The following is a 60,597-nucleotide window of genomic DNA, read 5'->3' on the forward strand; positions in this document are numbered from 1 at the left end:
ATTTTTCATAATTCTTTTCCTGTTCGCAAAATGTTGAAATCATTCAAAAATATAATTTATCCATCCCAAAGCATAGATTGCCCAAGCCACAGTTTTTTTGTTACTCTTTAATTGTTTTCAACAGCATAATTTATATTTAATTCCAACTTAGTTGTGTTTAGTGCTACTGCTGCGCCTTAGCTTTTCGACAAAACATGTTTCTGGCGAATTAAATTATATTTTGATGACTTTTCAGGTACAAAATTCCGTTACAATAGTTACAAAATAACTTACCATAATAACACGGCTTAAGGTTCTTACTGTTCTTGAAGTATCTGACAACTGTGTCATCCCAGCGGCAATCCGAAGGGTACTCGTTCTATAAACAAGAGAATGAAAATAAAAATCACAGCACTTATGAAGTAACTCAAAATCTTAAATCTAAATAACATACCACAATAATACAAAAATAATATGAAATCACGAGCTTTAATCCATAAAAACTTTGTTTCACGATTTATTAAATTGAATTTCTCTTGTAGCGATTTCTATTTAAGCAGTAAGTGCTGCCGAAGATATTAACATATTATTTGAAGATTCGTGTATGCATGATATCAATAATATGCAAGCATCGTTCATAGAAATGTAGAATCTGCTTTATATGCAGAAAACAAGCAACCAAAGAAATAACTAACATAAACCTCAGGTTAGTGTACTATCGCTACCAATAGAACATGCATACACAGCTTGTAAAACCACTAAACTCATCTGAGTCTAGACCAGAAAGGCATTAATTTCCAGAGACTATCAAATATATGTTAAGATTCCTTAACATGCTTAAAGCACATTAAAAAATACATATATAGATATCTACAGACTAGGAACAAATACATTAAAATGTAATCGGTATATACACTGGTTTGGTTTTGTTTGTATTTTTTGGAGTGGGATTTCAGGGAGGGAAGACCAGGAACATATCAACATGTCATTATCCAGATGGACAATTTATAACAACTCGGATCAATGACAAAATATATAATTGAAAGGGAAAGTCTGCAAAGTAGGCGGTTAAGCCAGCTATAAAACCAGGTTAACCCTCCCCCCCCCTTTTTTTCTTCCGAAAAATGCCTATACCAAGTCAGGATATGACAGTTGTTTTTCACTTGTTCCGTTGATTGATAGCGCTCATTTTTGTCAGTTTTTATGGACTTCCAACTTTTTTTAATTTGAATTGGAGTTCAGTATTTTTGTTATAACTGTTTTCTTTATTCTGCCTCTAATATTTAATTGTAATTTGGATTGAACTCGACAAATTCTAAATATTTGATCGTTTTACAGAACCTCTTTTAACCTTCCGTCTAAATCTCAAAATCGGTTACCACACAAACCGACCAATTGAAAGAAAACTTACGAACTTCCATCAACACAGTGAGCGGCTGTAACGACCCAGTTGTTGTTAATGATAGAACCTCCACAAATATGATACCAACTTCCACTACTTCTCAACTGTAAGGACACCTGCCAGGGGTATTCACTTATGGCGGCGTTACCCCCTCCGACGATTTTACTGGTAAGTCCATCAACATCTTTTACTTCACTCTAAAATGAAAATCTAAAACTATTAGAACAGCGACCCCTAGACACCTCGGAAAAATAAAATTTCTTTTTCTTGTAGTTGTCGTTTGGTTTCTGTTTTACTGACATGTACCTTATATCTTGATTTATTCATATAGGATATATAAACATCATTTAAATATCTGGAAACTTGTTCTCTATACATGTAGATAAAATCGCACTAACTAACATTACAACTTGAGCACGAACGAACTTTATTTAAATGGAATTAAACTGAAGTCTAATTCGAGGTAAAGGTCAAGCGCAAACGATCGTTTGCTCTTCAACTTCGTCATTCATTTATGCCTTCACTGATTTGATTGGAACACCACTTACGAGTAGTATGTAGAAGAAACGTGCTCAGGGTATCAAATTATTCTTTTTTAATGTTTTCAAATGACAGATTTAACATTAGAAGCAAATAGTTTTGAATTACAATAGTTTGTGCCTATACTAAAAACATTATTCCTCTGAATTTACAACATTATTATAGACAAACTATTGAATTAAAAACAAATATCGAATAAACTGATTTTACATTTTATACAGCTTACCGAATGCTGAAATATCTCTTTGATAAGTTCCTTTCCAGATTGTGTTATTTTCTGGGTGCAGACTGAAAAAAAAGCAATGTAGGAAAAATATAATCATGACGAACTCTTTTTTCTTATTCAAATCTTTCCTGTATCAAATAGTCATATTATTTATATATAATGATAGGTACAATGCATAATTTGTTACTACAGCTCAATGAAAATATTGAAGGTCAAGTTTATACTGAATTCGTAAAATGTGAATAAGATAAAAGTGAGGCGGAGGATACCAAAGGGATATGGATAACAAACTGACAAACTGACAAACTTACAAACTTACAAACTGACAAACTGACAAACTGACAACGCTTTGGCAAAAAATAAAATACGCCCAAAACGCTGATTTACAACTAAAGACTGAACAACAAATTAATTTCTTGCATTGTACCTTCTTATAAACTTTAATTGGTTTCGTGAAAAATGTAAAAAAAAACATTGCTTAATATATTTAACCCGAACCCTACAGGATGTTTAATACCGCAGAATACATTTTGTTTTTCATATATTTTCAAACTGAATTTTCCACGAAAAAAGTAAATTTCTTCTATATTTGTCAAACTCGTTTTAACATATGCTATGATGATGAAACGGAAAGGTGAAACATGTTTTATATACAATAACCTCAATCTAACTCGAACAGTCAGTACCATTAGCAAAGAATGTTGTGTTGAATAAACCGAAAAGAACATGTTATTTGAATAAGAATGTATTAATAAAAGTTTTTCAATAGAGTATATAAATAAATTATCACCAAAGGTATATTCGTGTTTCAATTTTCTATAAATCTTACTAAAAAAGATAGTTACCTGCAAAACCAAATGCAAGAAGTAGGATAAAAGTCTTCATCGTTTGCGTTTTAAGTGAGTGTCACAGGAATCCGACGTCTTCTGCTCCTTGTTGAATTGAGCCCTTTTTATACAAAAGTTAACTGCTGACCATGTGTGTTTTACCAGCTGTAAACGTGATAATCAAGAAATAAGATGTAACTGTAAATTTCTTGACAATGACAATAATAAATTGTAACTATTATCAATTGTCATAAATAATGAGTAAGAGTCTCATACATTTATTTTTATGAAATGACTGAATGGCAATGAGACCATATACACCTGGTTTTAATTGTTTAAACGATATTATTTATTCAAAATTGTACAGTCATAATCGGTAAATCTTTTCTTTTATAGAATGTTGACCTTATACGAGTTAAAACTGGCATAACAGTGTATATATTTTGCTTTTACAGATACCAGGCTAGGGTATGCACACATATTCTTCTTCCTACATTACGTTTTAGCAATATTGAAAAAAAAAGAATATCTTCATGTGAAAGTAATTTTGAGCACTATTCGCGTATTCTTTAAACATGTATATTTACATCAAATTCAATTCTGTATATTGTTATTTCGTATCATAACAAATGAATCATGCACATTTGGTGCACTGCAGGTATTCGAGGGTTTTACTAGCCAAGTAAACAGTCTTTTTGTACACGCAAAGCATTACTTTGACATATATACTGTAGAAATGTAAGTTAAATAAAATTTGTTAATATACAAAAAGAAGATGTGGTACAACTGCTGATGTAACCAGAGATCAATGCACGTGGATGCAAGCAACTATAACATGCATAATTCATCGTACGGCCTTCAGCAATGATTAAAACCCAGACCATATAGTAAGTTATAAAAGACATGACAAAATGTAGAACAAACCAAATGTCAGATTTATGTTAAAACAATACATAGAAAGCAAATATGACAGACCAATAAGGGCCTTGATTAACCTTATTTGTCCCCTAATTTGAATAGTTTATTTTTGATTGATAGTTAAGTCGATAGTTTAAGGTTGAATTTTGCTTTGTCTTTTGTATTATGCATCTTTGGCTTTGATCGTTCCTAATGAATGCAAATCCAGAAAAGTACTTCGGATCCTTCGGAATTGTAATTTTTAAATAAAGGATTATTTTCATTTTTAAGAAATACATGATTAGACAGTTTGTTTAAAATCCATCATTAAAAAAATATGCAGTTTTAAAAAATACCTTTTATACGTGTTGACGGAAAATCATAGGTTTTGCACAATTTTCACAGATCTGTAAGATAGAGCGATTGTGAATACTATGTGAATAATGCGCCATGATTTTTATCTTTATCAACCGCGCAACGCCATGATTTTTATCTTTATCAACTGCGCAACGGCAGGTCTTGTAAGGAAAGAACCAGAAAACAAAAGTAACTATTGATGGTTAAACAACGACTACCTGAATATCGAATCATTTATCTTGTGTTTTCAGCACAAGAGAGCACACGCTGAAATGTCTCGCCTTCTTTACTGACCATTGAATTTATGCTGATAGTCCTAAATATAAAGCTTTACTAAAAGTATCACATAAACTTAACATGATCCAGGAAAATGAGGTCAAGGTCAGATAACCCAAACCTGAAATACATGTACATCTTACAATCATTCAATACACCAAATATAGTTGACCTATTGCTTATAGTTTCTAAGAAACAGACTTAAACAGGAAAACTAAACATTGAAAAATGAACCATGAAAATAAGGTCAAGGTCAGATGAACCATGCAAGACATGTACACCTTACAATCAATCTATGCATTAAATATAGTTGACCTCTTGCTTATAGTATATAAGAAACAAACTTAACATTGACCAATGAACCAGGAAAATGAGGTCAAGGTCAGATGATACCTGCCAAACAGACATATACACCTTACAATCATTCCATACAACAAATATAGTTGACCTAATGGTTACAGTTTAAGAAAAACAGACCAAAACACAAAAACTGAACACTGAGCAATGAACCGTGAAAATGAGGTCAAGGTCAAATAAAACCTGACAGACTGACATGTACATTGTAAAATATTTTCATACACCAAATATAGTTGACCTATTGCATAAAGTATCAGAAAAAAAGACCACAACACAAAAACTTAACTTTAACCACTGAACTATGAAAATGAGGTCACGGTAAGATGACACCTGCCAGTTGGACATGTACACCTTACAAATATTCCATACACCAAATATAGAAGACCAATTGCTTATAGTATCTGATATATGGACTTGGCCACGAAAACTTAACCGTGTTCACTGATCCATGAAATGAGGTCGAGGTCAGATGAAAACTATCTGACGGGCATGAGGACCTTGCAAGGTACGCACATATTAAATATAGTTACCCTATTGCTCATAATAAGAGAGAATTAACATTACAAAAAATCTTAACTTTTTTTCAAGTAATCACTGAACCATGAAAATGAGGTCAAGGACAATGGACATATGACAGACGGAAACTTCATAACATAAGGCATAGATATACAAAGTATGAAGCATCAAGTTTTTCCACCTTGGAAAATATAAAGCTTTTAAGAAGTTAGCTAACGCCCCCACCGCCGCCGCCGCCGGATCACTATCCCTATGTCGAGCTTTCTGCGTCAAAAGTCGCAGGCTCGACAAAAACTGAAATAAGAACAAACAATGAGTCAAAAGTAACAAATAAACTATAATTAGCACATTATAATATGCAGATGTCCAGTTTAAATCAAAACTCTTTATATAAAAAGGGAAAATTGCCATGTTGGTACATATGTTTTGGTTACATTTAATTTGTTTCTATGATCTTTAACAGTTTAATACAGGTGCATAATTTAAGATGTCTTTTTTTATAAAAGAGTAACAAAACTTCCGAATTCAAAAGTAATTTCAAAAAGGGGAAGTCCATAAAAACTGACAAAATCGAATGTTAGACTTTATCATCCAACGGAACGAATGGAAAACAACTGTAGTTCTGACTTGGTATACACAAGCCTTGTCTTGTAAACGTGTATAAACATTAAATATAGTATAAAGCTACGAGATATATAAATCCACAGAAATACTTTTTTACTGGTGTGTTTGAGGAACAAAACAAAACATCGTTAAGCTTGTGTGTGTGTGTTATTTAGAGTGATAGTCTTCAACTTCGGAAAGTTCCTAATCTGCTCTTCCTTGAAATAGTTTTGAAGAATTATATTATAGTTTTAACTGAACTTTAGAAACTTTGCTTTGCCTATCACTAAGACAAAAATGTTTATTTGTTTTAATGCCTGAAAGGAATATTTTATTATGCTTATAAGTTAAAAGAAACATTTAATGATGCAATATAGACATTGAAGTCACCAAAATACTAAATGTGTTTTTGGAATATTTTGTTTCGTTTGTTGATTTGCTATTCTAGCTGACTTCGTGAGTTTCATGCTTAGTAGAATAGTTTTTAAACTATTGCCGAGTTTGATCACACATTTATCTGGTAAGGTGTTTGTACAATGTACGGAAACTTGTCATTGGTTGCCTTTTTAATTTAGTATCTTTCCCTTGGATGATTTGTGCGTTAAAAGCAGATCTTGGAGATATTTACAATTTTCTATATGTTCTAGACAGTATGATTTACTGTTCTTTTTAGCAGATTTATCGGTCAACTACTGTCGCCTTAATTTATATGGTTTATTTTTGATGGTCATATGGTTTTATTGTGTTGTATGGAATTTTTGTTTATTCCCGTACATCTAAATTTTTTGTGTATCAACATGAATACTTTTTTTCAAATTTCAGTGCATTCGTCCTCTCACTTGTCTCATAGGAAGTAAAATTAAGAATGGAAATGGGGAATGCGTCAAAGAGACAACAACCCGACCAAAGAGCATAAAACAGCCCAAGGCAACCAATGGGTCTTCAACACAGCGAGAAAATCTCGTATCCGGAGGCGGGCTTCAGCTGACCCCTAAACAAAATTGTGTACTAGTTCAGTGAAAATGGACGTCACACTAGACTCCGAAACATATAAATGAACTAAAATAAAAAAAAAATACAAGACTAACAAAGGCCAGAGGCTCCTGACTTGGGACAGGCGCAAGATATAGATAGAAAGCAAGCGCTTATGACTGTTTAACCGCTGTTTCATCAATTCCTATTATTATCTTTGGTAGCCTTAGTTTTGTGTACGCTGTTTGCTTTTGCCCTATTATGTATAAAGCAGCCGCTGTTTTGTGTCGTCTGTGTGAAAATATTGCTTTGGTACATTATGTTCCACACAGCTTTTGTTTAAACAATCAATAATAAGAAGGATACACAATGTGTTTGATATTTAGATCTAAAACAGACATACAGAGAACAAAAGTAATTATTGTACTATACTGGAGGATAAGCATTGATAAAACATGTTTTCCCAAGGTCAGTTTGTTTCATATTAATGAGTTGTAGTTGAAATTTCATGTCCTGATTTTCAGTGTGTTATTATTCTATTGTTCTTCATGTCTTGGGAACGAAACAAAAAATTAACGAAACTGAGAATGTTAAACCTAAAAAAGACATATAAAGAACAAGCCAAATTATGTAGGGTCAATATTCTCTATCTTCAGACTAGCATGCATTATAAATTATTCACCTTCATTTGTTCAACTTCAAATAAATACATTTGTTTGAACTAACAATATCAGCTGTTGGGGTTCTCAACAGAAATATACGATATAATAAATTAAGAAAACGAGAGTTTTATGTTACATCATAAACACTTTATTGTCATGTCATCGTGACATTTCGAGTTTGTTCCTTTGGTGGCAGGTTTATTTATCGAATAGCACAAATGGAATGTGAAAATCGTATGAACAAAATTGTTTAAATTTCAAAGCCAGCAGAGAAGTCAGATGCTGCTGACATCTGCTGAAGATAACAGTCAATCATTAACTAGTTTGATCTTTATTTTTACATTTGGCTGAGAAGTTATTCATATTTATGGAAAGAGGGGGATGTGATTAGAAATTATAGAACAGGTGAAAATATCTTAAATTTTTTGTTAAAGCACTGATGAAATTAAAACTCTCTCTTTAATCTTTTCATCCGTATATATTAAATGTGGTGTTTAATGCTTAACATTTATAAAAGAAATAGTGTAAATCTTATTTTACTCAAATAGACCCCCCCCCCCCCCCCCCCCAAACAACAAAAAAAGACATGCACACAAAGTGGTACCCATTGAAACAAAACATGAATAATTTTGAAATACTAAGGCTACCTAAGGTTTAACTAAGTTTGTGGCCTTGGTTTTTGAACGAAGTAAATTCTGTATCCGTCCAAAGTGTGAAAAATGATGAGTTTTTGACGATTTTTCAACGAAAAAAGTTCCATTACTCCGCAATGTCCTCACAAATTTTAGAAAAAAAACAAAAGGGAGCTTATTTAAATAGATATAAACAAATCATCAAAGTTCCATGAAAACTGCTAAAAAGTAAAATCACAAAAATACTGAACTCCGAGGAAAATTCAAAAAGGAAAGTCCCTAATCAAAAAAGCGTTTTGGAGTTATTGTCAGAAAACTGTAAAATCCTCCTTTTTTTATGAAGAAAGTCCCAATACTCAAAAACATAAAATTAGAAATTTTTAAAAATCGAAAGTGAACTTATGCCAATATATATAAAAAATTCACCAAAGTTTCATGAAAATTTCTCAAAACATTTTTGAGTTAAACATGTTATAGTCAGAAAACTGGAAAATACCCCGTTTTTTATGAATAAAATCCCCCAACTCAGGAACGTAAAATCTAAAATTTATAAAAATCGAAAGAGAGCTTACGTCAAGAGATATAAACCATTCACCAAAGTTTCATGAAAATTGGTGAAAGCGTTTTTGAGTTATTTTATGAAGTGTGTCAGGTAAACAGGCGTATAAAAAATACCTAAAAATATTCACAAACAGTTTGGTTCAAATTTTTTCAGATGTTTAAATGGAGAGGATTTCAAAAACTTTATGCCGATGACCGACCAGTACAGACAGAAAACAAATGCCAAGTAAGGCAGAACCTTTCCTGTTTCTCTAAAGATATTGATATTGCCAATTTGCCTATTCCGATGAAAATTGTGACATCAATGGTAGTGGCTGAAGAACTGGATCTCCAAATGACATTGATTTGCTGAAGGGTTTTTTTTTATTCTTTCTAACAATAAATTAGATTGCTGCTACTACTTCTCACAGTTTTACTGAAACATGATGATTCATGTGAGGATGATACGACTTGCTATTTTATAAATATATGTTATTGACGGGTGCAACCTGTGGAGAAAGATCTTGTTACCCTTCCAAAGCACCTGAGATAGCCATCCCCAGGTTTTTGGTGCGATTTGTGTTGCTAAGTCTTTAGCTTTCTGTTTTGCTCTATATAGTGTTGCTTGTTTTCTTATAGTTTTTCGTGTTTTGCCATGGCATTGTCAGTTTGTTTTCGAGTTTGATTATTGATTTGGTATCTTTTGCCTCTTTTTATGATGTGATATCACATTTTTCTGATTGGGGCACATCTTGCAATATTCATAGCATTACCAAGTTGTCAATTTCTAACTTAGAAGTCTTTTTAGCAATAATAAAAACAACAAGAGTCCACACACTGAATTGACATGCCTGCTTTACTGACCATTGATTTTTATGTTAATAGTCCTAAATGTAAAAGTTTTACTACATAAACTTAACATGAAAAAATGAGGTTAAAGTCAGATAAACCAAGCCAGAAATACATGTACGCCTTACAATCATTCCATACACCAAATATAGTTGACCTACTGCTTACGGTATACAAGAAACAGAACAAACAATGATAACTTTATATTGACCAATGAAACATGAAAATGAAGTCAAGTTCAGATGAACCCTGCCAGACAGACATGTACACCTTACAATCATTCCATACTCTAAATAAAGTTGACCTGTTGCATATATAGTATCTAAGAAACAAACTTAACCAGGAAACTGAACATTGAGCAATGAACCGTAAAAATGAGGTCAAGGTCTAATAAAACCGGCCAGACTGAAATGTACATCGTTGAAATATTTCCATACACCAAATATAGTTGACCTATTGCATACAGTATCAGAATAAAATGCTTCGCTGGGCGCAGCTTGATACGACCGCAGAGGTCGAACCCTGAACAGTTGGGGCAAGTATGGACACAACATTCAAGCTTGATACAGCTCTGAATTTGGATTGTGATTAAATATTTGACACAGCATAGGTTTCTGACACAGAAAGAATGAGGTCTAAGAACTTCATTTTTTTTAATTTACCTATTATGGTCCAATGTCCAAAATCAAAATACATGGTTAGATTCAGTTTATCAAAGAACCCCATATATTCAATTTTTGTTGAAATCAAACAAAGTTTAATTTTGGACCCCAACTTGGACAAACTTGAAAACTGGTCCCATAATCAAAAATCTAAACACATGTTTAGATTCAGCATATCAAAGTACCCAAAGAATTCAATTTTTGTTAAAATCAAACTAAGTTTAATTTTGGACCCTTTGGACCTTAATGTAGACCAATTTGATAGCAGGCCCACAAATAAAAAATCTAAATACATGGTAAGATTCAGCATATCAAAGAACCCCATATATTCAAATTTTTGTTGAAATCAAACAAAGTTTAATTTTGGACCCCAATTTGGACCAACTTGAAAACTGGGCCAAAAATCTAAAATCCAAATACATGTTTAGATTCAGCATATCAAAGAACCCCATATATTCAATTTTTGTTGAAATCAAACAAAGTTAAATTTGGACCCCAACTTGGACCAACTTGAAAACTGGGCCCATTATCAAAAATCTAAACACATGTTTAGATTCGGCATATCAAAGAACCGCAAGAATTCAATTTTCGTTAAAATCAAACTAAGTTTTATTTTGGACCCTTTTGACCTCAATGTGAACAAAGTTGATAACGGGGCCCAAAAATCAAAAATCTAAATACATGGTTAGATTCAGCATATCAAAGAACCCCATATGTTCAATTTTTGTTGAAATCAAACAAAGTTTAATTTTGGACCCTTTTGACCTCAATATGAACCAATTTGATAGCGGGGTCCACAAATAAAAAATCTAAATACATGGTTAGATTCAGCATATCAAACAACCCCATATATTCAATTTTTGTTGAAATCAAACAAAGTTTAATTTTGGACCCCAATTTGGACCAACTTGAAAACTGGGCCAAAAATCAAAAATCTAAATACATGTTTAGATTCAGCATATCAAAGAACCCCATATATTCATTTTTTGTTGAAATCAAACAAAGTTTAATTTTGGACCCTTTGGACCTTAATGTAGACCAATTTGAAAACTGGACCCAAAATTAAAAATCTAAATACACGGTTAGATTCGGCATAACAAATAATAAATGTGGTCAAAGATTTTACAAATCTAATGCGCCATATGTCCAATTAAAGATTACTTCTTGAAATTTTTCAATATTTGAAATTTGAAAAAAAAATAATATTTGAAGAATAATTCTTTTTAATTTCTGAAATCTGAAATTACCCATTTAAATTTACCATAGTGCTAACTTAATCTATTTTATAATAGAATTTAAAATATAGTGTCATTCTTTCATATGGATTTTGTTGTCAAAAAAAAAGATGCAACATTTGCAGATATTTTTACTGGTCTTCCTTTATAAATATGCATTTCTTTAAACATAATTTAAAAGCAGTGTAAGGGAAGTAACCAAAACGTTGTATTTGGATTACCTCCCTTACACTGTTTTAAATTATCTTAATTGTTCATTAACCATTACTTTATACATAATTTAAAAGCAGTGTAAGGGAGATAATTTCAATGATGTATTTGATTTATCTCCCTTACACTGCTTTAAATTATGTTTTGTACTAGAGTATTTGTCCATTAACCAGGACAACCTTGTTTTTCCCTCTTTTTTGCCCCTAATTCTTAAACGGTTTGAGCCATAACCCCCCAAAGCAAATCCTAACCATCCCTTTGTGGTATGGAAACTTGTAGTATAATTTCAGAGAGATCCATACACCGTTCCACAGTTATTGTCTGGAAACTAGAAAATGCTTATTTTTGGCCCCTTTTTGGCCCCTAATTCCTTAACTGTTGGTACCATAATCCCCAAAATCAATCCCCACCTTCCTTTTGTGGTATTGAACCTTATGGTAAAATTTCATAGAGATCCATTCACTTAAACTAAAGTTAGAGTGCGAAAACTAATGCGTCTTCGGACGACGACAGCGCCGGACGACGACGATGACGACGCCAACGTCATACCAATATACGACCACAAAATTTTGTTTGCAGTCGTATTAAAACAAACCAAAACATAAAACTTAACTTTAACCACTGAACCATGAAAATGAGGTCAAGGTAAGATGACATCTGCCAGTTGGACATTTATATCTTACAATCATTCCATACACCAAATATAGTAGACCTATTGCTTATAGTATCCGAGATATGGACTTGACCACGAAAACTTAACCTTGTTCACCGAGCCATGAAATGAGATCGAGGTCAAGTGAAAACTGTCTGACAAACATGAGGACTCTCCATGTACGCACATACCAAATATAGTTATCCTATTACTCATAATAAGAGAGAAATTAAGATTACAAAAAATCTTAACATTTTTTTCAAGTAGTCACTGAACCATGAAAATGAGGTCTAGGACAATGGACATATATGACAGACAGAACATTCATATCATAAGGCATCTATACACAAAGTGAGAAGCATCCAGGTCTTCTACCTTCTGAAATATTAAGCTTTTAAGTAGTTATTTAATGCTGCCATCACCACCGCCGCCGGATAACTATCCCTATGTCTTGCTTTCTGCGACAGAAGTCGCAGGCTCGACAAAAACAGGAAAGACAAATTACTGAACACCTGTTAAAATAGTTTGAAACATGTTATTTTCTAAATAAAAAGAAATATCTACCATTATAAATATCAATCTACACTGAGGTGGTTCAGTGTATAATATATATGAAGAAATCCCTAATCCTTGCCAAAAAACAAAACAAAAGGCAAAAGACATTGTCGTAAAAAAATTTAATATGATAACATGGACCTGTATAATGAGTAACCATGACAACACATCCATAGCAACATTTCTCATAGAGAATATTAAAAAATCAAACATTTCAAGCTGACTATCATGAGATTTATAGATAGTTAAGGTTTTCTTTTACCATGACAAATAAAAATTGCTAGTTTTCTATGTATCAGATGGTCCAGTTCTGATCAAACACTAATAAGAATGATTTAAAACTAAACATGATCTTCTATTACACATCAACTCTTACATTTATATTATGGATATCTTATAAAAGTACTTTGATACAATTTGTAATCACTGTATCGTATCTGAATCTGAAAACTTGTTAATCATTGTATGTACACCAATGAATTTGTTCTGTTAACTTAAAATAATTGATTTGTGCACTAATGAATATTTTCAACTATTTTTAACTTAAATTAATTGATTTGTGCACCAATGAATATTTTCAACTATTTTTAACTTAAAATAATTGATTTGTGCACCAATGAATATTTTCAACTATTTTTAACTTGAAATAATTGATTGTGCACCAATGAATATTTTCAACTAAGTTCACATTGTACACAAATCAATCAATTTTTTGTTGTTGCTTTGAATAGCTCAATGAACTATTTGTCAGTTTGAACTAGTTGTTTATTTGAACAATTTTTAGAAAATTTTAATAAAAAATTAATAACCATTTCAATGCACACAACGCATGTTTCAAAAAAAACCTTTCCTGAAAACAATTGAAAATGTAATACACAATGTAATATGATATATCATATGAATCAGTACAGGTATTTCAAAAGCAGAGCATAAAATCAATAAGCAATAAAACTTTAGTGAAAGAATAGTTTCTTCTTCATTTTTTGCAGTCTGCATTCATGGACATGGAATCTGAAACACTTTTTACATCTATATCACGAGTAATTTCTTTTGACATTATTGTGTGAGAAACTGTATAATATGCAAGTGTGAACAACTCTTCCTGTCCCTTTATCGTAAATAAAGAAAATATTATGGGCAAAAATCATAATAAAACATTCACAAAACAAGAATGTGTCCATAGTACACGGATGCCCCACTCGCACTATCATTTTCTTGTTCAGTGGACCGTGAAATTGGGGTCAAAACTCTAATTTGGCGTTAAAATTAGAAAGATCATATCATAGGGAACATGTGTACTAAGTTTCAAGTTGATTGGACTTCAACTTCATCAAAAACTACCTTGACCAAAAACTTTAACCAGAAGCGAGACAGACGGACAAACGGACGTCAGACGAACTGACGCACAGACCGAAAAACATAATGCCCCTAGGTGGGGCATAACAACATTACTATATAGTTTCATATAACATTTATGTTTATGCAAATCAAAAAGCTGTATTACTGATCAGTAACTTTTTTTGCTATAAGTTATGATGTGTATATATCTAAATAGATATAGGAAGATGTGGTATGAGTGCCAATGAGACAACTCTCCATCCAAGTTACAATTTATAAAAGTAAACCATTATAGGTCAAGGAAGTATGTTTCATAATTCATGTGTGTGATTACGAAGAGAATAAAACCTTTCATGCATGAGAATGAGTTGATGTTGGTCAGTGTATTTAAATTCTTGCAGGGTGATTTGTTCCACTGAATAAATAAAATATTTAATCTTCTATAAAGAGGTCATTCAATGGGACCTTTAAATTTCCCCTTGAAAACACAATCATTCATTGGTTAACTTTGCTCTACAAACAAAAAACTCATTTGCAATGAATGTATATGTTGAAAAAATATTTCCTTCTTGACATAAAGTTTCAATCACTCAATCAATTAAAATTATCATTTTGATATTGAACAACTGTAGTAATGAATTGTTTTACAAGAATTTCGAAGAGGTGCAAATATTAAAAACAGTTTTGACATAATATACGAAAATTTAACCACCCTATCCCAATTTATGGTTTTAAAAAACCATAATCTTCCCACAAAGGCTACTTTTCATTCAAATATTAAATTTATGATCCCCTATGGATTAAATATAACCTTTGGTAAATGACTTTTTATCAATAATGACAATGTGTATTGTTGAAATGAACCGGGTCAACAATAGACTTTACAAATATTTATGTACTTGACTCTTAACCTTAAATAAGTAATAATAACAACTATACTGTCTACATTGGCAATAGATGGCATTATTCTGTAAAACAAAGGAACATTTACTTCAAAACATAATTAACATAAACAAGATGTTGCATGTGATGTCAGGCGAAAAATACCCCCACTTGTTATCAATCTCTTAAATGGTACAACTCAATGTTATAAGAATCTTGAGCAAATATCAAATCATTTCTTAAGATGCTGAAGCAGATAATATGAAAGGAAAGTTATATAATAGGGACAAACATACAGACAGACAATTCCATTGCAGTATATCATCAATTTCTTATTGGAATTAAAAAAAGATTTATAGCTTTAAAAGGGTAATGTTTACGGTAGTTAAATATGATACTAATGTCCTTTTTAAAAGATTTCCAAATAATAAAAGAACCATTGCAAGTCAAATTGGTATATATTAACTTCTGTAAAATATCTATCATACTGTCAAACTTGTGCAATATAATATTCCACATGGGACAATATTTACTGATATTTGTGCAATAACTATATATTACTTTTTTCATGTAACAAACATTACCATGCACATCAGTATTAATTATGTACATGTGATGTAAATTAATAACATGTCGAAACATAGTTAAATTATAGAAAATGATCTTACAGGTATTCAAATCAAACTATGGAAGGACCAATACCGCCAAGGCTACAAAAAGTAATAAGCAATTCCAATTTAATAGGAATTTATGTAACTAGTGTAAAATAGTTCATAACTCATCTTCAGCTCTGATTAACTGACTTGTGTCATATATATAGTGAATCAAGTAGACAAGTATAAACTTCCAAGTTACAAATTCATGAAAATCCAATGTTAATTAATCCAAATTGGGTTTTAAATCTTTTTTACAAATAAATAAAAAACATGAGTAATATATGAAATGTAAATTTTTTTGTTCATTTCTGGAGATTAAGTTATACTCTACCCTAAATAGCCATCATATCAGAACTTCACCAAAATCTAAGAATTTATAAAACCAGACATTTTAACTTATAATAACTAATATGAATGAAACTAAATAAACTTTATTATGTATTTGTCATATTAAGACTCGTTACACATATATATTTGTACAGTTTGTTTATACATGTGGATGGGACTAGGTTATCACAATTATTTCCAAGGTTAGCAATTAACAAAGTTCATTTTACTTCTAGTGATATTGTGTGATAAATCTTGAAAAAAAGCATAATTTGAAGATTGTGACCTATGTTTTCAAATAAAATTTTGTATGTATATATTCATTTCCAAATTCTTTCATCAACTTTAAGATAAATCTAATATATAAGTTGCAGTGTATATCAACCGTAAATATTATCTTATGGAGGATCCAGTTGTCAAAATTGTAATAAAAATAAGGGAAATGAAAGGTTCATGTATGTTTCCAGATTAACCTTATATGAGTAGGTTTATTTGACTATGAAAATGTAAAAAAAATAATTCCATTTGTCTTTTTGTGCACACAAATCTAAAAAAATCATCAAATAATAAACATTATTATGATACATTTATAAAATATATGAAAGAAAATTTGTGTAGTTAAAACAAAGGAGTTATCAAAAACGAAAATATGGAAAAAATTTATCAATCATGTTTGTATGACAACTATACAAATTGAAGCAAATAAATCTGGACAGCCTAGGGATCACTTGAAGCTGTTGACATTTGAAATGATAAATGAAAGGGTAAAATTAAAATAACACTTAATAGTTTTATGGCAATTGACTAGCTCTTTATAAAGTAAATGAACCTAAATTAACACAATAAATCAATTTGTCTATTTGCATACTTTAATATTTATCAAATTCGTTTTCCTAATCTAAAACTTTTTTTGATACAGTCATTGAAGAAATAAAACAAAATGTTTTGTGGAATATAAATAAAATGTATGAACCAAAACCAACAAAAGTATTACTTGTGAGTATTCACAAACTACAGCAAACAAAAGTTATACAGCAAAAAACTTGATGCTTCAACATTTACAATAACGAATAAAAATGAAAAAAAGACTGTTTAGATTTTGAGTAGTTATTTAAAGAAAAAGCAAAGGTAACACAAACAATAAATTTTCTTGCATAAATTCCTTTATTTCAATAGGACAAAGTTTTTATCCTAAGATAAAACCATTTTTATTCAATCTGAAATGAAGAAAATAATTTCCACAGTTCATACAAAAACAAAACTATCAAAATTTATTGATCCTTAGGCGTTTTATAACCCCTATTATATAAACTGAAGATTGTAATAAATTTCTATCATGACAATGGTGTCACATGATGCTTTTATCATTGAAGATAATAATTCAAAAGATGAATTACAAATAAAATAAGACCATCACAATCACTTCAAAAATTTTAATATTTGAAATTAAAACACAGACTTCCTACTATACACTGCACTTTTATACACTGACAAATGATTGGATTGGGGGCTCATAATTAAATGCATACAATAAGTTTAAGTTTTTTTGGCAAGCCTAAATGCAAGGCAACATCATGCAAGTGTGCATTGTTCACAATATTTCTCACAAATAAGTTTTGAGATGGAAAACATTGCCACTATACATGTAAATGTAAATTTACTAAACTAAAACTCCTACAAAGTCGATTTCGACTCAAAAATAATTATATTATGTCCACATTTCATTGAATCTGGACAATATGGACATTATTACTGACTTTCTGTGATAGCTCCTTAGAATCAACTTAAGCTTAAGTACTGTAAATTCAGAAATTATTGTGAAGTTTTTATTTATGCAAATAATGCGGCTTCTTGAGTATCGCAATAATAAGAACTCGCATTCTGATATTAAAAACATATATCTGTATGCAATTTTTCCTAAAATCCCAATAATTAAACTCACATTTTTGTTCATTTTTCAAAAAATTTGTAAGGGTTCCGCGGAACCCAGTGTCTCGCCTACTTTTGCTGTCAATCGCAGGCTCAACAAAAATGAGGAAAAAAATCAATAAAAATATTCCTTTAGATACTATCTTTTGATTGTAAGAAGCTTCTGTCAAAGTTTGGTATAAATCCAGGATAGTTTATGAATCTAATAAATGTTTTAAAAACTTTAACTGCAGACTGTATTTAATGTTAACTGGAAGAAAAACTAAGTCCATTTATAAGTAAAATATGGATAAACAGGTACAAATTTTAACAAAATTTCCTTCTAGATACTAGCTTTTGATCATAAACAAGCTTCTGTCCAAGTTTGGAACAAATCCAGGACAGTTTAAGAAAGTTATTAAAATTTTAAAAACTATATCCACAGAGTGAATGTATTGTTTCCTGGCAGAAAAACTAAGTCCATTTATAAGTAAAATACGGAAAAAAGGAAATTTTTTTTTAACAAATTTACTTCTGGATACTATCTTATGATCATAAACAAGCTTCTGTCCAAGTTAGGTACAAATCCAGGATAGTTTAAGAAAGTTATTAAAATTTAAAAAACTTTAACCACAGAGTGAATGTAATGTTTCCCGGCAGAAAAACTAAGTCCATTTACAAGTAAAATACGGAAAAACAGGAATTTTATTTTTACAAAATTTACTTCTGGATACTATCTTATGATCATAAACAAGCTTCTGTTCAAGTGTGGTAGAAATCCAGGATAGTTTAAGAAAGTTATTAAAATTTTAAAAACTTTAACCACAGAGTGAATATTTGTGGACGCCGCCGCCGACGACGCTGACGCCGACGGAATGTAGGATCGCTTTGTCTCGCTTTTTCGACTAAAGTCGAAGGCTCGACAAAAATCACAATGATAAATGCACACAATAATTTCAGAATTGATAGTTATTTGGAAAAAGTTTACATTGACTCAAGACAAGCTAAGGATGTTCGCTACTCTGTTTCAAAATAACAAGCTTTTTAAAAGACTGTTATAAATTGAGAGTATATTAATAAAGGAACTAAAAAAGCAGAAAAAAGTGAAGGGACTGTGTGCTTGTTTTCGAGATATAAGCCATTGAAAATTTGGCGGGACATATTTCTCTCTAGATTTTTCTTACATTTAGCATTGGCACCTTTTTTCTTTCAAAAACTATGAAAAAATAACAAGGATTTAATAATATTTTCAAAGATGACATTTTAAACTATATGTAATCAAATTATGGAAAGAAAAGTAGGGGTTAGTGGGCATAATTTTTAATGACTCTACATGGATAAAACCAGAGGATTCCGAATATCTGGCAAAAATTCAAAATCAAGAGGAGCGAACATCCTTAATTGGCATTGTTCAGAACAATAAAACAATGGATGAACAGCTCCAAGACATTTGTTAATAGCCGAAGCATTTCTGTTTCCACTTCAACAAGACTTATTCTAATATTACTGACCTGAATAAATATAACAATTAGAATTGACACAACTTAACAATAAATAAAACAACAACAAAAGTCTCAGCTCTTAGTACTGGACTTTATTATGCTGGCGGCATAATTGGTAAGTCCCTACATCATGTTATACACATGTTAATGACAAAGTGTTCATGTCACTGCTAGCAATAGCCCAGCACTTAGCTCAAACCTTGCAAATGGCAGTCACATCCACACATACACATTTAGTCGGATAAATTATTTTGTTGTAGTTTCAGCTGGGCGTGCTGGGTGGCTCTGTACTGAAGTATGGTAATGCGTCTCTCACAAGAATTGTATGACATATATCACAAACTTTTGACGGTCGAGAGTTTGGACCACTGTTCACTGTTTTAGATACACAGTCATTACAAAATATTCTCCCACAATGTCTGCAATGATGCTGTAAAGTAAACCAACATGTATTACAGTTACAGTCCTTCTCTAAGTTGACCATAAACCAAACAAAAATTACCCCCCCTCCCCTAAAAAAAAGAGAGAAAATGAAAAATTATAAAAGTAAAATACCAACAGACAAAAGAAGAAAAAAACTAAAATTTAGCAACCGTAATCTCATTGACAACATGGGTCAAACTCAGGAACTCAGTTGCTATTGAATGGTTAGGAGTTCCTGCTCTACATGTGAAACGGGTCATGTTACTTTGGTCTCAATTATGTATATACAGTGGTAAGTCACATTCAGTGTGTCACAATCAAGGAAAAGAGAATGACAAGTAGAATACATCTGTGGTTATTTGTGTCAAAGAAATATCACAACAGTCAACCAAATCAAGAAACTTGTCCTTTTTTTAGCAGAAACTTCACTTTTTAAGGCTAACATAAGATGGAAAAAATATATAAAAAAGGTTAAATCTAATCAGCTAATTTTTTTATTTTTTTTGGTTAAAAGTAAGTAACACATGTTTTTTTATTCTTCCTATATGTATATACACGCATAAGTAATTTTTGCAGTGTCCTAATTTTTCTAAGTTTTTGAAGACATCTAGAGGTTAATATACAGTCCTCAACAATAGGACATGTATCTTTCCCGCTCATCAACCTCTTTACAAACAAATCTTGATAAATTGTGATTAAATTCAAGGGAGACTACCAAACCCTTGCCATACTGTGGATTCAGTTATTTTCTTGGGTATTAATTTTTCGTGGATTGGAGAAAATGTTTCATGAAAACTTAATTTTGTAGATTTGCAACGTTTCAATAAAAACTTATAGGAAATTCATACTTTGCTGAACATTAAATTGGTGGTTTGCCTCTACCAAAAAAATCCACCAAAATTGGTATCCAATGAATAATAATGAATAAACAGTAAACACTAAATTTTCCAGAGGACAAAAAAAAATTGCTGACGAGTTTCCTAACTTAAGACAAGCAAATTGACATGTGGCAGAATTGAATTTCAATTTTTTAAAAGTGCCAATCTGCCTAAGAATCAGGCAGTGGTGAAAACATGACAAACAAAAACCCACTCAGCCTTACATTAATTTAAGTTCAGAATGTATAATGGTGCATGAATATAACATTCGTTTCCTTTCCATGTTCTGGTAATTCAAGAAATAATTCGGTTGAAATGCACAAGAAATTAACAATTAAGGGGAGATAACTCCGTAATTTGCTATCATTCTAACCAAAATTTATCTAGATATTTCTCGAATTACCAGACACGCAGAAACAAAAGACCTACCATTTCTAGCTCAGAATGAGAGTACCTTCAAAATAGGGTGGTTAGGTCGGTGGGTTTTTTCAGCCATGTTTTGAAATTTTTCTAAATTGCCTGATTCTTACAAAGACTGGCACTTAAGTACTAAACCCTACCACCATCTCCTTCAGTACCACACCATTAAAATTTCACTTGTGAACTTAAGTATTTTACCTTTCTTTTTGTGACAGAGAATTGTTGTTTACAATTATTACAATCATCAATATCCTCTTCCTGTTGCCACCGGACTTCTGTTTCTGCCTGTCGAATCTTTTCTAATTGGATCTGTTAAAATATGCAAGTGTGAAGAAAATGCCTTATTGTATACAACTGTAAACTTCAAGAACATTATGGCAATGTATTTCATTTTCTGTGTATGGAACACATGTCTGGTGTACAAATTTTTATACCTGGTATCTATGATGAGTTTATTCAATACTTACGTGAAGATATCTTAATTCATGGATGCTTATGTTTCGTTATTGTGGAAAAATGATGATAGCTTTTTTAATTGTAGTTTCATGCCATGCCTAAACCAATAGAATGACAGAATGCAAGAAGCTTGTCTTCTGTCTGGAGTATCTGTTGAGTACTACTTACACAGTCTCGTTGTACTGAATCATTGTTATCCAGAAATAGTCATTTTTTATTACTTGCAAAGGCTTTATTTATTACCTGTAGTGACTGTGAGAGTTTTACAAAGTCTCTCTGTACTGCTTCACTATTATCTAGGTCTATCTGTAGTGACTGTACTTTGCTTCTGTATTTTTGAACATCGCTCTCTAATTTACTCTAAATATATAAAAAATGAAGTATATATAAAAGTCATAAAAGGAAACAGTTCACCCTTGCATTAAGATATCATACCATAGCTAATATTTACATTTTTCTTGCTAGGACTTGTTGTCTGACCTTGTAAACTGCTGGCCTGAGAGAGCATTACTATAAAAATTAAGTTCAGTCTGTCAGTCAATTACAAATTACAAAGCAGGTATCATATACATATCACATCGTTACCATGATCTCATCTGGATTTTATTTTTTTTCAAGGAGATATGGTATGATTATCATTGAGACAACAATTTATGAACACCAAAGGACAGGATGTGAACAACTATAGGTCACTCAAGGCCTTAAACAATGAGCAAAACTCAATACAGTACAGTAAGCTATAAAATGCCCTTGGATTACAAAATGTGCAAAAAGGATATCAAAGGGACATTTAAACTCATAAGTCGAAAATAAACTGACAACGCCATGGCTAAAAAAGAAAACAGACAAACAGACAAACAATTGTACATAAAACACAACATAGAAAAATAAAGACTGAGCAACATGAACCCCACCAAAAACTGGGGGTAATCTCAGGTGTTCCGGAAGGGTAAGCAGATCCTGCTCCACATGTGGCACACGTCATGTTGCTCATGTTATTACAAACCCTGTGATAAGTCTAATTCGGTAGGTTACATTCAGGGAAAAGGGGATGGGGTTGTAGTTACGACAATTGGAACATATCCGTTGTCATTTGTGAAACCAATATTCCATAACGGCCAACCAACTCGTGATGTCATCCGTAAAATTTACAAAGGGACGATTTCAACTTCACCACTTGCAAATCTTGGTTTAATAGCTACCTTGTGAGCAGCAACCCTCTATCAAGGAAATCTTGATAGGAAATACAAGCCCTAGAATATCGTATCAACTGGGAGATACATACTCCGTATGCAGGCGCTGCTGGAATGTTGCTACATAGAAATGAAAAGTTAATTCAAAAGAGAAAACGGATGGCATGATTTATACTGAAAACAATAAACTAAAGCCAATCATGGCAGACAGCAACCATTGACTAACAGGCTTGGGACAGACAAAAACTGAATGTGATGTAGTTCAATATGTTAATGAGCACTCAACCCTCCACTGAATCTGGGACAGTGGGGTGATACTACAACAATAAAACAAATGGTTGAAAAAATAATATCAATCTAATCATTAGAAAGCTTTATACTTACTCTAATCTCAGATTGCTCTGCAACTTGCTGTCGCAGTGCGTTTATTAGTTGTTTTGATTTGGCTTGTATACTCTTTAACGATGTCTCTGACTCTGTTAATTTTTTACTCAGATCAGCTCTCACAGATGATTCTCGTTCTAATTCAGATTTTAAACTTTCTTGTACAACTGGAAAGAAATTTATAAGAAAATTATTACACATAGCTTACACTACAAAAAAATAAATAACAACTGGATATTCCATAAAATTTCAAGGATGCCTTGGGATTTCTGCAGAATCATCATCGATTCTTATAAATCATCAAAAGCTTTGCTTATATAAGCTGCTAACATTATTCACTTTACAATTAATTGGCCTACAAATAATTGAAATTTACAAACTGAATCATCTGAAAAAGAAAAAAAAATGTATTCTAGCTTTCCCTTATCCTTACATTTCTTATATTATAGTCGAGTTCTGGAAAAGTGGTACACCCATTTTTTGCAAAATTTTGCAAAGGACCTACACTACTGTGGATTCAATATTATTCGTTGGATACCAATTTTCGTGGATTTCGTGGGTATAGGTGAACCACGAAATTAAATGTTCAACGAATGACAAATTTCCTATAGGCTTGTATGCAGACTTCGGCAAAACCACAAAATTAAATATCAACGAACATGAAAGTTTTCCTTAATCCACGAAAATTGATACCCACGAACATAAATGAATCTACAGTATTTTGGTATTTTGCAATAGAAATGATAGCGCGGAGGAGGTTTTCTTCAAGGACCACCAGGGGGAAAAAAAAGATTTTGAGAACTCTATTATAGCTATATGTAAATAAATGGGGAATATGTCCATGAGACAAAGATGATGCCCCTGCTTGCATATAATGTCATAAAGGGACATAACTCAAGAACGGTAAAAGTGAGGCTACAAAATTCGTACTTGATCTGAGTTTTGTGGTAATAAGCATTGTGTATAAGTTTCATAACATTTGGTTGAGGCAAACTTAAGTTAGAGAATGACTGAATATTTCCATTTGTAAAGGGGCATAACTCTAGAACGGTAAAAGTGATGCCACCAAAATACAAACTTGATCTGTGTTTTGTGGTAATATGCATTGTGTATAAGATTTATAACATTTGGTTGAGGCAAAATTAAGTTAGAGAATGGAAACGTAAAATTCAGCAATTTTTCCATTTGTAAAGGGCCATAACTCTAGAAAGGTAAAAGTGACGCCACCCAAATTCAAACTTGATCTGTGTTTTGTGGTAATAAGCATTGTGTATAAGTTTCATAACATTTGGTTGAGGCAAACTTAAGATAGAGAATAGAAACGAAAAACTCAGCTATTTTTCCATTTGTAAAGGGCCATAACTCTAGAACTGTAAAAGTGACACCACCAAAATTCAAACTTGATCTGTGTTTTGCGGTAATAAGCATTGTGTATAAGTTTCATAACATTTGGTTGAGGCAAACTTAAGATAGAGAATGGAAACGAAAAATTCAGCAATTTTTCCATTTGTAAAGGGGCATAACTCTTAAAAGAAGCTAGCTTTCAGCTGAGTATAGTAAAATGTATCTTCATTTAATTTTAGAATATTTTTCTTAATTCTCTCAAGCTTAAAGTTTTTAATGATAATTACCAAGTTTTTCCTGAACTGTAGCTAGTTCTTGTGATAATGATTCCTCTATATTATTTTTCTCCTGTTGTTCAGCATGTATTTGATCTTTCAGGAACATGATTTCACTTTTCAGTGTTTCCTCTGTGTGTTCCTTAGCAACCTTACTCTGAATTATCTCTTCACGATACTTTAATAATAATAACTGCATTTCCTATCAAAAGAAAGAACAATTATCAGAACAATATCAAATGTCTGCTTTAACTTTAAAAATACTGATACATTAATTTTAAACATACTAATTTTCAATGATTTAGTTTTAAAAAAAAGATGACTCTAATATGATGTCCTAGTTCAGTTGTAATAATTTCCATGATGAAATAATAAAATATATGATGTACCATGACCAAAAGAAAATATCACAATATTAATGTGCTTAAAAACCCATATCTTGATCAATTGCTCTTTGAGATGCCACATCTTTCTTACTTAGAATGTAATAGTAAATATATTTTGCAAGGTTTTATAAATACATTGTGCATTGTGAAATGAGCGAGTTTTGAATTGAGGGATGGATTGTGAAAGACTGATACCAATTTAAGGCAGGAGCTGCAAAAATGGTTTGGTATATCTTTATTGTTATATACAATTTGATATCAATGATTCATGAACGATACAATAGTTGTACTGTAGATTTATTTATTTTCATAGATACCAATTTTCATGGATGGAGGAAAAATTGTATTTGCTTGTATATCGGATTTCGTAGATTTGCAAAAGTCTGCATACAACCCTATAGAAAATTTGAACTTTGTTGATCATTTAAATTTGTGGTCTTCCTGCCACATGTGGAGCAGGATCTGCTTACCCTTCCGGAGCACCTGAGATCACCCCAGTTTTTGGTGGGGTTCGTGATGCTCAGTCTTTAGTTTTCTATGTTGTGTTTTGTGTATTATTGTTTGTCTGTTTGTCGTTTTCTGTTTTAGCTATATCATTGTCAGTTTATTTTTGACTTATGAGTTGAATGTCCCTTTGGTATCTTTCGCCACTCTTTTACCGACGAAATCCATTAAAATTAGTATCATACGAATGAACATAAATCCACAGTAAATGAAAAAGACTTTTTTAATAAGATATGCTCAAAATTCTAGCATTACTTGATGAAATAAAAATGAATTATAAAAAAAATTATAGATAGATAAACTGATTTATTGAAAACTTTTTTAAAGGTCAATAGATATCTGTTTCTGTATTAAAACAGATTTTCAACTGTTCACCAACAGAAAAAGTTAAACAAAACATTTTCAGGGTGAATTAGCTAGAGGTTTAGTTTTCAAATATGATTTTGAAAAACTTCAGTTTGATAAAAAAAAAAATTTTTAATTGAAAATTAATAGAAAAACGAAAAGGCAGTTCTTCAAGGGTATACGTAGGAGCTAATATAAGGGAAGCCAAGGCATTTATTTTTTTATATAATCTTTCAAATGCAATTTTAAGGCTCAATACTTACTTTACTTTTCTGTAAAAATAATAATGACCTAAGCATACAAACAAGAATTAAGAACTTAGAAATTATCTGTAAAAAATAACTTTAAATATTGAAAAAGATATTTTTCATAGAAATTTTAGCACAGTGCCTTTCTCTTTACCTTTAAGATACCTCCTGTATTTTATTGTTGCATTTGTCCCATTTCTTGTGCTAAACATTTTTTCGCATAAGACCTACCATTGTGAAATGCCAGAAGAATAAAACTGCTGCATTTTCAAATCACAGAATTTTTTCACTCCTATTTGGGTGCAATTGTACATAAGACTTAAGCTAGAAATTAAGATCTAATTTACTGCTAGATCAATGGTATCTACTGCATGATCCTTATCAGTAGTTCTCTTTTTTTCAAATATCATGTTTACCTTTCTCAATGATTTATGAGGTTAAAATAATATTTTCATATCTTAACGATCACTAAAAATATTTAACATAACTGCATATACAATGTATTAAATAAAAAAACTTTATCAAAATTAGATGTGTTTGGCAACATGTCCTCAATTGATAGCCGATTTCAAGGGCTGTAACTCAATAAAAAGTAGATCATGATCTTGATCTCTAACTCGCCATTATATGATAAAAATTCTACTCAATGATAAAAAAAAAAATGGGGGCTATTGTTAGAATCAGAATAACAAAGGAATGATACTTTATAGTGACCACTGAGTGCCTAGGCATAATTGAAGAAAAAAAACATCTACATTATGACTTTTTTTTTAAAAAGGCCATAGTAAAGATGCCACTACAAAATGAATCTATTCAGTAAAAAATGCATTAAATCCAATGGTTTTAGGATGTAAAGGTACAATATACAGATAAGTTACCATTGTAAACAGGTTAACCCAATCTATACAGTAAGTAAAATATACCTCTATATTATTAGGTAAGTTAATATCCTCATTCTGAAGTTGCTGTGCATATTTTGAATGTTTCCCTATTAATGTATCATTTTCTTTCTGTAACCTGGTCAACTGAAAACAAATGTATAACACATCATTAGCAACATGAGGGATTAAAAATGAAACAATGGTTTTCTAACGAAAACCTTTGGCAATTTAGAGCTCAATCAATTTTACAGACACTTGTCTGTTGCTGTAGATTGAAAGTTTACCTCTAAATATGCATACTCTTTTAATTTTTGTGTTCTTGTTTTGCCCTCTTACTGACTATACCTTACATTAACTTTCCTTCAAATTTGATCTACATTTTTTCAGTCCAATGTATTCTAATCTTAAAGTCATATCTGTCTATAGGACAACATGTCCCACTCACACTATCACATTTCAATTTCATTGAACCCAAAAGTCTTGGTCAGAACCCGAATTAAACATATAATAGTAAATAGTATTAATATTTCTTATCTATGACCAAAATAGGCTTTTAAAACTATTCACACATGACATATAACCTTTATTATTTTGTGAAAAAACCCAGAAATGCTTATATTTATAATAGATCCTCAAGTTTCTATAAGTAAAAAAAAATGCAAAATCTATGTAAACACATCTTCTGCTTTTAAACAAGATTAGAATAATTCAGACTGATCTCACATTTCCCTCACTTTGAATAGACCTTTTCATGATAAATAGCATACACAGTGCTCTATGATGGGAGTAAATTGGTCAACTTTCCACGAAAACTTTTGTGTAAAATATTTTTACATTTTGATAGAAAAATTAATCACTTTTCACACGTTTCATACAACATACAATACTGGAAATTACTTTGGCTTTTTGTGTTGATGGATTGCTTTTACTCATATCTGCATATTATCTTGCATCTTCGCTAGCCAAGGATTACAAATAAAGGCAACAGTAGTATACCGCTGTTCGAAATTCATAAATCGATTGAGAAAAAAACAAATCCGGGTTACAAACTAAAACTGAGGGAAACACATCAAATATAAGAGGAGAACTACGACACAACAGAAACACAACATTAAAATGTAACACACACAGAAACGAACTATAATATAACAATAGCCATTCCCCTCCTCTACACCCTTGGCAGATTAAGCCAACATTTGTGATTTCAATGCTGCGTCATCTATCAGTAGACAAAAGTCACACCAATTTTGACTAAACCAGTTTTGACCAATGGCAGCACTTGAAATCTTTTCTGTGTAGAGGTTTTAAAATGTTTCTGTTGAGTGTTTACAAATTCATGAAGCACGAACGAAAAATATGCGTTGACATTCTAACATTTGCACGAGAAACATACCCAGGAACTTCAATTAGTTGATTAAGAATTTTGAAATTGTCACTTGATATAGTCTTATGTTTTTTTCGGTAAAGAAACGGTGCACAATCTGCTCGTGGCAATTGTTTATTTACATTTGATACATTTACACGTGTTTATCTTGAAGGCGCTTTTTTATTGGATGCAACAAGTTACATCCGCGACCAATGGAAATCATTACCAAGTGGATCTGAAATTCTATCTTAATCCGCCAGGAGAGGAGGGGACTGGATCATAATCCGTGGCTAGCGAAGATGATTATCTTGAAACATCATGAAAAGAATTATAGTTGTTTAATCATGTTAATGGATGTTTTCAATTATAATCAAAATAACTTACCTCATTTTGAACTTCTTCTCTTGACCCTGTCAATACTTGCTGGAAAAATTTAGAATAAAATACAAATTAATTTTAGATTAAATAGTAGTCCTCAAATGCAGCCTCTGCTACTCATTGTAAGCATCTTTTTAAATTTGTTTAACACATGTTTTGTATTCATTGTTTAATGGTATTATGTGTTACTTGTTTTTAAATGTTGACAAAATAATTGATGTCTAAAAACACTATGACCACAGACTGAATCTTAATGTTGACAACACCCTTGGAATCTAGGATCACTTACACCACTTCACAACTAAAGAAACAAACAATAAATTGGCAAGGGGAGCTAAAAATGCCCTTTTTATTATACCCTACATTGGATGCAATTTTGATGATTTCTTTCATTTCTTTATGCTGATTGTGAACAAAAACACATGCATCAAATTTTTATTTCAAGTGTTATATCTGAAATCCCTTTACAAATATTTCTGAAAATCCTTTCAATGGAGTTGTACTTAAACCTACCAGCTGATCTCTAAGATCTACTTGTGACTGTGTAAACTGCTGTTTCATTTCTTCTATATACTTTTCACAATCTTGCAATTTGTTTAAAAGACTGGACACCTGATAATAAACAAAATAGTATAGAATATTTTTAAAGTTATTCATTGATTATAGCTAACATTAACAATTAATAAACACATTGAATTAAGGTCATTAAATCATGTTTTTGGCCAAACATTTTTACTTTTACTGATCATAATGTTCAGAACTTATAATTAATTTAATGTTTGCAAGCTCTGGACAAAATGACCACAAGAGTTCGCTAGAGAGCTGATGCCTCCCAAAAAGACATCAACTAACAGAGAAAGAGGCAGACTGTGTGTATGATACTTTTAAAGCAAGTTTGAAAGATATGTTCATCCTTCCCCTTTCTCCTTTAGTGCATATCTATTTACATATAAAACTTGGGTATAAGAAAATGAAATTAGCTTTTATCAATTTCAGGCATAAAATGATAGTAAGACAAAAATAGCATGCAGAAACCAAATGTAAAATCACTGAATCAGTAAATGGAGTATTCAGATATTTACATTTTCATTATTGTGTTATAGTATATTTTACATTTTTATTTTTGGGAATTGTGATACTAAAACTTGGCTCTGATAATCAAAATGTCAAAAAGGTGGTTTCCACAAAATTTAATTATTTAGTGTCAAATAAATTTCATGGATATTCTACTGGAATACTGTAAATTCAGATATTATTGCGTGCATTTATTATTGCGATTTTTCCAGAATGGACAAAATTGCGAGTTTAATTATTACGATTACAAAAAAATCTACATAAAGATCTATGTTTCAGTTATCAAAATGCGAGTTCTTATTATTGCGATACTCACCCAGTCGCATTATTCGCATTAATAAAAACCTCGCAATAATTTCTGAATTTACAGTATTAGGTAGCACAAATTATAAGGCTCAATTCACAAAAAACCCTATGCAATTTTGCTTATTGTACACTTATAGTTCCTTATTATCCAAAATCATAAATTATATTGTTAAATAACAAATGTCAATAACAGCTATTAATTAAGAATGTTATATTAATTAACCTGTTCATCAGCCTCTGACACAGTCTTTTTCAGTGTGTCCTCTAGTTCTGTAATATATTTTTGTTGACTTTCAGTAGTATGTATCTCACTGTTTAGATTCCTTTCAAATGACTTGGCTCTGACTTGTTCTTTCTTCAGATCATCCTGAATGTTCTGTAACTGTGCTTCATAGTTATTACACATATCACAAGGTTTACCTAACTTGTCTCGCGATTCCTTTAACTGAAAAATATTAAATATATACAGTAGTGTCCAGTAATTCTGCCCGTCCGGTAAACCGCCCACTCCCATTTCTTCAGTAATTGTCACTTCCATGATTATTTCGTCTGCTATTTTATTCATGGGAACTGTACTTATCATCACTGCATGTCAAATTTTAAAGAAAAATTCTTTATTACGAAAATATCTAGTGATTTATATAATACAGTTCCTAAAGCTAACAATAATCATATTATTACTAACAAAACTCATTTCTGACTTGAAAATTTTTTTGGGATTATCTGGAATCTCTTTATAAGTGGTCTATTAATAAATAGATCACCTTTTCCTTTCATAAATTTGTGATAAACTGGCCCTCCATACATATTTACTGCACGTGGGCAGATTTACCGGACAAACACATTTCCGGTAAAAACACGGATGACCCACTTGTTTTATTTATTTTAAAATTTATTTCAGATATTTTTTGGGAAATGAGATAAACTACTCAAAGTTGATTTGTTAGTGAAATGATTAATAATAAATTTGATACAATTTGTATATGATTAAGCAGAAATACATACGACCAAAGCCTTATGTGGGCAGATTTACCGGACTGCATCGTACTGTAATAACACTAACTTTTGTGGGGGTTAACATTTTAATGTTTTGTCTGTAAATTTGAGAATTTTCGTGGTTTCCAGTATGTGAAGGTAATATTCTTTTTAGGTAAATATTCAAGAAAAAAACAAAATTTTAACCCAGATGAAAATTTCTTCTTTTACATTATGTGTTCTTAGTTTCCCTGTTTAGTATAATTTCAAACATAGATATCTCATGTTTTTTTTTAACTATTTACAGGGATCCAGCCATAGCTTTTCTACAATGAATAAAAGAACAGAGTTCCAATGTCTCCAGCATTGCACATATTTTATCTATGAAATGGACACATGAGAGCACTAATGATGCAATTTTCCATATAATTAATGTTTCCAAGGGGCATAACTCTTTTAATTGGCACGGATTTTAGAACTCGTCCAAGACATTGCTGATATAAACCTTTGATATAAAGTTCCATAAAAATCTGGCAACAATTGTACACATGAGAGCGCTAACATAGCAATTTTCAATATAATTAATATTTCCAAGGGCATAACTCTTTTAAATATAATTAATCCGCACTGATTTATGAACTCGTTAAAGACATTGCTGATATAAACCTATGATATTAATTTCATAAAATTCTGGCAAGAATTGTACACATGAGAGGGCAAACGATGCAATTTTCAAAATAATTAATGTTTCCAAGGGGCATAACTCTTTTAAAAATAATTTATCAGCACTGATTTTTCAGTCATTCAAGACATTGTTAATTTAAACCTATGATATAAGTTTCATAAAAATCTGGCAAGAATTGTACATGTGAGTGCTCTAACAAGACCAGACGCCAAGTATTTCTATGTCCCCGTAACGCATTGCGCGGTGGACAACTAGCAGATACTTGTGGCATTATGTAAGCACTTGTTTCAGTGACAGATCTGCAGAAATCATCATATACTTTGAATCTGTTTTCCTTTTATAAACATGTCTTTTAGTTTTTTACGTCAGTGGATTGCTGTTTCATTGATGTATACCCCACATTTCTTTCTATTCATATATACATCAGTTTCATTAACCATTTTAACTGCACCAGTCCAGTGAAGAATCTACTGCAAATAACTATAAAACAGCTGGTCAGACAGAGGTAAATCAGTGACCCTGCTCTAAAAACAGATTCATTATTAACTGTTTACATCCTACATTTTTGTGAATATACATGTACTACTACATAAAATATTAAAATGGCTTAATGTAAGAAAACAACAATCAATCAATCAGAAAGTTTAGTTAACAACATACTTCTTCCAATTCTAACTTAGAACATGTAGGGTAGTCAAGTAATCAAAAAATATTTTGTAGAAAAAGAGATGGAAGATATATACCAGACATACAATCAAAATTTATATATTGAAAAAAGAATTACAAAACCATGGCTAAAAAGGAAATGACCAAAAAGTAGTAGTGATCTCAGGTTCTATGGAAGGGTAAGCAGAGCCTGTTCCAAATATGGCATTTGTCATGTTTCTCATGGTCATAACAAATTCTGTGATAAGTTTTCTCACTCTTAAAGTGATAAGTTTCTTCACTACCAAATAGAAGATTTATGTATTTTACCGACCTGTTGTTGTAGAAGGTCCCATTCCTTTTGTCCTACCAATCTTTTACCATCCACTGAGATTCGGTCCACCTTAGATTTAGCTGATGCTATTAATGACTGTCGTAGTTGTAGTTCTGGTGTAGGATCTACCAAATATTAATTTTCATTTAATAATGAATGCCCATTGTGGTTAAAATGGTATAAAACGTTAAAGAGAAAACCACTTACATAGTCAAATGAATTATAACTTATGCCTGCTAATTTAGTGCTTTGATAAATTTTCTAATCCATATAATTCATGCTTTCCATCTAAGAACAGACAGTGAATAATTTTATTATTTATCATGTTTATGCAATGCTAAATTTTGAAATAATGAAGAATTAATGTATGTACTGTAAATTCAGAAATTATTGCGAGGTTTAAATTAATGGGAATAATGCAACTACTTGAGTATCGCAATAGTAAGAACTCACATTCGGATATCAAATACATATATCTGTATGTAGCTTTTCCTAAAATAGCAATAATTAAACTCGCATTTTTGTTAATTCTTCAAAAATTGCAATAATAAATGCATGCAAAAATTTCTGAATTTACGGTATATATATTTGTTTTGTGTGTGTATGAACAACATTGTCTATAGATTTGCAACATTTCACCATGTGTACTATATATATCTGTCTGGTGGATGAAACCTAGAGTCACATCATAAATTTTGAACTATCTGAAAATAATCCCCAATCTCTCTCCTGCATACTCACAGGCTCAACATATGTTGTTTAGGAAAATCACAAACCCTATGAAAATAACTATAACTCTTCTATGTAACTGCAGATATCGCATACATATCTGGCAGATATAGAACTAACTATGGTAAAGGAGTAAACAAAAACTTTGTCAACGAAACAATTAGTTCCCGTTATTTACAGAAATGAGAGGAGTGAGTCTCTAACACTTATATTTGTAGAAAAGCTATAAAAGAGGGACGAAAGATACCAGAGGGACAGTCAAACTCATAGATCGAAAACAAACTGACAACGCCATGGCCAAAAATAAAAAGACAAACAGACAAATAATAGTACAGATGACACAACATAGAAAACTAAAGACTAAGCAACACTAACACCACCAAAAACTGGGGGTGATCTCAGGTGCTCCGGAAGGGTAAGCAGATCCTGCTCCACATGTGGCACCCATCGTGTTGCTTATTTTATTACAAATCCGGTAAATAGTCTAATTCGGTAAGTCACATTCGTGAAAAGGGAAGGGTATTGTAGTTACGACATAAGGAACATATCCGATATCATCTGTAAGTGACTTATGAATATAAACAATGATAAATGTCAATAACTTAGACCACTCATTGAATGGAACTTTTGTATTCTTCTACAGCATCATACTCTGACCATCTGAGAGCCATTATTTGTATTCTGTTTTTTTTAAACTATGTTACAGAATTTGACCATTTTTACAAAACAAAACCATAAATTACTTTTACCTGTTAGAGCCTTTGTTTGTGCCTGTGATAAGTATGGTAAATTAAGAACTTTTTCTGGACTTATTTGCACACGTAATCCATCTAGTTCCTCATTTGAATCTAAAACACGACTGTCTAAAAATGAATCTCCTTCTGGTAAATCTGAAACATCTAATACTGATTTTTCATCATCCGTCTCATTGTTTAAGTCTGTAGAATTATTGGGAGAATTGGCACGTATTGAGTCTTTTTGAGATTGCTGTTTTAACTTTTCTTGCATTTTGGCATCTGCATTTTTGAATTTCTGGGAAAAAAAATTAGAACAACTATAGAACATGTAAAAAGAGAAAAATTTCAAGCAAGCATTTAAGATTTTATTTTATTGGGGTGTAAAAGCGTTGGCCAAAACACGTTTTGGATATAGCTTACAATCAATGCTTTTACAGCCCTATTAAATTATAAAATGAAGCATTCAATTATTATAATTACATGTTTATGCTACAACCATGCAATTAAGTGTTATATCAAGCTTTTCGTTTGATTTCTATGCATTGCTTTAACATTGTCACAGAAAGCATGTGCGGTCATACTGTTGTATTTTATACGGACATAGAATATCATCATATTGGAGTGCCTCCAGATTGTTTTCAGCCAATCAAATTACAGACTCTAATGAAAAATACATGTAATGTAATTATTAAAGTTTAAAGATAGGCAAATTCATGAAAATAATTGACTGTACATAATATAATGAGCTCCACAAAGCAGTCAATTAGACTGATTGTTTTGTTGGTGTTTAATGCCAGTCAGCACTCTTGGTTGTATCATGACGGCCAGTTTTTATTAGTGGAGGAAACTTGAGTTCCTGGAGAGAACAACTGACTTTCAGCAGGAAAACTTGTTTTTGTAGTCAATTAAGATCAGGGTGGACCACACTTTGCTGAAAGCAGTGTTCAGACTCACAACCTCATAGCTGACAGGCTATTGATCACTGTTGATGAACTACTTAGACCAGACTTTTTTTGTTAACCAAATAAAAAATGTTTATGCACTTATAAAAGCCGATATAACATAATTTTTTTTTAGATTGTAAAACTGTGTATTGGCTAGTTTTACTCTTTTAACTAGTAGTCAATATCAAAATAAATTTAAACCAAAACCATTCTTACCTCTGAGGCTTCCTCTGCCTTTTTCAATGCCTCTGTAAAAAAAAAATCAGAACACATTACAATCAAAGAAAAGCATTTCCATTATTTTCTGTCTCATTGTTGCTATATATTGTAGAAGTTCAAAAAGACTGGTATTGACATAGTGCAAAAAAATTTTTGTGAAAAAAATCCATAACGTTGCTTATCCTGCACGTAAATAAGATGTGGTTTAATTGCAAATGGGCCAACTATCCATCAGAGACAAAAGGACAACGATTTCAACAACTACAAGCTACTGTATTACTTTCAAAAATGATCGAACCCATACTATAAGGTAATAAAACTAAAAAAGGCCCTGACATGACAAAATGTAAAATGGTTCAAAGGAGAAAACTAATGGCATGATTTTTGTTACTTTTTTATAAATTCTAAGAAAAATAAATAAATTTGAAGTCATCTAATGCAGTCATAAGATCTCTGAAAGTTTTTTTCATCAAAATTTCTGTAATGAAAACAAACAGGAACAAAATAATTGTACTTTACCTTTAATGTTTGCTATGTCATACTTGCCCACCTTTCAATAGCATAAATTGTCTACAATAATTTCAATCACAATTTTTCCATATCAACTTGTTTTAAAAATTTGTATTTAAGTAGCAACAAGTAATGTCAGTACAAAAGTAGATCACAAAACCACACAAGTAGATTGATTGATTTTTAGTGTTTAACACCACTTTGAGCCCTATTTGCTATTTAATGGCAGTCAGTTTTTCTTGGTGGAGGAAGTCAGAATGCCCATAGAAAATCACTGACCTTCAATAGGAAATCTGGCAATCCTAGTCAATTAAGATTGGATTCAAAAGCACCTGCCATGTGCAGGACTGGAACTCACAACCTCAGTGTTGACAGGCTAGTGATACAGTAAATGAACTACTTAGGCCACTTGGCCACTGAGACCCCTCACAAGTAAAAGCTGCTGTTCTAAAATTTTGATCATTTGCATGTCACTTTGTATAAGTGTTGCTGCACAATGTTTTTAATTTACATGCAAACCATGCTACAATTTTTGTCAAAACAGCAGATAAGCCATATGTTGAACATGTAAATTTTAAAAGTATTTAACAGTCATGCAAGTAATCAGTCTTTTCATGCAATCCGTGCAACAATGCAAAAAAAAACTAATTAAATTGACTATTTTTACAAGTCATTTTTGGGCTTGATGACCAAAACCTTCATTTTTCATTTTATTAAGCTTTAACGAATGTTTGTACTGTCCATGTCTAGGTATAAATCTCATCGATATAATTATCTCTGAAATGATTACAGTAGTACCTATCAAACGTCCTTCTTCTTGTTGCTTCTTTGCTTCTTCCAGATCCTTTACTTTCTTCTCTTGGGCCATTCTTTCTTCATCTTTTTTCTGCATTTCTATTTGCCATTTAAAATCATCAATAAATATTCTACAGTTTTAGAATTTGGATTTTTTTTCTGTATTTATAATTTTACTAATCTAGTATAAATGTGATTGGTGTTAAAGGTACGTTTTCTTTTTCTATGAGCTACAGCACATGTATACTTGCAGGCCTCGACAATAACGCTTGTCCGATTGTCCGGTACCAGAGGAAAAAAAGGTCGGACAAGTAAAAGCTATATCAAGCTTGTCCGACGGGACAAGTAAAATTATTCTGCAGAAAATAACTTTAATCCAACTTTGATGAACAAAGTAATTATAAACAAAAAACAAGAAAAGAAGATAAAAATAAGTATTAATTTGAAATGTTTACTTGCAAACCGATAATTTTAAACTGGTTTTTTGTCAGGTACTTTTTGATAGGTAAAAGGCATACTATTCTCGGAAACCAGTTTTACTGATCCGAATCAGCGATGCGCTTTGTAGAAAAGGTAACTTTACAAGACAGTTCTTCACCAGCTTGGAAACGATTCGGCTCCTAAGTTTAATCAGAGACATATAATAATAATAATATAATAATGTATTATATGTCTCTGGTTTAATAGACAGTTTGGCACCGTAGTAGACATATTTAATAGATATGATTAATAGACAGTTTGGCAACGCAGGAGACAATTCGGGTCCAAGACAAATCAGTACCTGGTTTCCCACCTTATTCTGTTGCTTTATAATAAATACCATACCGGTAATTTTTTTAACAAAAATATTTTTTAAATAAAAATGAAGAAATTATTTACCATAAAATTCACAAAATCATATTTGATCATATGTAGAAAGAAACAATACTTGCAATACGGTGACCTATAGTTGTTAATTTCTGTGTCATTTGGTCTCTTGCAGAGAGTTGTCTCATTGGCAATCATACATCATCTTCTTTTTTTTATTGATTGCATTTGAATAATCTTTTTTCAACTTAAACAACCAGGATACAAATCCAATGAGTGTACATTGACAGGCCTATCAGACGGTGCCTCATGTGCAGAGTCTGATGAGACTTTGGCATTGATGAAAACTAGAACCTAAGCCCTGTGACATGACTAGATTCAGTTGTTCTCGACTCATATTTTTGAAAAGTATTTCAAAAGATATAAATCAAATTCTGTTCTATTGTTTTAATTCATTTTGTTCCTTGAATCAACTTATAAGGCAAAAAAGGTTATTATTAAGATTTGTTTTGGACAAGTTACAATTTCATTCGGACAAGTAAGTTTTGGGTTGTACTTGTCCTACTGGACAAGTTGAAAAAAAAGTTATTGTAGAGGCCTGACTTGTCCCAAGTCAGGAGCCTCTGGCCTTTGTTAGTCTTGTATGTTTTTAAATTTTAGTTCATTTATATGTTTGGGAGTTTAGGGTGACGTCTATTTTCACTGAACTAGTACACAATTTTATTTAGGGGCCAGCTGAGGACAACCTCCGGGTGCGGAATTTTCTCGCTGCATTGAAGACCAATTGGTGGCCTTCCGCTGTTGTGTGCTCTTTGGTCGGGTTGTTGTCTCTTTGACATATTCCCCATTTCCATTCTCAATTTTATTGTAAAAAGATTATTTAAGGTGTAATGTTCATATTTATAGAAGAATTGCTAGAGAAAGGATCTATACAAAAAAAAGCAATGAAGGATTAAAAAAGTGAAAAAAAATTATATTCGTAGAACTCAAGTTTTATGGAAAGACATCAAATTATTGATTCATTTTTACATAGAAGATAGGGGCTATTCCATTAAAATGTATGTGGGAGGGTAGGAAGGCATTTCAAAATATCCCTAAAACCAAAAACCATTTTTTTGATAATTTTGCATAATGGTAATAGATGCATACTGAAAAAAGACCCATGACCCACATTCAATAACTAAACTTCCCTTCCTACCCTCCCACATACATTTTAATGGAATAGCCCTAAGGAAAAATACACACCCTTATTTAGCTAGAAATTTTCAAGATGTCTAATATATATTTACAAATTAATGTTGTTATAAAAAAATAAGTACAAGATTCATGGATTTACACATCTTATCAGTTAACAATAAATGTTTTTTGTAAATTTGACTCTATGGAAGAATGCTATTTAAAAATTCTAAAGAGAAAACTGTATTGGTTAAAATGTTGTTTGATGGCTTGTTGATATTTACAATATAACAAAAACTTATAAATGTGATGTAAATATAGAATTGTTTAATATAGTTCTGATTGTTTTCCAGGGTTAGCCAAATCACAAAACTTGTGCCAAAATTTTAATTTGACATATATTGTATTGCTGACCAAGGCAAATTTGTGTGAATCCATGTTGGCAAATTACTCATTTTGTGAAAAAATACCATGTATAAAATGTTACCCTTTTTTGAAAATTTGTTTTAAATTTAATAGAAGCGATCGCTGCATTATTGCCAAAGAAATGACAGAACAGCAAAAACAATGGAAAGAATTAACTTATTTTCTTACATCAACACTTGCTATGACAGATACATTAGCTAAACATGCAATAAATTTTGAAGACTTTCAAATGGGACCAGAAGAGGCTCTTATTATACTCAATTGTGTTTAAGATCTGACATCGTATACACCGATGTTAAGTTTTTCATTTCAATGGTTATCAAATTAAAAGGATTAAGCAAAGCAAGCTATAATTCATTAAAACTAATTACAATGTTATTTTAACACATAACTAATATGTTCTTCTTGTTTACATATCATATTCTGAAAATAACTAAAAAAAAAGTCAAATTCTCAAATATTTTTAACTAAAACCAACCATTTATTCACCAAAAACTGGTAACACAAAATGATTAACACATATATGTTTTGGTTGTAAAGTTGATATAGAGACAGAGATTATTACAAAACAAACACAAAATATAACAATTCATTCAGTTAGTTTTTAAAACAGGCTTGTTATAACAAAGCATGCTTTTTTTCACAAGTGTTTATTTTTTACAATTTAGTTGTCAGTAATAAGAAATTCCATTCCTAAAAAAATAATGTAAACTGTTTGTTTTTTTATTTTTATCTGTGTTTTTTGTCTCTCTGGAAATCATTTATTAACAATGTATGATAATAACAATTCCAAGTTCTAAAGTAAGTCATTACAACTAAGCTTTGGAAGTTTTTAGAAAAGACAAGTGTAATGTCTGAAAAAAAGGCTATATGTTTGCATATGAATAGACAAAATCATATAGTACTAAACATCTAAAAACTTTTAAAAACTTTGGTCTATTTGCTAAATGTTTTGATCATCGACTAACACTTGCTTAATTTTTCTGAATGTATAATTTGCAAAATATCCTTGACCTATAGATGACCTCTAACCTGCTATTTGTCTTTGTTGTTCTGCTGACAAAACACTTTCCATTCTCCGTAAATCCATCATCATTAATGTCTGGGATTCCAAAAACTGATCATTGGCCATCTGCCAAGTCTGTTGTAATTGTTCATGCTCTCGTTTCTCTTCATTTAAAATACGGCAAACTGAAATGTAATCAGACTTTGTTGCTATTTAACACCATGATCTAGTATTAAATGTTATAAAGTACATAAGCAACTGATTCAACCTAATTTGGCTCTTACAAATATGATCTTATAAAAAATTTGAATACTGTAAATTCAGAATTATTGCATGGTTTTTACCAATGTGAATAATACGACTAGGTGAGTCTAGCAATAATAAGTATCGCATTCTGAATTTGTGACATATACATATACAGATTTTCCTGAAATCGCAATAATTAATCTCATATATTTGTTCATTCATCAAAAATCACAAAAATAAATCTACGCAATAATTTCTGAATTTACAGTATCTCATATTTAATTGAATACGATAATATGTTAGCACATGCATAAGAATGGTATTTGTATACATTGGACATAAAAATAAGGTCTCATAAAAAAACAATTGTTTCTTTGATGCCTTTTAGGAAAAAATCTTCTGCCAGCTAGCCTGTATTTATAGAATAAGAGATTCGTGTTTGATTTTTTTCCATTATTTGGCAAAGTGAAAACTCAAAATAGCTTTATAATATACCAAATCCTAAGGAGTTCTAAATATAGTAACAGCATCTATCCACATGTCAATTTTTTCGGTTAAATTATCATCTTCTTAATCATGTTAATAGTTCTTGAATGTTTAATCATGTTTCACTAAGTGTATTGGAAAATTTGATTCTGAAAGAATAATTATCTGAATGTGTTTGATAAGGTGATCACATCCATAATTCCTTAGCTGACAATACAGTCCATTTTAATCTTGCCATAGGTGTGAGCTGTTTTGCTTATCACTAAAAATCTTTTGGCAAGTATTGAGATGAAGAAAGCCGTCAACACACTTGATATTTCCATTACTTTCTAGAAATTATAGGCTACATTTTTCACAACATCCCCCCCTCCCCCTATTTCTTTTTTTCCATTCTATATTACCTTCTTCCAAATCTTTCTTTGTCTTATCACATTCTTCTTCAAAGATGTTTTTCTGTGTTGTCAAAACAGCCACATACATTTCTAAATCTTTCCTTGAGGACTTTTCTATTCTTAGATAATGAAGAAGTTCTTGAATCTGTAATGGAAACATTTATTTAAATCATCAATATTGTTCTTCGATAAATCCTTTTTTGTGGTATATGCTTCCCGTTTCATTGCATATAACTTGCAAACAAAATCAAAATAACAACTTTGACAAATATAATTCACAAATGAACATGTCCTAAGTCAGGAATCTGATTTTCATTAGTTGTCGTTTGTTGATGTGGTTCATAAATGTTTCTCGTTTCTCGTTTTTTATATAGATTTGACTGTTGGTTTTCCAGTTTGAATGGTTATACACTAGTAATTTTTGGGGCCCTTTTTAGCTTGCTGTGCGGTGTGAGCCAAGGCTCCGTGTTGAAGACCGTACTTTGACCTATAATGGTTTACTTTTATAAATTGTGACTTGGATGGAGAGTTTGTCTCATTGGCACTCATACCACATCTTCTTATATCTATGATGAATGCAGGAATTCCCTAAGGTTTAACTCTAAAAACATGTATAAAGAGAATAGAGAATGTAATTGTTCTTGTTAAATCCTACATTTTTTTCCATCAGTTTTAGAGGGGACATATTACCCTAACGTTCTTTTAAGTAATACAGATAATATACAGAACAAAGTGGTTTTGACCACTTAAACCCCACAATAAGAAAATAAAAGACAAACCCTGAAAGTTACAATTCATCATGAGACGTTATTTTATAAATCATTTATGAATATTTCAAATTTGTGTGGATATGGTGTACAGATAACTGGATCATTCTACGTAATGTTTAAGATTTCTTTTTTCTCTCATCTATTGTAGGTTCCCTGTCTGCTAGGACATACTTCTTACCCTATCTTCTGGATCTTTAGCATCAAGATCTGACAGAGACTGTGTTTCTGGAGTAGCATGTTTCATTGGAGGTGTACCTATGTCATCAGGATTCTTCTATGGAATATAAAATATTATGAATTTAGAATAAATGATAAAAAAAATCAGTGATTTTACGACATACACAGCAATTATTACATATTTGGAGATAAATTATTTGTAAATCTAAAATTTCAGCATCTGGACAATATTTTTATGAAAAAACTTGAAATATAGAATTTTTAGATCCGATGACTGTTTGAAGCTTTTAATCTTAGAGAAAGTTAATAAAGCAGAACTTGTCAAACTTATATGTTTCATTAAACATAATAATCTTAAAAAAACAATACTCTTCACAGAAGGATGAACTTGTTTCACACTTATTGCCAACTGGAACTTTGAACTTTGAAACAATCAAAATTCCTCCAAGTTAAAGACTGAGGTTAAATAACTTTATCATGTTTATCAGAGCAGTCCATTAATATTTTTGAGTGAGCATTGTTAATTATCGCAAAACTGACCATGGCAATCTAAATTCAAATTAACAGATTTTCTGCATATGATCATGATGATGCAAACTAAAAATACTTAGTCAAAAAAGGAGATTTTTCATTTAAAGTTTGTTTTAATAAATCTGATGCTAAAATGCTGTGTAAAAAGTAAAATAACAAAAATACAGAACTTCAAAGGAAATTCAAAATGGAAAGTCCTTTATAAAGTGGCAAAATAAAAAGCTTAAACGAATGGAAAACAACTGTCATATTCCTGACTTGGTACAGGCATTTACTAATGTAGAAAATGGTGGACTAAACCTGGTTTTATAGCTAGCTAAACCTGTTAGCCACTGATAAACTATTTTAAAGCACAAAATAATAAGACAATTTTTAAACATGTCTACTGATACAGATCAAATGTTGTCTTCAATTCTTTTGTTAATCTTTAATGTAGATGTCAGAAAGTAACCATCATTTAATTAAGTTCTGGTCATTTTAAATCCATTTCAGGTCAAACTTTCTGTGATATCAGCAAGCAGGTTGAATTTTAATGCCAAAGGAAAGCTCATTAGACACAAATATATTACATGTACCTCATATGTTGCAAGCCTTGATTTCAACCCTTTAATCTCTTCTTCTAAAGGTAAAACAACTGATTTCAGTATTTCTGCGTCAGCTTGAGCCTGAAAAAATCTCTATTACATGTACACATATTCAAATCAAGAAAAAAATACCAAGCCCTTGTTTTAATAGATATATTTAAGTTCATTACATGAAAATCGGCACAAAAAAGAAATTATAAGGTGTACATTGGTATTTTATGTTATCCAGAAGTTTTGTTGAAATCTATTTATCGTTTTATGAGGAGTTGCAGAAACAAACTGTAGTCTGGTGAATGGAGAGATGCACGAAAAATAAAGATAGCGTCACAATACAAAAGTGAGAGCTTGGGTATAAATATGTAAACACTGGTCAGTTATCCTAGTACATTTTAAACTTAAAAATAGCACAATGACCAACTGTTTCTTTTTAGTGAATACTATTATAATCATAAAAATAATTACAACTGTTTGTTTTTTGTCTTTGAGTTGCAGTCTTACAGTTTTCTACTCTGCATCTCATTTTATTCATAGCTGGTTTTTTAAAGCCTCATTTCTTGTTATATATCAGGTAACAAATTCTCCTTAATATAGTGGTGTTTGATTTGCTGTATTAAATTTACAGGGCAAATTTTTACATAATTCATATTTTTTATAAAGGATGCAGAACTCAGGTAAAACTTTTTGCTTAGTACTTTTTTGCAAACTTGACTATGATAGTGTTGATACATTTTTTCAAATATTTTTGTATAATTCCCATCAAGAATTGCACAGGTAAGAGGACATAGTTCCCATAAAAAAAAATTGATTGCAGCTGGGTTTTTTTTAAACTCAAACAAAATTTACTTGAAAAACTCCTTCCTATAAATTTTTAGTATCAAATTCCTTCAACAACTCAAAGGAAAAGGTTCTAACAAGGCTGAACGATGGAAATAAAGATGCCTTGACAAAGGACATAGATCAATAACTGCTAAGTAAGTCCAATAAAAGATTTACATAGCTGGACATTCTAGTTGAAAGATCTGTAACAGGAATTTTCTGATGTTTGTTTTACCTTTTTCATACTGGCCTCCAAATTCTCTTCCTCCATAGACAGATTAGATGACTGTTGTCCCAAAGAACCTGGTGCTATTTGTTTTAACTGCTTAGCAACTGACGTCAGAAACCCTTCCCTGAAAATGTACTTTCATAGATTCAATAACATATAGCACAATAATTAATTAATGTATAAATCAGGCCTTTAGTTTTCTCTTTTGCATGTTTTGAGTTTTTTCACATTTTGTCAAGCAGAGAAATTTTATAGCTGACTATATGGAATGGATTCTGCTCATCATTGAAGGCCGTACAGTGCAAAATAATTGTTTGCATCCTTGTCCTTTGGTCTCAGGTGGACAGTTTGGCAATCAAATCACCTCCTCATTTTTATATAGCAGGAGACACTTACAATATAGAGATACTGAGACTAGCTACACCACCAAAAAACCATACAATTCCCTTGATAAAGGTCTTCATTTGTATCATCAAGATAAATCTATGAGATTTGAACATTGGTAAATTACTATTGCCCCTATTACTATCATAAGAACAAATAATACTGTATATATTTATTATTGAGTGAAAATGATAGTAAATCCTTAAACATGTTAAAGAGTTTATTTTAAGGCTCCATTTAAAACTAGTACCTGCAAAACTTGAAAATAGTTATAATCTCAACCAAATACTGTGGCTGAATATGATGTTTTTGTTTGTCAATATATAATGAAATAATGGTGTATGTATAACATGAAGCCTGTTTCTTACATTTGTTTTGTTATAGTTTAAAAAGAAACTTCTTATCTATAACCAGCATATTGTCTTCATATGGATTGTATAGTTCAATAATGCCTCTCTATCCATAATTAATGCTAAAGTATAAAGCTTAACACATTGATACGTCTAGTCTGTTTAACCTTATCACAAACTAAATCAGTTATTGCTGCCACCAGAAAGAGCAAGCCTAGGTCTTGATTCTGTAGCTTTCACCACAGACAACAAAGTTACCTTTCTTGACTGAGTTTACTTCGTAGATCTCTTACTTCATCTTCATACTTCTCATTAAGTTCCTGTAGTTTTGTTCTTTCATTTTCATATTGTGCTGCAGTGGATGTTGATGCTTCTTCTGCTACTTCTATCAACATAGTGAAACATGTATTTATAGCAGAATCCACAAAAACATACATTGAGAGGCCGTACTTTGACCTATAATGGTTTACTTTTTACACATTGTGACTTGGATGGAGAGTTGTCTCATTGGCACTAATACCACATCTTCTTATTTATATTTGTATCATAATCTATAAAAGTATAAATCTGTAGCAAAATGCACACACCTGATAATATATCATTCACTAATAAGACAATTGAGATGATAACATAGGGGCAACCAAAAAATAAGTTGATTGACTGATTAATTGTTGGTGTTTAGCTCTACTCTAAAATGTTAAAGCACAATTGGCATTATCATTGTGGCCAGTTTTAATTGGTGGAGGAAGCTTGGAGTATTTGGGAGAGAACCACGGGCCTCATTGTAGGAAAACTGGCATTCCTAGTCCTTTAAGATCAGAGTCAAACATGTTTTACATAACTCACAACCGCAGATGACTGGCTTGTGATCAATTTAGATCCAGATTAACCCAGGCCCAAAAATAAGTAGAAGGACAGAAAACACAATGGTCAAGAGACAAACAACAGTTCACAGAAAATTACATATAATGATAAAGATTGAACTCAGGTGATTTGAAAGCATTGGTGGGTCCTGCTTGACTATGGCACACTTTGTGTTGCTTAAAACACGAGATAAACATTTGAAACTTCAACAGTTAAAAAGGGGGGATTACAACAAAGGAAACATATCTATGGTCAACTATGATACAGATATTATACTGTACAGGGTCAATTCTATTTTATAGATAGTAATCTTTTCAAACCAAATTACCTTCAGTGAATCAATACTACCTCTCATTTAACAGGGTCTGATGTGAAACAGTTTTGATTTGAATTTTATCTGTAAAAAGGCTCTTGGAATAATCTTAAAACGCAAGCGGCTTGCAGGCAAACTGAATACCAAATGCAATTTTACTACTTGGACATTTCATCTTTGAATTCTAGTGCAAAAAAATTTTTGCTTCAAGCTTTTCAGGAACGAACTTAAATTCTGTGTAATTATTATTTGTTTTGATTCAGATACATAAATAAACAGTCTCTGATACAATTATTTACCCTTAAGTAACCCCTGAAGTGTGTCTACTTCTTCACGACACTGTCTACGTATGTCCTCTATAGCGTCTTCTTTGTTTGATTCAGAGAATGAAACAGCTGCTTTAATATCCTCTAATTCTGTTCTCACATCATTCAGTTCTTTTGCTAGAGTGTCTGCTTTCTTCTGTGTCTCCAAATGGGCATCTTTTTCTGTCTTAAATTCCTCTGAAATTTACGAAATGAATTTTACATGTATATTTGTTTCATTCACACTAAAAAAAAACATCGAAAAATTATCATAATAAAAAGTATAATATAACGTGAGTACAATGAAAACTCAATAGTTTACTATTTAAGTTTCTATTTCTTTGAGTTTCACTCCATTATTGCTTTAATCTTAAGCTTCCACAATCTTTTAAATTCATCAAAAAAAAATTTGCTAGGAACTGCAATATTTACCCTAGATCATGTAGATATCTTAAAAACATTGCTAAGGTATTTTTCAAAATAACTTTTTACATAAAACAACTAAACAGTAAGAATAATTTATGTGTTTCATTAAAAATATTTTTTTAAATTTATGAATAATTCAGAAATTTCAAAATCAATAATTTTAAGGATTACCAGTTCACTATCTAAACACAAACACATGTCTGTATGTGAAACTTGTGAATTTCAAAATGATCATTTGTTACCAATAGAGAAAACCAGATTTCTTTGTGTATAACTGCCAACTTTTACTGACTTAAATATGTACCATATCAGTAGACAAAGAACAACTTGTCTTTTAGTAAATGATGCTTCTCAAACCATTATCATTATCATAAAAACACAAATGATGTGTACATCATGTAAGATAGGTGTTAAAAATCTGTTTCCAATTGCTCTGTGTTCTACCATAGGCATGTCAGCATCATCCTGATGCTATAGATTTCTGATATAAGACCATTTATTGATGATTTCCTCTGTTATGAAATTTCTGGGGTAGAATTAGACACATTCAAAGCAGTTTAGATTTCAGATAAGAAAAATAATCCATTAAAGTGGTAATTCTCTTGATATCTGTAGTTTTGATGGAGATATATACATGATATATGCAGATTAATATTGTTATTCAAATTTCAACATATTCTTACTAATTCTTAAAATAAATTCCAAAATTTGATTTTTGCTACAAGATTATACATTTATACATTTTATAGGATAGCATAATAGTGAAAAATGTTATCACGAAAAACAATGTTACATGTCTGTAAAACAGGTAAATATCAACAACTAATAAAAATTTGTAAGGGTTTCTGCTGAACCCTGTTTCTCGTCTCTGATTGCTGCTGTCAGTATTAAAGTATAATGTTGATTCAAAAAGTGAGTCCATTTATCAGCAAAATACAGAATTTAAAAAAAAAAATATCCTTTAGATGCTATTTCCTGGTCTTGAAGATTAGCTTCTGTCCAAGTTTCATAACAATCCATGGAGGTTTACAAATTTATCATGTCAAAAAAATTAAATCCCAGACTGTCTGTAAAAATTAACTGTAAACAAGAATGTGTCCATAGTACACAGATGCCCTACTCGCACTATCATTTTCTATGTTCAGTGGACCGGGAAATTGGGGTCAAAACTCTAATTTGGCATTAAAATTAGAAAGATCATATCATGGGGAACATGTGTACTAAGTTTCAAGTTGATTGGACTTCAACTTCATCAAAAACTACCTTGACCAAAAACTTTAACTTGAAGCGGGACAGACGGACAGACCAAAAAACATAATGCCCATCTTCTATCGTAGGTGGGGCATAAAAACTAAGTCCATTTATCAGTAATATATTTTCAAAAGTTTGCTTCAGACATTATCTCTTAATCATAAAAAAGCTTCTGGCAAAGTTTCATAAAATTCTATGAAGGTTTGATAAAGTAATTGATGGGTAACAAACTTTAACCCCAGACTGTATCTAGTTGTTAAATGTAAAAAAAAAAGCTATGTCCATATATCAGTGAAATACAGAAAAATGAAAATAAATATTTTCACAATTTTCAGGGCCTAATCTAGGATTTTGGAGAGGGAGAAGTGACTTCTCCTTCCATAAGAGAGAAGGGAGAAGTGATCAATTTCTTGGAGAAGTGAGATTCCATTACCGTTTCGGTTGCATAGTGTTCTCGTGCTTATCACTAAGAAAATTGTTTAATATGCAATAAAAAATATATTTGCAGTTTTTTCATGTTATTGTACAAAATGTATATATAGAAAGTTCTTAATAAAAAGGCTTAGACAATACTGTTGTTATTTATTCATTGATACCATTTGTACTGTCAACTTGAATTTAAGTTTAAATAAAATTTGTTGCTTGAATTGGGACATGAGGGAGTAGCCTAGTAATATTATGATGCATTAAATTCATGTGCAACTGCCTCAATTTATTTTTAATTGTCCAGGAAAATATGACTCCCAGTTTACCTGATGAATTTCACATGACTGGGAATTTAATTTATATCACCACTTGTCATTATTTTGTAAAACATTATTGAATGTCCATGACATCATGTTACATGTAGTTTTAAATTGAGATTCTCGTTAAAGATTGTAAGCCTATAAATGAAATTATCTGTCAATCACATATTAATTAAACGATACAGAGCTAATTTCTATCATTTTTAAAGATATCTTCCCTATCAACAAAATTGTCGTGAAAAAAAATCCACTGCTGATCACAGCTGGTCGAGTGTTGTACGTTTGCAATCACATTATCCATCAGCTGTCTTTCTACCTATTATATTTCAATTTTTATTCAATGAATATAATAAATCTACCGTTAATTCCCACCCTTAACCCACCGAATAGTACAATTTGATCGATCGTAATAAATAAAAATAAAACAAATCAGCTGAGTGATTACGCAACATACTCAGATAAAAATCATCGTAAAATGATAACTTTAACAGACGGTCAGTTTCCCGTTTGAATAGTTTTGAATGTTATATCCAAGGATGTTCAAAGTTGCTGTTGTATTTATTTAATTTGATCGTCGACAGTATTAGTCCTGTGTCGTTTCGAAAATCTCGATTTTCCTTGTCAGTCGCCATTTTTTTTTTACCTGGGAGACTTGTAATTCACAAGTTGTCTCCCTTTTACCGATTTTCATAGCGATTTGACTTTGCAATGAAGTCAGTCGGCTGGTGAGATTTAGCGATTTTCTAAATTCTTTGGCGACTTAAATCATCATTTCGCCGGCAAGATTATGGCCTGATTTTGCTCTGAATACTGTATTTTGGTCATAACTAAGCTTCTGTCCAAATTTCATAAAATTCCATAAACATGATAAAGGTTTGAAAAATTTATTGATGACTGAAAAACTTTAACCGCAGACTTAATCTGAATGTTTACTGTAAAAAAAAACAAATACGGAAAAACTAAAGTAAATATTTTTAAAATTTTGCTCTGGATACTGTATTTTGGTTATAAACAAGCTTCTGTTTAAATAGCATAAAATTCCATGAAGGTTTGACAAAGTTATTGATGTCTTAATTAACCACAGACTGAACCTAAATGTTGATGCAGATGCTCACAACATAATCTAGGATCGCTATATTTCCCTATTGCGACATAAATGTTGCAGGCTCAACAAAAAAGTAACACAAGTCTATGTATTATCGTATGTTAAAGATGCCTATAAAAAATGACAAATAATAATATAATATGATCTAAATAAAAGTGACTTTTAGTACCTTCTTTTTGTAAGAATATTTCTTTAAATTTGGCTCTTTTTGATCCAAACTCCTTTTCTTGAAGTTCTTTTTCTTCTTTATACTTTAGTTCCTTTTCTTCAAGCTCTTTAATTTTTTTTTTCAAATGTTCAACTTCATCTGAAATAAATAATAAGAATTAGTACTGATATTTATTATTCTAATGTCAGAAAAGTTATCAGTATCCTAAAGAAGGTATATGAAGTCATAGCTATCCATCTGCAGTCTTACTTTCAAAATATTTTCAGTTTTCTTGACTCCATTAAAATGTACCGATCAACTAAAAGATGCAATTAATTTTGTAAGTTCAAAAGGTGTTTGTTAATGAAATTTCACTTGATTTATGCCCTTGAAGCAAGAGTGATTTTCCTGGACAACTCAAGGGTATCCCCAATTTTTGGCCACAGTGGACAACAGTTCTGTACGGATACATTACAATGCAGTAAGTCATTATCTGGATTACAGGAACTCTTTTCAGGACTGTTTAGTCCCATACACAAACTCAAATATAGGATCCTATGACATCAATCGGCAAAATGCTCCCCATCTACAACCACCATAATGCAATTGGTTTTGGAGTGTATGTTGACAAGGAAGTTTATACTGACTGTACAGTATTGAATCAGTTTTTGACTTTATAAAGTAGCACGTCATTTATCCATACAATCAGCAGTTACTTGTCAATGCTTGTTGTAGTTTGCGGATAATCATGATAATGAGGAGCTGACCAAGCACGTTATTTCAGTTCTACTGACTAAGACGTGACTTTTTTTAATTGTACAAAGATAGGTAATAAGGTAAATAAGCAGACTGTGGTTCATAAGTGTTTCTCGTTTTTTACATAGATTAGAACGTTGGTTTTCCCGTTTGATGGTTTTACACTAGTAATCCTGTGTACCCTTGCCCTTGGTTTGACAGACATTTGAACTGATGACAGTGATGTATTGTTACTACATTGTACATGTACTAGAACATATAAATTCTATAATTGGCTGTTTATATATAAAACTGCTAGATATTAGTCAACAATCTTTCTTATGAGGGCACTGGATAGTTTCAAGTACTAATACCTGTACACAATAAATAAATTATACATGTATATACGCCTATAAAGTGTTAAAAACAACATGAATATTAAAAATAAGGAAAGATTAATTCCTCTTTTTTTAATATTGGTGTTGTTTTGTACACTTTTTAGGCGTAATATATATATACATATTTATCTAGTATTGGAAACATTCATTCGCAGGGTTCAATATCAAAAATATGGGTTCAATAAATTATGTAAACAATCTTCCAGAAAGACTTTGAACTGGGTCTTTAACTATACCATGTTTTTCACCCTCTGCTGCTTCAAATGCTCCGAAATCAGCTTCTTCTGTCATAATAAATATAGTTGGGCATAAATTATTTTCTAATGTTCCATCTTTGGTTGCTATTGATCGATTTTTCTAATAATTTTCTTCGCCACCTACTTCCGAGCTCTCCTCTTTGAAGAAAAATTTGCAACAAAATGTAAAAGTAAGTCAATGACGGCCATATTTCCGGTTTAAGTTGAAAATGTCATTTAGGCTAAGATTTATGTCCTTATTGGACCTTATACATTATAATATCTAATCTTCTTAGTAAATATTTTATCAGATTGAGCGAATACGTTATCTCCATTTAAAATGTTTTCCTTCAATTTTCATACTTTTTTTCTCGCAAAAGTATTATACAATGCATTTTTCTGTCAGTATCGGCCGGGAATATTATTGGTAACTTCCTATGATTGGCATGGTATACGGGGATGTGCCAAAAATAATGGGTCATAATTTTTCGAGATTTTATATTAAAATGACCCTCCTTTTTAATGACATCTTATATTAAAATGTATTTACGTTTGATAACTGTGTATTGATCTGGGTATATTCTACATATCATATATAAATATGCTATTGAGAATCTGACATTATTAATGGTCAATTATTGTATTAAATTAAATCAATTCATTTGAAAGTTATATAAGCATGGGTCATATTTTTAAGTATTGTATATATGTATAGGTCATTCTTTCTTAAATATTTATATAACTATAGGTACTGAATTTCAGTGAATTTTATATTAAAATGGGTACTTTTTTTTAGGTAAAAATGGCACACCCCTAGCATTTATACATATATTCAAGACGTTCTGTATTTAACAAACAATATATACATATATCTAAATTGGAATCTTTGTTATTTTGGATAAATGTAATATCTGCTTTAAAAAAAACGCCAGTAATTTCCAAAGTTTACTCATTTTCCACAAAATTACCTTTGTCTGGTATTCAGAAATTTGAATGAAAAAATGACAAAATCTTAATTACTATAATAACCATTGTTGATTCAAATATTCTTTTTTTTACAAAAGTACAATTTCAGAATTGTTGATTTTCAATTATGAATTGGCAACAGACACGAATAACGGCTACCCAGAAGAAAAGTACTAGTACAAATGTAATATTGCCAAAATAAAATCACAAACAGCAACACCTTTCACCGCTATTTAATAACAGCTTCAATCTGTTAAATATTTTCAAAATAATTTCTACGAGAACCTAGTTAAAAACCTTAAAGTGCACATGATAGTATTGTCATTAGTTGGGCTTTATTTTTTTTTTTGCATATATATATATATCTCACGTTACTTAAATATTTAAAATATAAAATTAATAAAATGAATTTCAGTTTGACAAGGTTACGCATATGTTTGTTTTAAAGAGATGGAAATCATAAAGAATTTGGGATGATTAATTTAAATTTTTCAACATGTCAAAACGATCAAATTAAAATGACTTCTGTTTTAAGCTCTTATTTTGAATAAGAAACTATGTCATTGTCCATCTGCCCATCAAACCCGTTTTTTTTTAAATTAATTACGCCTTCAAATTAAGATTGATTAACCTTCATACATTGTTGTTTTCTACAAAAGAAAACAGGTTACATTAACCTTTTTATGATTTATGAAAGGTGAAATATAAATTTGTCCGCTTGGCAAATATTCATAAATGTGTATTGTGACAAATACCATATATAAACTATTACATATATATTTATGTATGAGTTGTCAGATGATTAAGTAAATGTTTTCTACCGTAATGACGTATTCTCCGTATCTTCTTTCATAAAAAGTAATAATAACATTTCATCAAAAATAGCCTTGAAATCTGCTTTCAATTGATCTCCTTCCTTGAATTTTATACAATTTCCTCGATAGTTATGAATATTTCAATTTATCGTGTAAAGTATTTGTTAATATCGTCCGGTAAAAGTCAACACTTTTAACAAAAGACACCCTATTTACATTCAGACCATTAAGAAAACGTTAAAATTTCAATAACCATTTAATAAAGATTTACGTATGACTTACACTTTAAAAGCTGCCTTTTTATAAAAAAAAATCCGTTCATATATAAATGCAATATGATTGTTCTAGATAAAGTTTTAAATTTTGACAAACTTTTCGACCGAAACGATGCCCTTTAATGACTCACTTCTTTTATGTTCGGGCATTGCTAAAAGTCTTGATTTTTGCATTTAGTATAAAAATACCAATACCTGATACTAAACTTCTTTAGGTAAAAAGATAAAAAAAAACGCTACTTAATTGATCTCTTATGTATTTGAACTAAATGTACTTTCCCTGGAATGCGCATTCGTTTCTCTAGTATTTTGGCAATAGGATAAACATAAGACCAACATCAACCAGAGACCAAAATGATGTGAATGTAACCGAACCATGGTCTCTGTAAGCCTTCAAGCAACGGCGAAACCCATACCGTGTAGTAAGATTTAAAATGTCCTGACATAACAAAATGTTAAACATTTCAAACGAGAAAACCAACGGCCTGATTTAAACGCCACGAATACGACAGACAGCAACCAATGATAGCCACTGAATTACAGGCACCTGACGTGGGACTGGAACCGCTATACATATTAGCGCGCGCACAACCCTCCCCTAACAGTGATGTAACAACACAACATAATAACACACTTTAGAAATCAATGGGATATAGCTAGGGCTTTCAAGACTCATCATATCGATACGAAAAACAAAAGCAATACAACTATTAGCCGACTAAACAATGCTGTAATCAATTTTATAGTAAACAAAATAAGATGTGGGGCATATGTTAAGCAGACAGCAATTGTACAACATATACCAAAGTCAAAAGACATCGGATCAACATACATGTATTCAAATATACGGAATTGTCTAAGCCATATAAACCACCCCAGGAAACTTAACAGAGACTATGAAGGAACTGTGTCATTAATATTTATTAATCTTCTTGGTTGACAAAACCCCCGTATGTCGACATAGAAATAGGCCGTAAATTGATCATTTGTTGTTAATATCCTTGTCATATGGTTTTTGGTGGATAGTCGTCTCATTGGCAATCATATCACGTCTACTTTTTTCTATCAATCTAATTAAAATATAGAACTCGGATTTCGTTATACTACATGTAGTATAACGAAATCCGAGTTCTATATTTTGTAGTATAACGAAATCCGAGTTCTATATTTTAATTAGATTGTTTTTCTATGTATATATAATATAACTAAGAGTGCTGTTTTTAGTTTATTGTGTCGTTAAGTTGCTGTCTCATTGAATTTTACCCCAAATATCCTTTTAAACATCTTATAACTAAGATAAAAGCAACGACAAATTTTAGGGACTATAGTATATTGAATACCTTTGGCAAATTACAGTAAAGGTTTCAATTGTATGGCATTTCTGACTTCAAAAAAGACACAAGATTTTGTGTAAATGTTATTGTTGACAAACATATTGGAAATTTGAATGAATTGTTTGTAAAATATGACGAGAATAAACAGGAAAAAATAGCACGTGTTTATATACTTTTAACCTTGCAAATCAGTATAAGTAAGTATAGATTTTAAGAATATAAAGGAAACTGTCCTTTGGGGGTGGGGGTGGAGCTATTGTCATTTATTCAATGTTTGAATGTAAAATTTAACGTTTACATAAAAAAAGAGAGCTTGGAGCTAGCCTTGGTCTTATCACAATGTTAATATGTAGCCACTGTATGAACTTACCGTGTACATCAGTTATCCTTACAAATAGGCGTTCCTATCTATTGACATTGAGATAAACACATTATCAATGTATAATCTAATGCTTTTTATCACTTTACATACGATTAAATCATTTACTTATATATATAGGCCTACCCACGATTTACTTACAGGTGTACGTATATGTATATATATAAATCCGTTACAGCATGCAGATTCATTGGCGTAGCTTACGTTGAGGCAACCGAGTTGCCTCGGTAAAAAAAAAATCCTTTATAATCTTTTAAACGATTTCCATTGCAGCAGACTAGCTACTAAACACTAATATACCGACTTGTTTTGTCTTGTTGCCGCTATTGATTCATACCCTTTGCGAATTCCAGACTTATGGAAACATTTCCCTCCTCTACTTGGAAATCCCCTTTACGGTAGTTTTCTGTAATCTAAATTTGTCGGAGTAAAAAAAAATCGACAACAGATTTATTTAGATATAGGAAGATGTGGTATGAGTGCCAATGAGACAACTCTCCATCTAAGTTACAATTTATAAAAATAAACCATTATAGGTCAAGGTACGGCCTTCAACACGGAGCATTGGCTCACACCCAACAGCAAGCTATAAAGGGCCCCAAAAAATTACTAGTGTAAAACCATTCAAACGGAAAAACCAACGGTCTAATCTATATAAAAACGAGAAACGAGAAACACGTATGAACTACATAAACAGACAACAACTACTGTAATCAGATTCCTGACTTAGGACAGGTGCAAACATTTGCAGCGGGATTAAACGTTTTAATGGTACCAAACCTTCTCCCTTTTCTGAAACAATAGTATAACATCACAACATAGAAAAACACACTATAAAATATCAATTGGAAGGCTTAACTCAATCAAAAAACGTAAATAAACACACAATGAACGAATAAATTTGACCTGTGACACCTGAATGCAAATACACAGTTAATAAAAAATTACAAGGGATAAATAATTAAAGTCAAAAGTAAATAAACAGGTTTAAACAAAGTTAAAGTATGATATCACTGTGAAATGCAAATAATTTTTAGAAAATCTTCACTTTTGAAGAAACCTGCGTCATATTATACACAGGTAAATGAAAATAATTAATTTTGTTGTTAAGTATACTTCTTCTTCTGTGTGCATAAAATCTTCCGTTTAGGAATACCAAGAAATTTCTTTAATATCAATAAAACTAATCTAACACTTGGTACATATGGGGTGAATATCAACAATAAAACTATACAATTAGTGCTAGATAAAACTTCCTGTACAGGTCCAAGAACAGCATCTAAGGAAAAATGAAATAATTTTGATGTTCATAGTACGAAAAAGTGAAAATTTGTAGTGATACCAAATAATCAAAGCTGGTATATAAACAAGATCCATGTTAACATTAAATAACAAAAAAACATTTCAAATAGTATCAACAGGTCAAATTAAAAAGAAAGTACGATTTGAGAGTACTCGCAGGAACTGACAGCTAGTTAAAAGCCAAAACAATTAATAATAAAAAATCATGCATCAGAGACTAAAATCAATTAAAATACATCCCAGGGATTTAGTATTTTAACGTCATGAACAGTCAAAGAAGACATGACTTGTGCAATGCCAAAATAAATGTATCGACAGGTAGTAGGATAGTTAGGAGTGACTTCTTTATAGATCAAAACAAACGTGTGTGTGTCTCTATACATCCCGTTTGAAAAGAAAATACATTATTTAGTCCTACCCCATTGCAAGCAAAACAGTAGAATAGATGATGATCCAACTTAGTAATACGAGTCTTCCCCGATCGAATTACTTTACCATTGAATCGGGTAAATTATTTAATTTTGTGTGAGAATAATTTCTAGTATATGAGGGTCTGGATGAGGTTTATAGAAAAATGCCCTGAAATAAATTTAAACTTAAAAGAATAGAGATTTAAAATTGTGCTTAAATATAAAAGAAAAGAAAATCAAATTATGGGCGAAAATAATTAAAAATAAATATTTGAAAACCCCATTCTTAGACTTCAAACCCTCATTTATAACCGTGACGTCTAAAATTGAAACATCGTTGTGTGTTGACATTTTCCCCTACGTGTAGAACTTCAAATACACAGAGTTTCATTGACTTTGGTACCATTCAAAATAAAATATGCATCAATCAACATGCATAGAAAATAATTTATATGTTGCGGTTCTCAAGTTTTATTCTCGCTATTTTAAATTTATAGTTTTCACTAGCAGGGAATTTAAAATATTTAAAGGAGTCATTAATTCCAGAGAAATATTTATTATATGTCTGTTAGTTAATACATAATGTCAGTTTATATATAAAAAATTTTAACCAAATACTGTTTTCATTTATCATAAAGACTTCAGAATAACGTAAATGTAAGTACTTCGCCGGTTGTCATTTTCATCGTGAATGTAAAAAAGTTCAAAACCATTTAATAATTTGAAGACCTTCAAAGGAATACCAGGACGAAACACAACCAATACAAGTGCCGTGGTGCACTTTACATGTAGCATGTGTTTATCTCCTAGTTTATCAAGAAATTCTGCTGTTCAGTCCGTCCGTCGTTTTGGGATGATTATCTATAATTCGTTGATTCGTGACCCACGACCAAGCGAGTAAATGATCATCACAAAAATTATTTCAAATAAACCTTAATCGTTGCGTTTGTTTTTCTGTATTGAAAATTCTGTACAGGTTTCTTCTGTCCATCAAACAAGGTCATGATTTCTTTTGATATGACGTTAAATCATATGTCACAGTGAGATACAGCCACCTATATTAGAGTGTACGACGGCTTGGAAATATATTGAGAGATAAGGTTTTTGCGCTGGCTTTCAGTTACCGCTAGCAAGTCAGGAAACTGACTTGTCAGTGGTTGTCTTATGTGATATCTTCACGTGTTTTGTTGTTTTTATTACTTTGAGTTGACGTAGATTAGATAGTATCGGTTCAAATCGATCATACACAACTTTCTAGACTCAGGACAATTTTGAACTTGACAGATCAATCTCCTGTATCCGCAAAAAAATTTAAATCTGGGAAGTTCACTGAAAGGATTTGATTTGAAAAAGTGGTGAATGCTTTTGATTTATGTATTCATCTGAACATTGAAAATGGTGCAGGTACCAGAAATCAACTAATAAATCGGTAGTATAACTTAGTGTAAGGCATATTAACATTATTATGATGAAATAAAATTAAACAATAACTATTATTGTCCAAATGTAAAAACCTAGATAGCTTATGGGGGGGGGGCTGCGCCCCTAGACCCCCTGCCTCGGTAAAAACAGAAGGCGAGCTACGCCACTGAGACTAGTCACCAAACAAAGCTACTTTCTAGATCGATACAAAGAAAAACAAATTCATGAATTTAAATATTTATAAAATTTGGAATATCTCTTATTTAATTACAACAATGTATAATTACATGTATTTGTAGGTCTTTCTTCCTTTTCTGACGCTTATAAAAAGATATTTAAACAATCACTCTCTTCAACGTGCGGCCTTTTTCGAACTTTTAAATCATCAGGTAAGATCTAAAACTTATCGCCCTATAAACCAGTATGCTAGTATATGGTTTGCCATGAGAAAAAACAAACATTGAACATACAGATTAACATTGACATGTAATTGGCTACAGACAAACAAAAATCATATAAATGGTATATAAGATTAATAACTGACCTTCTTTTTTATATATCTAGGCATTGCAAAGCCATTGTTGTGCCCGGGAGGGGGCACTTGCTATGTAATGAGTGGTAGGGATGGTCCGCTGTAATTGGTTATTTTTTCAAGCTTCGTGAAATATGATAAGGTAGAGGAATTAAAATGAAATATATGACAAGGTTGCTGATTGAATCATAAGTATTTGAAAATAATCAGATGTCGATTTTTTTTCTCAGATGCGATAAAAACTATATTCGGAAATGCATCAGATATTTGTCAAATCTATTTATTACTCCATGAAATAGCGTGAGCAGTATTACTTTAGGTATATTATATATTATATATACTACAATAGTTTATAAGATTTGCAGTTCTAAACAAAGCGCTACAAAACGAACCAACATCCACATTAGTGCATGTCTAAAGGGGGAAATGAAACGAACATAAAGATCCCTATCAGCGTCGTTGATCTAGGTAGATGCTGCATATTGGTACTCAATAGTTCCTTTGTAATGTTTAAATAAAATGTTAGAATAGGATTTAAAACTATTAAAATTCTACATTTATTGTAATGTGTATGGTTGATACCACATGTTTCCGTTTTTTCGTCTTCTAAAGACGATTCACCACTCCCAAATCAAAACCATGACAAAGGGGATCACCTGATGATTTCAATGCATAAATCTTTATCAGCAGTTTGTAAAAACAAATGTGCCAAAAATACATATCAGATACATGCAAAGACTCCAAATACTGCTGATCTTTTATTCCTAATTTTAATAACAAATTAGGAAACATTTATCTTATCGCCATTATAAGTCTAAAAAAGACAACAAATTAAGACTACAAGACAAGTGCTAAACTTCAATAAAATTCAGGATATCACAAGTACCACCAAGGTAATCATTTATCGCAAACAAACAGATAAAATAGAAAAGGAACCATGCAACCTTAAATATTGCGTTACTACTACAATCGAAAAAAACATGGTAAGAATTTCTATATCTTTTTTTATTTCTAAAATTTGTTTTAATTTTATTCATACATCAATAAAAGATGTTGAACGTATGTCAATAAAACAGTATTCAATATAACGACACAAGTACAGGTCAACGTACGATATTTAACAATTATTTATACACACACGTGTCTTCTATTTTCCTAAGGGAACTTCAAGGGAGGGGTGGGGGTTATGATTTTTTCCTAAAAAAATATTCTGATCCCCAATTTGATGAAAAAAATATTGTTGTCAAGCAGACGACAAA

At 31.3% G+C, this 60,597-nt stretch overlaps 2 protein-coding genes across 3 annotated transcripts in view; both read right to left on the minus strand.

The window, feature by feature from the left end:
- LOC127712066 (chymotrypsin B-like) overlaps positions 1 to 1,893 on the minus strand; it is a 5,192-nt gene extending 3,299 nt beyond the window's left edge. Inside the window, exons 1-3 of the mRNA XM_052218259.1 lie at positions 1,864 to 1,893; positions 1,391 to 1,578; positions 301 to 358 (exon numbers count right to left, since the gene is read on the minus strand). Of these exons, the coding sequence (XP_052074219.1) occupies positions 301 to 358; positions 1,391 to 1,578; positions 1,864 to 1,893 (276 nt within the window). The remainder of the gene's footprint in view (positions 1 to 300; positions 359 to 1,390; positions 1,579 to 1,863) is intronic.
- An 11,159-nt stretch (positions 1,894 to 13,052) lies between these two features.
- LOC127711301 (rab GTPase-binding effector protein 1-like) lies at positions 13,053 to 52,071 on the minus strand. Of its 2 annotated transcripts, none has more exons than XM_052217292.1 (22): positions 51,916 to 52,071; positions 50,556 to 50,693; positions 46,853 to 47,056; positions 45,635 to 45,761; positions 44,649 to 44,766; positions 43,589 to 43,678; positions 42,484 to 42,579; positions 41,545 to 41,680; positions 40,438 to 40,596; positions 37,000 to 37,095; positions 35,689 to 35,720; positions 34,541 to 34,823; positions 33,063 to 33,187; positions 30,647 to 30,868; positions 29,557 to 29,655; positions 29,050 to 29,088; positions 27,342 to 27,443; positions 24,948 to 25,137; positions 23,317 to 23,483; positions 21,983 to 22,099; positions 21,482 to 21,592; positions 13,053 to 19,992 (listed from the first exon to the last, which is right to left on the minus strand). In XM_052217292.1, the coding sequence occupies exons 1-22, from the start codon at positions 51,956 to 51,958 to the stop codon at positions 19,825 to 19,827; spliced, it is 2,862 nt and encodes a 953-aa protein (XP_052073252.1). In that variant the 5' UTR covers positions 51,959 to 52,071; the 3' UTR covers positions 13,053 to 19,824. The 2 variants fall into 2 exon arrangements, with proteins under 2 accessions (XP_052073252.1, XP_052073251.1); XM_052217291.1 differs by having other exon boundaries at positions 51,904 to 52,071.
- Positions 52,072 to 60,597: the final 8,526 nt, after the last annotated feature.

This window comes from Mytilus californianus, unplaced genomic scaffold (genome assembly GCF_021869535.1).
Source record: "Mytilus californianus isolate M0D057914Y unplaced genomic scaffold, xbMytCali1.0.p SCAF_8, whole genome shotgun sequence".
NCBI lineage: Eukaryota > Metazoa > Mollusca > Bivalvia > Mytilida > Mytilidae > Mytilus > Mytilus californianus.

Excerpts from the sequence above, each read along its gene's own strand:
- LOC127711301 (XM_052217291.1), bottom strand. The coding sequence starts at position 51,958 with ATGACAGAAGAAGCTGATTTCGGAGCATTTGAAGCAGCAGAGGGTGAA. Across the intron at positions 43,679-44,648 it reads TGGAGGCCAGTATGAAAAAG|GCTCAAGCTGACGCAGAAAT; the intron begins GTAAAACAAACA and ends AGATTTTTTCAG. Across the intron at positions 33,188-34,540 it reads ACAAACAAAGGCTCTAACAG|ATCCTACACCAGAACTACAA; the intron begins GTAAAAGTAATT and ends AATATTTGGTAG.